The 72,089-nt window shown below is 43.7% G+C and overlaps 1 protein-coding gene and 1 non-coding gene across 2 annotated transcripts; one reads left to right on the top strand and one right to left on the bottom strand.

Moving 5' to 3' along the window:
• Positions 1-8,967: 8,967 nt before the first annotated feature.
• Positions 8,968-9,074, top strand: LOC120996763. Its single transcript, XR_005777866.1, has one exon. It is a non-coding gene; the product is annotated as a U6 spliceosomal RNA (small nuclear RNA).
• Positions 9,075-29,501: 20,427 nt separating this feature from the next.
• SARM1 (sterile alpha and TIR motif containing 1) lies at positions 29,502-60,268 on the bottom strand. Its single transcript, XM_040422134.1, has 9 exons — positions 59,814-60,268; positions 48,220-48,838; positions 42,114-42,326; positions 41,940-42,031; positions 38,892-39,127; positions 35,574-35,676; positions 32,760-32,949; positions 30,700-30,821; positions 29,502-29,631 (listed from the first exon to the last, which is right to left on the bottom strand). The coding sequence occupies exons 1-9, from the start codon at positions 60,266-60,268 to the stop codon at positions 29,502-29,504; spliced, it is 2,160 nt and encodes a 719-aa protein (XP_040278068.1).
• Between the last annotated feature and the right edge of the window lie 11,821 nt (positions 60,269-72,089).

Here is a 72,089-nt window from a genome sequence, read left to right as displayed (position 1 = left end):
GTACAATATGTGACGAGAAAACAGTCTCAGAATGGAGAAGTAAAAGCGTTTTAAAGTTATCCCCACATAAAGTGACACATGTAAGATTTAAAAAAAATGGCCTGGTCCTTAAGGTGAAAAATGGCTGGGTCCTGAAGGGGTTAAGGACCAGTTCGGTTATGAAGTCCCTTTGTGGGGCTTCCATAGTAGAAACCACCCATAAATGACCCCATTTCACCCCTCACACTATTTAAAACTGGTTGTAGATATGTTGTTAACCCTTTAAGTATTCCACAGGAATTAAAGCAAAATATATGAGAAATTCCAAAATTTCACTTTTTTTGCAGATTTTACATTTTAATCATTTTTTTCCTGTAATACATCAAGGGTTAACTGCAAAACAAACCTCAATATTTATTACCCTGATTCTGCAGTTTACAGAAACACCCCATATTTGGTGTATACCGCTGCACATGGCATGGCAAAGAAGGCAAGGAGCGACTTGTGATTTTTGGTGGACAGATTTTACTGGAATAGTCTTAGGGTGCCATGTTGCATTTGAAGAGACCCCGAGGTATCCCCACAGTGAAAACCCCCAAAAAGTGACCACATTTTGTAAAATACACCACCCAAGGAATTTTTAAGACGTGTAGTGAGGACTTGACACAACAGACGTTTCATAAAATTTATACTTGGCTGTGAAAATAAAAAATAAATGTATTATTTTTACAAGAAAATGGTGTGTTAGCCCCAAACTTTTTTTTTCACAAAAGATAACAGGAGAATATCCCCCCACAATTTGCTAGCCATTTTCTCCTGAATACAGTAACACCCCAAATGTGGTTGTAAACTGTTATTTGGGGATAGGCCAGGGCTCAGAAGGGAAGGAGCGGCATCTGGATTTTCTAACATGGAATTTTCAGTCATGGTTTTTAAGAGCGATAATTTTTAAATTTTTTGGTTGACTGAGATGCATGGGGGCTTATTTTGTGCAGGACAAACTGTAGTTTTTATTGGTACCATTTTGGGATACATTTGGCTTTCTGGTCGCTTTTTATCTAAATTTTTAGGAGGTGTCAAAAAGCAGTTTGGTGTCATTTTTCAATTTTTTTTACACCATTCACTTGATGGGGTAGATCATGTGATATTTTTATAGATCCAGTTCTTACGGATGCAACAATACCAAATGTCTAGTTTTTAATTTTATTTTTACATTTTACACAATAAGAAAATTTTTAGGGAAAAAAAATCATGCTTTTGTGTTGCCATTTTCTTAGAGCCACATTTTTTAAATTTTTCTGGCTATGGTTTTGTTTGAGGGCTTGTCTATTGCGGGATGAGGTGACGTTTTTATTGCTACCATTTTGGGATACATTCGAATTTTTGATTGATTCATAGTTATGTTTTTTGTGAGCTGAGGTGACAAAAAAAAAGCTGTTTTGGAGTAATTATCATTTGTTTTTGTTTTTTTACGCCATTCACTTGATGGGGTAGATAATGTGATATTTTTGTAGAGCCAGTTGTTACGGATGTGGCAATACCAAATATGTATATTTTTTATTTAAATTTTATTTTACGTTTTACACAGTAAGAGAATTTTTAGACGTAAGGTTTATTTTTTTTTACGGTGTTCACCTAATGGGGTAGATCATGTGATATTTTTATAGAGCCATTCGTTACAGACACGGTAATACCAAATTTGTCTATTTTATACATTTTTTCTATTTTTAACATTTTTAAATGGCTTATGGTAATTAGGGGAAAACATTTTTTACACGTGAATCTTTATGTTTTTTTATTTTTTATAAAACACTTATTTTTATTATTATTTTATTTTACACGTAGTAGCCCCAGTTTCAGGGGAAATACACCCCCCAGAGAGGCTGTCCAGCACTATACCATGCTGTACAGCCTCAGTGCAGGGCTGATCGAGATCTATGGAAGACCCGGCAGCTCCTGCACTCTCCCTGCCCTGGCGGTCACATGACCACCAGGCCGGGACAGGAAGCAGCATAGCGCTTCCTTGCTGTATACACAGCGCTCATTCAGCGCTGTGTATACAGTGATCTAGAAGGCAGGGACACCCAGGAACGGTCCCTGCCTTCTCTCTGGGGTCCCTGCTGTCACTGACAGCGGGCCCCCCACTCGGCAACTGCATATTTAGAGTGCAGCTGTAATCTCTGAAAAGATGTTTAGAAACGTCCGATCCGAGATAAACCCGACTACCCAGGACGTTTATAGTCAATGGGCGGTTGGGAAGTGGTCAATTATCTTAGGTTACCGGGTGATTTGTCAGTTTTAATCTTTTTAAGATGCTGCTGCACTTCTTCTTGGGTAAGACGCTTCTGCACTTCTTTGACTCAAAGTTCACTGAATGCAGGTAAGGAGGTAGACACTTAATGTCTATTCGTAGCTAACTGAAAGGGGAGAGCATTAAAATATAACTTTTAATAGTAGTTTTCATATAAAATAGTAAGTGAGAGTAAGTCACCACTGGTAAGTGTTATCAGGATGCTCGTCTTAGCACCGGCAGGCGGCCACACAGCATCAGTGGTGGTACGCCATTGTTCTCATGATATGCACGCTTCCTAGTGTAATTCCTGATGAAATGCCTGGCTTAATCTTAGGTGTAGAAATGCATTGAATTCACACTAGGGAATTAGCTTCCTGAGATAGATAATACCTCAGTCTTTATTAGTGATAGGAGATAAATGGAATTCTTGATATGGTGAGAGCAGTGGCTGTATTGTACTAGAGCAGCCTGTGCTGTACTCCCTGCAGCCTACACATGTACGCCTAAGGCCTCTTGCACACAACTGTTTGCCCTCTGAGACATACGGTCCGTGAGTGGGCCATATGTCTCAGAGAGGCATTGATTACAATGATGCGGCTTCATAGATTACAATGATGCTGTGGACGTCGGGCCGTCCGCGGGACTATTGTCCTGCACTCATATGATTTTATGAGTGCAGGACAATAGTACCGTGGGCGGCCCGACATGCACAACATTGTAATCTATGATGCTGTGTGCTCCCGTGCGCACGATCAATGCCACTCCAGGACATATGACCCGCTCATGGACGGTATGTCTCGGAGGGAATACGATCGTGTGCAAAAGCCCTAACAGGGCTGCTGGGTGGAGAGGAGTGGTTGTCTAGCACTCTTTAAATAGTTGTACTGTCAGCCACATATACTGTAACTACTCTGTGGCTAGGTCCATGCCTCCACATCGCAAAATATAGGACATGTTCTATCTTTTGCCGTATATTGCGGATCGCAGACCCATTCAAGTCAATCGGTCCACGTTACAATATGGGATTCATACAACCGGTGCCTGTGCATTGCAGACCACGATTTGAAGTCCATAGCACGATTAGCCTATGTTGGAGTGAATGAGCCCTTAGTTGTATGTAGTGGCTGCATTAGTGGGTGACATCAGTATCTGCCTTTGTTGCAGCCTTGTCTGTCTCTAGCTCACCCATTTTTTTTCCTTTCTTTTTCTTTACTGTACATGTTGTTTGGTGAATAAGTCTCACCTCTCTATTGCCTACACCTCGTGCATCCACACAACACTTACACTACTCACAAAAAGTTAGGAATATTTAGCTTTTGGGTGACATTTATGTAAAACGTAAAAAGTTAACGCTACAGTGATGTTATATCATGAAAGTAGGGCATTTAAGTAGAAGCATGCACTGGTGATTTCCTCATCTCAATTTATTGAAACATAAGCCAACAACAGTGGTGGGTATACTGCCACATAAAATGTCAATGTCTCAAAAACTTGTCATGTGGCCTTGAGTGGCTGAGGCATGGCATCCCACTCTTCTTGAAGGGCGGCCCTCAGGTCATTGAGGTTCTGGCGTACAGAGTTACGGGCCTCTACACAACGACTCAGCTGATCCCATAGATTTTTAATGGGATTCAGGTCTGAAGAAAGTGCAGGCCACTCCATTTGAGGTACCCCAGTCTCCAGCAGCCGTTCCCTAATGATGCGACCTCGATGAGCTGGCACATTGTCGCCCATCAAGATTAAATTAGGCCTATGTTGTTCATGCAGAGGCACAATAACTGGATTAATCATGTTATTCAAGTAATATGGACTTGTCACTGTACCATTCACATAGTGTAGGGCAGTTCTCCATTGACTAGACATATCTGCCCACACTGTAACACCACCACACTCATCTGGTGACAACAGTGGCTGATGCATAGCGCTCTCCTTGACGTCTCCAACATCATTGGTGGCCATCAGTTCTGCGTGAATCAACTTTCACCAGTGAACATCACTGAGGGCCACTGGTCCCTCGTCCACCGTAGATGCTCCCTGGCCCATGCAAGACGATGACGCCTGTGGTCAGGTACCCTTACAGGTCGTCTAGCACGTAGACCACATTGATATAAATGGTTTCAAAAGGTCTGACGTGACACTTGGGTGCCTCTCACCTTCCTTAAATGTGTCTGGAGTTGTGTGGCATTTATCATCCGGTTCGCAGGTCATTGTTCACAATGAAGCGGTCATCATTATGGGATATGGCCAAAGAACGTCCACTTCTATGCCTTTCTGATGACACTCTGTGACACTCTAAGCTCAGTGCCACTTCCGTCTGAGAACATCCTGCTTGAAGCCTCGCAATGGCAAGGTACTGTTGATCAATTGTTTGATGTCGTCTTGATGTCCAAATGTGAACAGCATGATGAGGAGGACTGTTTACATACCAATTCTAATTGAACCAGGAAATTTATTGGACGATTCATGGATCAAACACCTGTTGTGAATTGTGCTGTTAAGCTTCTTTTTAGAGACCAGCAAATTGTGCGAAAAGTACTGAAACAAAGTACTAAAACAACTGGACATGTGCATTCAAAAGTTTAGAGAAGGTCACATAAAATTCTCCTGTAAAGGTTAGAGTGCATTTTAGGTTCATCCTAAAATTTTACCCACAAGCCAAACATCCCTAACTTTTTGTGAGTAGTGTATAGTATTAGTATTGTCTTGACTTAATTTATATTTTAAATCTGTCCCCTTTCAGTTAGCTAGCAGTTTACTTTGACACTGCCTTTCATCTGACATTACAGTTTCCCTCATCACCCCATAAACCCTTCTGCACCGGCCCATTTTCAGTTTGTTTGTTTTTTCATTTTAGTTTTTTACTCCCAGCCCTTCCCAGAGTCATAACTCTCATTTTTTTTGTTTACATGAGGGCTTGTTTTTAGCGGTTCAAGTTGTACTTTCTAATGGCAACATTTTCGGTTCCATACAATGTAGTGGGAAAAAATTCCAAATGGGATGGAATTCTAAATAAAAATTAAATTCTGCCACAGTATGGGTTTTGTTTTTACAGTGTTCTCTAAGCGGTAAAGCTAATCTGTTACTTTCATTCTCCAGGTCAGTATGATTACAACAATACCACATATGTATAGTTTTTCTTGCGTTTTAATACTTTAAAAAAACTGGAAAAAAAGAATAGTTTTCTTAGCATCTCTATATTAAGACTCCCATGAATTTTGTATTTTTATGTGTACAGAGCTGTGTGAGGGCTCATTTTTTGAAGGACAATCTGTATTTTTTGCTGATACCATTTTGGAGTAAGTGCAACTTTTTGATCACTTTTTTTTTGTAAATGGTGAAGCAACCAAAACACTGCAAATCGGGCATTTTGACTTTTTTCCATTTGCTGTATGGGATAAATATTTTTATATTTTAATAATATGGGCGTTTAGCATTAGCACTGGAGTCTGAGAATTTTCCTGCTTCCCTATAGAGCCCTGTCACAGGCAGGCTCTCCACAGGTACCTATGTACGGTAGCCTCAGATTATTCAGGAGGACCAAGCCTGCTGCACACACACCATCTGGCTCCCCCGATCCTAGCTAGGTGGAACCGATGCACGGCCAGAAGCGAACGCTCCCAGTTTTTGAGTTTTCGGGTGCTGTGGTCACATTTGACCTCGGCATCTGAGGGGTCATTATTGTTGATTGCATACATTAGCCCTGGCTGCCTGCTGTTTAAAACTGTGGCTAAGGCGTGGTGCAGAGCTTGCCAATGGCGCTGTGAGACGTGCTTTCCCCTAGCTCCTGAACGACTCCGGCTCATCTGCCTCAAACAGGACGCCATCAGACATCTTTCACCCATGAAGGGGCGCAGAAGAAGGACCTCTTCAACCCCTGCGCCTGTGAAGCGATCCTCGGGAGCCATTTCCCGATTTTTTGGTCACCGCAGCCATTCGGGTGAGCACCAGGAGGAGGACGAGTTTCCTAAGATGGCGACGGCGCACAGTGAAGCCGCATCTCTCTCACAACGCCGCGCGCCAGTTCCCCAGGAACCACTTACCCCTCGGCATGTCATGACTCCAGGGAGCGGCGAGTCTCCTTCTTCTTATGCAGGGGCTGTCAGCCCGCGATCGCAAGCCTCATCCTCCCCCGCCATGTCTGATAAAACTGCTGCGCCGCAGACCTCCTCTCCCTGTTACCGTGGCCCTTCAGATAAGCCGCCCAGGACAGTGGAACCTTTTGATACACAGGAGAATATGGGGGACTGGGACTGGAAGGCGCACCTCAAATCTCTCCCTACTAAATCGGAGATTGACTCCCTATTTCTACGACTTGAGGCATCCCACAAGCAGGATATCGAGGCCCTACATCATGATCTCAAAGAAGTGGGCCAGAGGGTTGAGGACACTGAAGCATCTCATGAGCATGTGTTTGCAGCGCTTGATTCCTATCAGCAAGTTCTCGTAGAACATACTGACCAAATACAAGATATTCTCTCTCATTTGGACGATATGGAAAATCGTAATAGGAGAAACAACCTCCATATACGGGGACTCCCGGAATCCGTCCTGCCACAAGATCTAGAGTCATGGGCCATTTCCTTTTTTGGTTCCGTACTATCCAGATCAGGTGATCAACCTATAGAAATTGATCGTATACACGGGGCCCTGGGCCCTAAATCCGGGGACCCCTCCCGTCGGCGAGATGTCATTTGTAGGATACATTTCTACAAAGATAAGGAAGCAATCTTAAAAGCGTACAGGAACGCAGAACCAACTTTATTCGAGAATAATGAGATCCTAATTTTACCGAATTTGGCGAGGCGTACTCTGATGCTACGCAAAGCCCTGAAACCACTCCTAGAGGCGCTCAAGACCAACAACATTGTATGCAGATGGGGCTATCCTTTCCAACTACTACCTAAAAAAGACGGAAAGTCTGCGGTGTTCAAATCCTTAGTGTACCTGCCACGCTTCTTGGCGACCTTTGATCTTCCTCGCATTGAACTGCCGGACTGGCCATGACCGAGAGAGACCTTCTCCATTCCACATAGAGAACAATGGCAGAGGAATCCACCTAAACAGAAGAGGCCCTCTAGACGTACTCAAGGCCCGGACGGTTGAATGTGCATGCCGTTCTAGCTATATATCCTCTATTTCGTAGCAGGGTCCACTGCCTTATTATCTTCTTGAAATTAGCCTTTGATTGATGTCCTCCCTTTATAGATATTACATGCCGTGATTTTTCTATCACTGCCTTCTTTGTCCTGTTAAGTTTAATGTTAATCGTTACATGCCGTTGAGTTTAGTAAGGTGGCTGCTGCGCCTTTGTCCTCTTCTCCCCCACCTAGGGACGGTGACGTTAGATGTTGCTGGTGACTGCAGCCACTATTTAGGATACCACTGAGCTGACTTTGTCGACTCCTCTTTATACTCTTGCACTTCCTTTATATTCCCTTTTTACGTTTTTGTGTGTTTGTCTGTCCCTCCTAGTGTTCTCTTTCCCTTGTACGAATTCTCTGCTTGCCTGGGTGAGAGCTCCCTTAAGCATAGTTGGATCCTTACACGTAATTCATGATGGCACCCCTTTCATTCTGTACTTATAATGTGCGTGGTTTTAACAAACCCGAGAAACGGAGTCAGGTACTATACCGCCTACGAAAAGGGTCATGATAGCTATGCTTCAGGAAACCCACTTTAAGGAAAAAGGCCAAAAGGAATTACATACTGACAATGCAGTCGTCTATTATGTTATGTGGTTCCTATTTGGTTGAATGTTGGTTTACATTCCATTGGTTATTTATGTTTAATCTCCATGTCTGGTCACATTGGTCATACGGCACACATGTTGCTCTTATCACGACACATAGATGGCGCCACTGATACTCAAAATAGCAACCTTTAATGTTCATGGTTGCATAGGCCCTGTTAAAAGGAGCCGTATATTTAGTACAATTAAGAAAGCAGCGATAGATATAATAATGTTGCAGGAAACTCACTTTACACCTCGCAGTTTGCCCAACTTGGGTAATACCTCATTTCATAACTGGTTTCATGCCTGTTCGGATAGATCAGCTTCTAAAGGGGTTAGTATCGGACTGAAAAAAAGGGATACCTTTCACTTTTCATTCCCAGCTAATAGACCCAGAAGGCAGGTATTTATTGGTAAATTGTGAAATAGGTCACACAAAACTCACTCTGTGTAATTTATATGCCCCAAATATTAAACCGGTGAGGTGGTTAATGGAGACTTCGGACAAGATATCCGCATTCTCTACTGGTTGGTTGTTCATAGGAGGCGATTTTAATTTAGCTTTAAATCCTTTATTGGATTCCTCCTCCCAGAGATCGGTTATCTCCTTCAAAGCGCTTAAATCCCTGAAAACGCGTCTGAGAGACCTTCATGTAGTTGATGTATGGCGATCAATCCATGGGGATAGAAGGGACTATACCTTCTATTCAAACCCGCACAAGTCTTATCAGAGGCTAGACTACCTTCTAATTCCAGAACAATATTTAACGTTAGTCAAATCAGCTGATATAGATAGCATAACAACTTCCGACCACGCCATGATGTATAGCACCATTATGATCCCAGGGATATCAGGGAAGGAGTGGTCGTGGAGACTAAATCATACGTTACTGGATACACAAAAACATGTTGATGGTATCTCTAAGAAACTAAGAGACTACTTTGATATAAATATGTCCTCAGAGTGCTTGCTTCGGCAGCACATATACTAAAATTGGAACGATACAGAGAAGATTAGCATGGCCCCTGCGCAAGGATGACACGCAAATTCGTGAAGCGTTGCATATTTTTACAAAATAGAATTCTATGGTAAAAAAAATAAATAAATAAATAAGTCCTCAGACACATCGCCTACTATAGTGTGGGAAGCGCATAAGGCGGTTATACGAGGAGAATTCATAGCTTTAGGATCACACCTCAAGAAGGAACGCATAAAAAGGTTGACGGACTTACTGTTGAGAATTTCTCAACTAGAGAGGATACACAAAAAATTTCTAGCAGTAAAGGATTTTGAATCGCTAGTTATTCTTAGGCAAGATTTAAAATCGCTTCTTAATATTAAGTCCGCTAAAGCGTATTTAAGAGTTAAACAAAAGCATTATATACACGGGAACAGGGGGAGTAAAATCCTATCTGCAATGATTAAAAAGAGAACAGAACAGGCGTTTATTAAACAAATGAAAAAAACGGATGGTTCGTTGACTACAAAGGCTGAGGAGATTTCCGAGGTGTTTACAACATATTACCATGAACTATATAATATAAGGAAAAATGAACCCATAGAGGAATGCCAGGCCAGGAGCGATAGGATAAAGGTCTACTTAAAAAATCTCAACCTACCGGAATTGTCAGGAGGAGATACCGAATCATTGACGGCCCCTATAACTGTTGGCGAAATAGAGAAAGTTCTAAAAAGCATTCCTAAAGGGAAAAGCCCGGGACCAGATGGTTTAACGGTCGCTTATTATAGAAAAATTTTCCCTACGCTAGGCCCTCATTTGGTCTCTCTTTTTAATGCCCTATTACAAGGAGTACCTTTGCCCAAACAGTCACTAGAAGCCCATATTACAGTGCTGCCCAAACCGGGTAAAGATCCGGCCATACCGGCTAGCTATAGGCCAATATCACTGCTTAATGCAGATATCAAACTATGGGCCAAGATCCTAGCTCACAGGGACGCGCCCTTGCTCAAAAATCTAATCTCGCCTGAGCAGTCAGGGTTTGTGGAAGGCAGGGAGTGCAGGGACAGCACATTTCGGGTAATACAAGCTCAACAGTATGCTATGTCACGAGGGGAAGGACTCACATTCCTGAGTACTGATGCCGAGAAGGCTTTCGATAGGGTAGACTGGCAGTTCATGGAAGCTACTTTACATAGGTTTGGCTTTCCTTCTCAGTTTGTGACCGCTGTGCTGTCTCTGTACTCCTCACCCACAGCGAGGATACGGGTAAATGGTAATCTTACATCCCACTTTGATACTAGAAATGGAACCCGTCAAGGATGTCCTTTATCACCAACCCTATTTATTTTATGTCTGGAGACCTTTATTCAGGCCATCAGACAGGATGACGGAATTCAAGGACTTAAAATAGGTTCACAGACACACAAGGTAGCGGCATTCGCGGACGATATGCTTCTACTACTCCCCAAACCATTAGAAGCGTTCCCAGCACTATTGAGACAATTGGATGAATTTGGAGATTTATCCAATTTCAAAATTAACCTATCAAAGTGTGTCGCGTTAGGGGTTAACACTTCTCGAACCACCATAGCCCACCTTAAGGACAATTATCCCTTCCAATGGCAGGAGGACAACATAAATTACTTAGGGGTTTGCATAACTAGAAATCCTGACCAGCTATTTTTTCAAAACTACCCCAAACTATTAACAGATATTAAAACTCAATTAAATGAGCTGAAAATCCCCTTTTTGACATGGTTGGGAAGGAAAAATGTGCTGAAAACGTATATACTTCCCAAACTCTTATACCTGATGCAGACAGTGCCTGTACCTTTACCACTGCACTATCTGAGTCAGGTGAGAAGGACCTTTTCCAACTTTGTATGGAATCAGACCAAACCCAGATTAGCATATAAGAGACTAACACTAGCAAAACACAAAGGAGGGTTTGGATTGCCAGATATCAGTGGATATTATGGAGCAATTCAAATGAGATTACACTCGGAATTGGCAAATCCCCGAGTTACTAAACTAGGTTGCCAAATTGCAAGGAAGATATTAGGGCAGAGGAATTTAGCCTTGTTATGGGACACAAGTAGAAAGCCCTCTAGTAGAGATAACATACCCAGCTCCCTACGAGGTGTATTTGATAACTGGTTTAAGCTATCGAGACATCTACATCCCTCTAAGAAACTATCACCCTTCACGCCTATCAGTTATCTCCCCTATCTGTTACAAGCGGATTTTCAAGATGACATGGGTATATGGGCAGCTATGGGAGATGTGGCGGTTGGAGACACATTAGAGAACAGAAAGGTCCCACCTATCCATAACCTAAAAGACAGGTTTAAGAGCATTCCTTGGGCTCCAACCCAATACTCACAATTTAACAAAGTATGCTCTCAGTACTTGATGTGCACTACGAGCAATTACGTCCCCACTTAGTACGACACGTTACGTAGTCAACCGACATATATGAAGGGTATTGTCTCACGTCTATATAATAAAATACTAGAGATAGGAGCAGACCTCAAACCACCGTTTGTTACAAAGTGGGAAGAAGAGATTGGGCAATCACTAGATGATAGCGCAGTGGGAAGATTACTCGCACACTCACATGGTTATTCCAGGTGCATTAAGATCCAAGATAATGCGTTTAAGATAGTCACGAGAAAACGCCGGATAAGTTACACTCTATTACACCTGAAGTGCCTGCCGAATGCTGGAGATGTGGGGGGGCTGAAGGCAACATGCAACATATATGGTGGTCATGCCCGCAAATCACTAGATATTGGGATTTGATATCAAAGGAAATCCAAAAGATCTGTAAGATAAAAACACCCCTTACACCACAAGTAGTACTTCTCAACTTACCAGATAGTCACTACAAGCTGACCAATAATTCATTGCCGGCACAACTGATAACTGCGTCGAAGCTCCTTATTCCGAAATATTGGCTATCCAAGCAGATCCCCAGTATGAGGGAGTGGGTTTTTAAAGTACAGGAGATCTACCAGCTGGAAGAACTTACTAGTTGGGAGACCTTATCCCATGACAGATTTTTACTAACTTGGGACAAATGGTCTGAGTGGTATAGGGAGTTCACTGCCAGAACGATTGTTTAATGCATGTGGGCTGATTACCTGAAAGGGTGTTTAGTATAGAATCATTAATGTCTGCATCACACTTACATATGATGGTTCTTCACTGAGAATTTAGAATCATTTAAATTTATACAGTGGTCCAGTTGAAGGGCGAGAGATCTCTTCTTATAGCAGTGACATTATGGGCTGCTAAAGAAGATCACGCTAACCAGCCACGTAATGTGTCGTTCATTTTCATAATGTAACTAATATAACTACACTTATCAGAAATAATACTTGACCAAGTTGTGACAATTAATGATATGGAGTATATTTCATTGTTCATTTTATTGATCACCTGTGTTTGTTTTGTATTTATATGCAAATGTCATACCATTTGATATGTACGAGCATTAAAATTCTAAATAAAGATTTGATTAAAAAAAAAAACTCTTGGTTGATCAATCGGTTATTACTGTGGCTAATGTTTATTTCCCCAACCAGGGCCAAACATCATTTGGTTCCAGAATTCTGAGATGGCTTTCCAGATTCGCGGAGGGGTCCTCAATCATTCTCGGAGGGGACTTCAACATGATGATGGACCCAGCTGTAGATTATTCCTCTGGTAAGTCTTCAGTCTCCTCTGTGTCTCTTCGCAAATTTAAAGCTGAACTTTTGGCTCTCCGGCTGGTTGACCTTTGGCGTATACTGCATCCAGGTATCAGAGATTATAGTTTTCACTCTCAAATTCATAACAGTTATGGGAGATTAGATTTTGTGTCACAGAAGCTCCTAGATACAGGCCCCAAATGTTGCATAGATTCGCGTATTTGGTCTGACCATGCCCCGGTCTTTGGCCTCTTTACAGCTCACACTACTCACCCACACTCCTTTTCGTGGCGGTTAAACGACAACGTACTAAACGATATTACTTGTTTAGCCGACATCAAAAAGGCAGTCAAAGACTTCGGCATACATCATCAAGCTGACCCTACCTCTCCTCCGTTGAAATGGGAAGCCCTTAAATGTGTGCTACGAGGCATATTTATTTCTCATGGTGCTAGATTAAAAAGAGAACGCACAAGTAAACTGTCAGATCTCATATCCGATCTTAATCTAAAAGAGTCCCAGAATAAGATATTCCCTTCGGATATCCTCAAAACAGATATCTCCTTCATACGACATCAAATCTTACAGATCTTAGACCAGAAATCGTTATGTGCTAGGGATAAAATTAAACATGGTTATTTTGAATATAGCAACGAAAGTATCAAATGGTTAGCGAGAACGCTTCACCCTAGGATTCCCCTAACCCATGTCGCGGCCCTCTACATACCTTCGGGAGGGTTGGTACATGCTCCGTCAGAGATATCTTCGGAATTTAGGTCTTATTACTCGACCCTGTACAACCTCAAACCCAGGGGAGACACACACTCATCCCCTAATGGGAACGATATCCGACACTATCTGTCACAATATGGCCTCCCCTATCTCCAATGATGCGGCGGCCTCTTTAGAGGAGGATTTTTCCCACTCCGAGATTCGATGTGTCATTAGGGACCTGAAAAATGGAAAGTGCCCTGGCCCAGACGGGATGTCACACCGCTTTTACAAAGTCCTAGAGGAAGACTTAGCCCCAATACTTGCTGACACATTTAACTCTATTTTCAAAGACTGTTCCTTCCCGTTTCAGGCTTTACAAGCGCACATAACGGTTATTCCCAAACCAGGGCGAGATTCTAAGGCGTGTTCGAACTATAGGCCTATATCGATTCTAAATATAGATCTTAAAGTCTACGCCAAGCTTCTGGCCTTGAGACTGCATCCTCTTATCCCAGACTGTATACATAGAGAACAGGTTGGGTTTGTGGCGGGTCAGGAAGCCCGGGACAACACCCTCAAATCCATAGACCTGATAGCCAGAGCGAAACTACACAAGTTGCCCTTATGCCTTCTCGCAGTGGATGCCGAGAAGGCATTTGATAGAGTAAATTGGCGGTTTTTGGAAGAAACACTGATTCATATTGGTCTGGGGGTTAAGATGTTACATAGGATTCTAGCGCTATACTCCTCCCCTTCGGCCTGTGTGCGGGTTAACGGATTGTTATCTACTCCCTTTATGATACAAAATGGAACACGCCAGGGTTGCCCCTTGTCACCCTTTATCTATATTTTAGTGATGGAATCCCTTGCGAATTCCATCAGAGCTAATTTCTCCATACAAGGATTTAAACTCGGTAAGATCGAACATAACATATACCTATTTGCAGACGATTTGCTCATATATCTGACTTCCCCTCGAATTGGGCTGCCATCCGTACTCAAAGAATTCGAGCTCTTCGGCCGCCTTAGTAACTTTAAAGTTAATATTCAGAAGTCAGAAATCTTGAATATCACACTTCCAAAACAGGAGACCGCTTCTCTTAAGGACTCATTTTCCTTCCAGTGGGCCACTCAATCTATCAAACATTTAGGTGTTTATATCCCAGCGAATCTCTTCTTTTTAAATTGAATTATCAACCCATGATTAGATCTATAGAAGCGGACCTTCAAAAATGGTCGCCACTTTCCATATTTGGTTTGGTAAAATCAATGCCATCAAGATGGATATTTTACCACGTTTTTTATATGTATTTCAAACAATTCCCTGTGGCGTGCCCCTCAACTACTTCAGCCGACTTAAAAGTCTAATTTTACGTTTCATCTGGCAAAACTCCAGGGCTAGACTGAATTATAATTTACTGACACGACCTAAAAACGTGGGAGGAACAGGCCTACCTAATCTCCTCACATATTATAGAGCTACGATTATGACCTGTATCCTACACCTTTATCACAACTGCTCCTCAAAATTATGGGTGAAAATTGAACACGAAATGGCCCCTCATTTGTGGAATGGTATATTTTGGTTGCCGCTGAATGTTTTACACCAGTTGCCTCACTCTCAATTAGACTTACTTCTTTACTTGCTAGCTAGAACGTGGAACAGATTCGCCACAAAACTCCACCTTGTAAACTTACTAGGCCCCCTTACTGTCCTGACCTTCATCCAGATTTACCATCAGGCCCCAAACAAATACCGTCTCTCAGACCTCAGCGAGCTTTCACTACGGTTGAAAGACATATGCAATCAAAAGGGTATACTGTCCTTGAGTGACCTTTCACACAGGGCAGTGGTTTCTCTATTTACAACTACAAAGTTTTGTAAACTCTCTGATACCTGGATCACAGACATGCCCTCCAGCTAACAGATTTTGAGAAAATGTGTGTTGCGGACATATCGCCTAGACACGCTACTTATTTGGTATATGCCATGCTAAACACCAAGGAGCCTGGAGTTACCGCCGCTGACCCCTTCCGCTCCAAACTTAAATTTATGATTGACTGGGAAGCAGAATTGGGATGCACGTTTACCACAGAGCAGTGGAAAAGGTCCTTGCTTCTCTCCCATGCTCTGTCGGTCTCCTGCAACTTACAAGAACTTAATTATAAGGTACTCACCAGATGGTATAGGACCCCGGTAAAGCTACACCAGTTTTATCTCTTAGTATCAGACACATGCTGGAGGTGCTTTTCGCATGTGGGCACAATGTCTCATATTTGGTGGGACTGTCCGGGAGTCGCCCCTCTCTGGCGTGAGGTCTTTTCTCTCCACAATCACATATATAGATCTAACATACAGGCATCCTCTGCTATAGCTCTTTTGTCAATTTTCCCTGGCCGAATCTCCCAGGTCACAAAGGGTTCGTTGAGGTTGTTTGTCCTAGCCGTGAAACAGATAATTCCCGCAGATGGAGATCGACCGAGAGTTTACAGAGGGCTCATTGGGCCACAGCGCTTGACCTCCTGGTTCACATGGAGGAATTGGGTGCTACTGACCATAACTCAACTCCGGCCATTTTGCGGGTTTGGGAACCTTGGTATCAGTTCCGCTCCTCGATAGCATTCTCGAGTTGGTTAATTACTGGCAATGTATCTTCAGGTGCCTTGTAATATCACCTAGTTGAAGCTCTAGCTTTTTCCTACTTCTCCCCCCTTTCCTTATGTTCCTGTCTGTTCACTCTCCCCCTTTTAGTTAGTTTGATTGTTATGTAAGTTTTTCCCTTAATTCATCTATATTTTTGGTCTCTCAGGCTTTCTGCATTGACAATATTAGTCTAGAGACCACTCATATAGCTTTCGGAATATCTGTTTGATTATTGCTACATGCCTTGTATTTTGGTTACTTTGGGGCTTTATTCTTCATACCTTATGTAGTCATCACCCTCCTGTAAGCATTCTCTCGATTTATGCTAATATGTACTTTGTATTTCAATAAAAAGATATTGAACCATAAAACTGTGGCTAAGGCGCGATGGGCGCCATGGTTAAATACCCGACCGCTGACATAAATTTACGTTAGGCGGTTGGGAAGGGGTTAAAGGGTCAACACTTTTAGCCATTTTTCCATTGCCTCGTCTGCAAAAAGTTGTTCCTTTGGGTAGAGTTCTGACCAAGTTTTCACCTAAGACTGGGCCCCCTCTTGCCCAGGGCCCCATAACAGTCGCATGGTCTGCCTCTATTGTAGTTACGCCTCTGGTTTAAAGAAGATCTTAGTGTTAGTTTTACTCTCTTTGGCAATGAACCTCTCGGTCTCCAGTTTGCCTGCTTTTATCTGTCTTTTACATTTTCTATTTATTCCTTATAGTTTTTCAATGCTTATTTGCTTCATTTTAGTTATTTATGTGCTTTCTCTTAGTCATTTTTTGTTCCCTTTACATCTATTTATCCACATAGTTTAGTTTGTTTTTTGTTCCTGACCCTTTTATTCCTGTAAGGTTTGTAACACTGAAATGAAAGTTCAGGATGCTTTGGAGAAGATATATTAAATGGGTTGTGTGGGATCCTAAAAAAATGTCATTTGATTGAGTAAACCTCGTCTAGTCTCCTACAGAGCATAATAGTGTACATGTCAAATTTTCCTAAAGCTTATATTAGACAGGCAGATAATTGTGTAGATCATCGCTAACAAGCGTTCGCAGGAACACTCGTTAGCAATGATTTGGCAGTGTAATACTGCCACTGATTAGCCGATGAACGAGCAAAGGGCTGCAGATCGTGGTGTCTATTCATAATCTGCTGCCGGCAAATAATAATTCAGTTTGGGGACGAGCTATCGCCTCTCCCCATACTGTGGAGGAGATCGCTGCATGTAATAGCGGTGGTCTCCTCCGCTGACAAGCAGGCGATTGCCAGGAAGGAATACTTCCCTCCCGACAATGGCCTGTGTGATCTGCCTGTCTAACATAAGCTTAAAGGGAACCTGTCACCAGTTTTATGGTGTCCTAACTAAGGGCAACATAAATAAGTGACTGATTCTCTTAGCGAAATGCTGGCTCACTTTCTTTAATTGACCCAGTCAATCTGCCAACATCTTGTATTGAAAAGCTCCAGCTCATAATGGTGAGTCCTGAATATTCATGAGCTCCTGACTCTCCCCGCCTACCTGCTGCTGATTGACAGTTATTTTCCATATGAAATTAAAAAGCTCTGAATTAAAAAAACGCTGGACTCAGTGATGTCACGCTGGACTCAAATCAGCTCATTAGCATGCGGCATTTTTGTGTGTATATTATATGGTAACCATCTGTCACACCAGTAAGTGAATACATCTAAGGTACTTTTTAGTAGTTAATGATTATATATAATTAGTTAGATTATAATCAAATATCCACATGACAGGTTCCCTTTAAGTGCTCACCTAAATCTCCATGCTACTGCTAAGCACCATTGTTTACAACCCAAACTTTCAGGTTGTGGGTGTAGATGAGCAACAGCCACAACACTTCCCATAGTGCTGTGCGTTGCAAGATCAGCCAGCAATGTAAACGCCTACCTCACCCTTCCCTGAGCCGAAAACTCTGCCCACAACACCCTCCATAATCCCCTTGCTCTTTACTCCCAGACAGCTTTTATATGACAAGCAGTGGCTTGAGTTCATCAACCAGTCCATTCCAAGATCACATGGTGTGAGCGATACCACCCCTCGTGCCCGCTTGACAACTACGTCAAGCTCACGAGATGCGGTATGGTCCCTGGTTACCAAGACGTGACGTTACGCCCTCCTGGAGGAGCATGTAAGGTCATCTTGGTACAGCTGAGAGAGCCTTTTCACTGCCGCAGTAAAACAGTGCTTTCTCAGCCCGGGTAATCTTCCACCAGCTTCTCGTTTGATATAAGCCTGGTCCGCTAACAGGATTATATAGGGTGAGAAACCAACCCGCGGTAGCTTATAACCAGGCCGAAACACGGATGTGGGGATTCGTGATCGAGATACAAGACAGCACAAGATTTAATTATATATTTAATCGCCTTAAGGGCACACTAAATATAATACTATACACACAAAATATATACAGTGGTCTGAGGTTGCAAATACAGGTAATATGGAACACACAGGATTACACAGAGCACAAGTCAGTTACCGGGTAGATGAATGTTCCTTTGCGTTCTGATTAGTCCTTTGCTGTATTCACATGGAGGGCAGTGATGTCACCTGGTTGCAGGTCAGTTTAAACACATGGCACGATGTGACCCTCCTTCAGAGAAAAGACACGCCTGTAGCCAGCACAAGCCTTTTAACCTGTAGCCAGTCCCTCCCCTCCCGGCCCTTGGGAGGGGTCCACCCCCCCTCTGCTAGGCTAGCAGCAAATGACCCACAAAACCCTTTAGGGTTCATAGCTCCAGGCCAGAAGGTCACAGGGAGATGGTTCTTGGATCAACGGACCAACCTGGGTTCCGGCTACAAGTAGAGTCCATGCATGGTACCGTTATTGGGTTTCTGTGGAGAGATATGTATATCTCCCTTCCCTGGCGTCCCACCACCAAACTAAGACCATGGCATGTTCATGGTGGCCACCGGGACACAAATATGTATCCGGTTTGCGCCTGTGATGGCTGGGCGATTCATAATTCCTTATAAATCACCGGTTCCATGCTGTCTTCTAGATTTGATTGAACTGGTGAATGGCTTAGACCCCCTGCACTGAGGTTTTCCTGCAGGATCCATGCTGTCTGAATGGGGTGTGAAATTGTAAACAAAGGTGGCCTGCAAGAAGTTCTCTGCCATATGGCTGGGGCTTTGAAGCAGGGTCCTCTTGTGGAGTTCACTACCTCTGCTATCTGACAGCTAATGGTGGGTGTGAGGACATGGCTGACAGTAAATATTAACCCATATTCCTAACACATGGGTCTGACATCATGACCATTCAGGAAGGGATTCTGACAGAAGGAATCCTGGGAAGCTTAGTTGCGACGTCAGAGGAAATACAGTCTCCACAGAGGGCACAGTGTGAGACAGAAAAAGTAGCATTAGTAAGTTGCAGGGTCTGGTAGGGAAGCACAGGGAAAGAGAAACATTTAAAGGCTATGTACACCTTCAGGGGTATTTTTTTTTTATGATTGCATTTTACTCATTTTGGGCTAAAAATCATTTTTTCAATTGGTCTTCGATAAAAATATAGAGCCGTTCTGTCACAAAGGGTTAACTGTTTTTCTAGCTGTGTGAATCCTATTTTCACTTTGTGTCGGTCATCTAATAACCCTTATCTCTAAATTACCAAGAGCTCATAAACACATATTTAAGCCTCATTATTTTCAGTAAGATAAGAATTGAGCTTTAATGAGTGTTTATAAGGTCAGAGAGCAAAGATAAGGAGCCTGTTAGCTCCCTGCCTGATGGAGCAGACAGAAAATTCAGATCCTGCTAATAGAGCATCTCAGGTCTGTACAGAGAAAAGGGCTTCGTATTTTTTTATAAAAACCAATTGAAAAAATGATTTTTATCTCAATGAGTACAATGCAATATTTAAAAAAAAATACCCCCAAAGGTGTACATACCCTTTAAACCCAGATAACCCCTTTAAGACTGGCATTACACACGCCTCCACTGATCACGAAAATAGGGGTCCTGTGTCCATATAAATGGAGTAGCAGTAGACCACGCATGCTGCTGCTCCATTCAACTCTATAGGTCTGACAGAGATAGAAGAACACTGTAATATTGGCGTCTCTTCTACTGCCCCACACAGATACATGGAGCGTCAGCGAACATGATAAACCCATTGCTCCATTTAAAGGTACTTTTTAGTAGTTAATGATTATATATAATTAGTTAGATTATAATCAAATATCCACATGACCCTGCAATCTCAATGAGTACAATGCAATATTTTAAAAAAATACCCCCACACAGATACATGGAGCGTCAGCGAACATGATAAACCCATTGCTCCATTTAAATGGAAAATGGGGGCATAGAACCCCTGTTCTCATGATCAGTTGTGGTCCCAGTAGTCAGACACCCACCAATCACTTATCACCTATCCTGATAAGTTAAAGGGGTTATCCAGCAAAATATATGACTTATCCTCATCAGTATCAGATTTGTGGGGGTCCGACACCTGGGACCCCCACCGATCAGCTGTTAGAAGAGGCCTTGAGTGCTGCAGCCCCTTCCTAGGCCAGTGACATCACTGTAGGATGGTCATATGGCCTAGTTGCAGCTCAGCTCCATTCAAGTCTATGAGATGCAATACCAAGCACTGCCACTATACAATGTACGGCACCATCCTTAGAAAGCTGCCGGGAGCCTTCATCGCTCACCATACCTTCAGTGAGTGCAGCAGCTCCCTGAAACAGCTGATGTGATAATGATGACCTATCCTGAGGATATCTGGATAGGTCATCAATATCAGATCGGTGGGGTCCGACTCTGGGCACCCCTGCAAATCAGCTTTTTGAAGAGGCAGTGGCACTCTGGCGAGCACTGCAGCCTCTTCCTGGACCAGTAATGCCACATTCACCAGTAGCATGGCCTAGGTGCAGCTCAGTCCTATCAAAAGGGCTTGGGCTGCAGTATCCAGCACAGCCGCTACACAATGTATGTCCCTATGCTTGTACTTGGCTATCTCCGGAAGTCCTATAATGCTGAATGTAGAGGTGGACTCTGCATTGAAACAGGGGAAAACGTCCCTCATTCCTGTGACCGGTGGGGGCCCCAGCGATTGGACCCAACTAATCAGACACTTCTTCCCTATCATATGGATAGGAGATAAGCTGTTGTAATAGGACAACCCCTTTAAAATCCATGCAACAATAGAACTTTAGAAAACCACCTTTTCTTTTTCTGATGTGGTTTTAAAATAAATAATGGTGACAAATCAGTAGCTCTACATAAAGTCCTCATGTAGCTGAGGCCTTAAAGGGGTTGTTCACCTTTCTAGCGTTTTTCAACAGACCCCACAGCATGACCGATCATACTTACCTGGTTCTTGACACTGTGTTTCAACTCCATCGCTGCCCTGCTGCAAATCTCAGCTCTCCCCGCATCAACATCCATTTTGACCTGGGGCAAATGACCACTTCAGCCAGTGATGCGGGGAGAGCAGAGATCTGCAGTGGAGCAGCAATGGAGCTGGAACACAACTGTGTGGATCAGGTAAGGTTGATCACCACCATGGGTCCGACCATACAGTGGAGTCTGTTGAAAAATGCAAAAAAGGAGAACAACCCCCTTTAAATTGAGCGTACAGAACTGACCAGCAAACGTTTGCGCACCACATACAAGACAGACGCTATGATCTTTATTGGTTTTGTAATGGCAGGTAGCCTTTATCTGAAATGACAGGACTGCACGTAAAAGGGACATGGTATTGTAATAATGGACATTAAATGTTTACAGTATATTTAAAAAAAACTGCAATAAAAATTACAATCTGGAAAAAAAGGCCACAAGGAATGGGTTTTTACCTGATTTCTGGTTTCTGAGCTCAGGAGTTAAAGGCAGAGTCTGGTTACCCTGAAGGATTTCATTATTGAGGAAAGAACATATCAAGGTTGCTTACTCTTCACAGGTATACATGCAGATTTATAGGAATGAAATATAAACCTATTTACACCTCAACATAGTCATATTGCATCACACAACCATTTCCTCTGCAGCAAAGAGAAGCTTGATTACATGTATATAGGCAGAGGCACAGATGGACCACGGCAACAGCACTGCTATAGTACGGTTTTACATGCAGGACGATTGCTTATATGCTATGCAACCCGACATAGGACAGATCTTCAGATGAGTAATCATTGCTTCTGTTGTATAGTGAGTCTGTGGCTGTGACGTTTCATATAGGGGTCCATGCGTTTCTACTGAACCACATCACTTCACTTACTGTAGGGTTGACACTGATTGGGGCCCTGCTCCTTTATATGGCTGATGCCCAAGCAGGATGCTCCCTTAAAGGGGTTATTCAAGATCTATAATGCCCCTCACAGAGGTTGTACTTATCTCACTTCCCGGCACCCGCATTGCTTCCCATACCGGCACAGCCACCGCTGCATCTCCCCATCACGCGGATGAAAACATCCGGCGTCGGGGGCAGCCAATGGCAGGCTGCAACGGGTACGAGCCTCCCTAGCATCACCCGCGGCCATGCCAACATCAAAAGTGACGCTTGTGCCAGGGAGCGAGGTAAGTACAACCTCTGTGAGGGACCCAGGCATATTGGGGGCTTCATAGATCTTGGATAACCCCTTTAATGACTTGGTAGTGAATGTAAGCACTCTGTGTAGATGTGTGTGGAGGGTGGAGAGGGATAGCTGTCAGCTGAACGAGAGCTTCCTAAAATGTATGGCCAGCTTCACACTTCAGTTACAGTGGATATAAAAAGTCTACACACCCCTGTTAAAATGTCAGGTTTCTGTGATGTAAAAAAATGATTTAAATCATTTCAGAACTTTTTCCACCTATAATGTGACCTATAAACTGTACAACTCAATTGAAAAACAAACTGAAATCTTTTAGGTAGAGGGAAGAAAAAAAATAAATAAATAATAATGTGGTTGCATAAGTGTGCACACCCTCTTATAACTGGGGATGTAGCTGTGTTCAGAATTAAGCAATCACATTCAAAACCATGCTAAATAGGAGTCAGCATACACCTGTCATCATTTAAAGTGCCTCTGATTAACCCCAAATAAAGTTCAGCTGCTCTAGTTGGTCTTTTCTGAAATGTCCTTAGTCGCATCCCACAGGAAAAGCCATGGTCCACAGAGAGCTTCCAAAGCATCAGAGGGATCTCATTGTTAAAAGGTATCAGTCAGGAGAAAGGTACAAAAGAATTTCCAAGGCATTAGATATACCATGGAACACAGTGAAGACAGTCATCATCAAGTGGAGAAAATATGGCACAACAGTGACATTACCAAGAACTGGACGTCCCTCCAAAATTGATGAAAAGACGAGAAGAAAACTGGTGTGGGAGGCTACCAAGAGGCCTACAGCAACATTAAAGGAGCTGCAGGAATATCTGGCAAGTACTGGCTGTGTGGTACATGTGACAACAATCTCCTGTATTCTTCATATGTCTGGGCTATGGGTTAGAGTGGCAAGACGAAAGCCTTTACTTACGAAGAAAAACATCCAAGCCAGGCTATATTTTGCAAAAACACATCTAAAGTCTCTTAAAAGCATGTGGGAAAAGGTGTTATGGTCTGATGAAACCAAGGTTGAACTTTTTGGCCATAATTCCAAAAGATATGTTTGGCGCAAAAACAACACTGCACATCACCAAAAGAACACCATACCAACAGTGAAGCATGGTGGTGGCAGCATCATGCTTTGGGGCTGTTTTTCTTCAGCTGGAACTGCCTTAGTTAAGCTAGAGGGAATTATGAACAGTTCCAAATACCAGTCAATCAATGGCACAAAACCTTCAGGCTTCTGCTAGAAAGCTGAACATGAAGAGGAACTTCATCTTTCAGCATGACAACGACCCAAAGCATACATCCAAATTAACAAAGGAATTGCTTCACCAGAAGAAGATTAAAGTTTTGGAATGGCCCAGCCAGAGCCCAGACCTGAAAATCTGTGGGGTGATCTGAAGAGGGCTGTGCACAGGAGATGCCCTCGCAATCTGACAGATTGGGAGTCTTTTTGCAAAGAAGAGTGGGCAAATCTTGCCGAGTCAAAATGTGCCATGCTGATAGACTCATACCCAAAAAGACTGAGTGCTGTAATAAAATCAAAAGGTGCTTCAACAAAGTATTAGTTTAAGGGTGTGCACACTAATGCAACCATAATATTTAATTTTTATATTTTTTCTTTCCTCTACCTAAAAGATTTCAGTTTGTTTTTCAGTTGAGTTGTACAGTTTATAGGTCACATTAAAGGTGGGAAATGTTCTGAAATGAATTATCTTTGTCTCATTTTTTCACATCACAGAAACCTGACATTTTAACAGGGGTGTGTAGACTTTTTATTTCCACTGTATGTGGTCAGTTATTTCCATCAGTGATTGACTATACAGGCAGTTACAGGGGATGAACCGTGCTCTCTGTATAAGAGCACATTCACATTACTTTTTTGGTGCTGTTTTTCATGCGTCTTCCGCGCCAAAATAAACCTCTAAAATGCCTCCCATTCATTTCAGTGGAAAGCAGAACCTGCCTTTTTTTCCATGCTGCGAAGCAGCATGCTATATATTTGAGCGGAGTCCGGGCTGATTTTCCCATTGAAATGAATGGGAAGTTAAAAAAAGATGAAACTGAAAAAAACACGCCAAAAACCTCACCAAAACCGCTCTGAAAAAAATCAGCTTTTGAAATCAGTTTTCAAAATCTGTTGTGTGAACAGAAATAAATGGGATCACATGTGTGCCGTGACTGCGACGCATAATTTGTGAAAAATCCAACGTGAAAAATCACAGGTCGCAGTTGCGGCACACATGCGACTTGCGCGTCAACCTCCTTTATTTCTATGGGATCACAGATACACTGCAATGCCCCTGTGATCCTGTCACAATGTAGCCATACCCTTAGGTAAAACTGCCAGAAAATAGGATCACACTGGTATGCATTCATACCAGTTGCCCATAGCAACCAATCCGATTGATCCTCTCATTTTCCAAAGGTGCTCTGAACAATGAAAGGAGGGATCTGATTGGTTGCTATGGGTGACTAAGACCCGCTCCCTTCCTCTAAGCTCCACACGCTGTTTAAGAAAGTGGTGAGAGTGGCATAAAACCTCAAAAAGTTTAACATTTTTGAGCAAAATACTGCTTGCTCAAAAACATGTGACTTTTGTATGCAATATACCTGGCATACATGTTTAGTAAATGACCCCCATACACTTGTGAAAAAGCTGCTGTGCATGTACTTAATCGGGTTTTTCATATCTTTCATAATTATAGAAAAGACCACCAGAAGGCCACTCGTCTGTGTCCGGGAAACATCTGTGACAAGATGGTCAGTGGTTCATCCGTGAAGGATCCGTGTTTAGTCCGCGTGTCCGTTTTTTTGCCCTCCGTGTGTCATCTGTATTCCATGTACATTGCTAGACTGAAAATTAGTTTTCAGGGCATCTCCTAGAAATGATCCGTGAAAATCACTGAGAGAACATTGAGTCCTAGTTCATTACGGGACACCATCAGTTAGTTCGAATGCAATATTCACCTGATACAGCATTATGTGAAAAAGTGACACATCAAAATACCCCAGACGATCTGCGGGCGTCATATAAACACACGTCATGTATGATGAACACAAAGTTGGGTGATGCTTGAGGGTCCCTGAGGGGAATTATGATACATCTGCTCAATGTGTAAAGCACCAGAAGACATGATAGTATCCCCAGAGAAGGAGGGCTAGCAAATGCGGCCACAGCAGCTCTATGGCATCGGGCAGAGATCAGGAACGTTCGGCACGCCAGCTATGACTCCCAGCATGCACACTTGCTTGCCCATAGAAATGAATGGAGCATGCTGGTAGTTGCAGTTTCACCACAGCTGGAGTGCCGGAGATTGCTACCCCTGTTATAGGGAAATCCAGGTGCAGGAGACACCAGGCACAAGGTAGCGCCCTCCATACATGTATCTATCTAGTGACTTTAGTTGGTGTGGTTTGGGCTTTTTTGCCACATCCTCTACAGGGCTACATTCCAGAACAGTATATTAAATATATACCAATACTGTGAGCCAGCCACTTTTTGTATTGATACCATTGTTTTTGGGCTTTATGGTAGAGCTTAGGCAGTGCTCCAGTGTATTAGTATATATGAGATCTGGTGAGCGTCCCCATTGTTGACTACATTCCAGAAGAGGACTGCCCCTGCTGGGATGGGGGATGGAGGTCCCTTTATAGGCAGAACCCTATAAAGAACCCTACAGAATTATCAGGGCTTCTTTCGCACACTCCTGTTTGTTTTATATTAGCTTGTGTGTGTATGTACAGTGGATATAGAAAGTCTACACACCCCTGTTAAAATGCCAGGTTTCTGTGATGTAAAAAAAAATGAGACAAAGATAAATCATTTCAGAACTTTTTCCACCTTTAATGTGACCTATAAACTGTACCACTCAATTGAAAAACCAACTGAAATCTTTTAGGTGGAGGGAATAAAACAAAAAAAAACAAAAATAATGTGGTTGCATAAGTGTGCACACCCTCTTATAACTGGGGATGTAGCTGCGTTCAGAATTAAGCAATCACATTCCAAATCATGTTAAATAGCAGTCAGCATACACCTGCCATCATTTAAAGTGCCTCCATAAACCCCAAATAAAGTTCAGCTGCTCTAGTTGGTCTTTCCTGAAATTTTCTTAGTCACATCCCACAGCAAAAGTCATGGTCCACAGAGAGCTTCCAAAGCATCAGAGGGATCTCATTGTTAAAAGGTATCAGTCAGGAGAAGGGTACAAAAGAATTTCCAAGGCATTAGATATACCATGGAACACAGTGAAGACAGTCATCATCAAGTGGAGAAAATATGGCACAACAGTGACATTACCAAGAACTGGATGTCCCTCCAAAATTGATGAAAAGACGGGAAGAAAACTGGTCTGGGAGGCTACCAAGAGGCCTACAGCAACATTAAAGGAGCTGCAGGGATATCTGGCAAGAACTGGCTGTGTGGTACATGTGACAACAATCTCCCGTATTCTTCATATGTCTGGGCTATAGGGTAGAGGGGCAAGACGAAAGCCTTTTCTTACAAAGAAAAACATCCAAGCCAGGCTACATTTTGCAAAAACACATCTGAAGTCTCCCAAAAGCATGTGGGAAAAGGTGTTATGGTCTGATGAAAGCAAGGTTGAACTTTTTGGCCATAATTCCAAAAGATATGTTTGGCGCAAAAACAACACTGCACATCACCAAAAGAACACCATGCCCACAGTGAAGCATGGTGGTGGCAGCATCATGCCAAGGGGCTGTTTTTCTTCAGCTGGAACTGGGGCCTTAGTTAAGCTAGAAGGAATTATGAACAGTTCCAAATACCAGTCAATATTGGCACAAAACCTTCAGGCTTCTGCTAGAAAGCTGAACATGAGGAGGAACTTCATCTTTCAGCATGACAACGACCCAAAGCATACATCCAAATCAACAAAGGAATGGCTTCACCAGAAGAAGATTAAAGTTTTGGAATGGCCCAGCCAGAGCCCAGACCTGAATCCGATTGAAAATCTGTGGGGTGATCTGAAGAGGGCTGTGCACAGGAGATGCCCTCGCAATCTGACAGATTTGGAGTGTTTTTGCAAAGAAGAGTGGGCAAATCTCGCCAAGTCAAAATGTGCAATGCTGATAGACTCATACCCAAAAAGACTGAGTGCTGTAATAAAATCAAAAGGTGCTTCAACAAAGTATTAGTTTAAGGGTGTGCACACTTATGCAACCATAATATTTTATTTTTATATTTTTTCTTCCCTCTACCTAAAAGATTTTAGTTTGTTTTTCAATTGAGTTGCAGTTTATAGGTCACATTAAAGGTGGAAAAAGTTCTAAAATTATTTATCTTTGTCTAATTGTTTTACATCACAGAAACCTGACATTTTAACAGGGGTGTGTAGACTTTTTATATCCACTGTATATATATATATATATATATATATATATATATATATATATACACGCATAAAATCGGACAGCACTCCAAGACTTGAAAAAACGTGGTGTCTTTATTCACCCATGTGGAACAGTAGTATATATATATAAATATATATATATATATATATAGAAAAGGAAAATAATGGCGGCACCGGAAAAAACACAAGGAGGGTGCTAGGTCCAGGGATGTAGCAGCTTAACCCGTCAAATAGAGATGAAAAACGGACAGCACTCCAAATGAAAGATAGTGGTGTTTATTCTCCCATGTGGATGGCAACGTTTCAGCTCATACAAGAGCCTTTTTCAAGCGGCTTGAAAAAGGCTCTTGTATGAGCTGAAACGTTGCCATCCACATGGGTGAATAAACACCACAATCTTTCATTTGGAGTGCTGTCCGTTTTTCATCTCTCTCTATATATATATATATATATATATAGCTTGCTGACAGTGGATTGGTCAGTACTGTGACTGAGACACCGGTGTAAAATGTCAAAATAAGCATTGCTTACCTGCTGGGTCATCCGCCACCGCTCCTGCCCTCCCCATCAGCTTCTGTTTACAGGGCTGCAGCGCTGATGTCATGTTGACATCACGTGACCTTTGAGGCCAATGATTGGCTGCAGCAGTCCTGTGCTGACAATGTGACGTCAGCGCTGCAGTCCTGTAACCAAAGACTGGCGGGAAAGATCAGAACAGAGGGAGATTTAGCAGGTATATAATGCTTATTTGGGTGATTTACACCCTCCCCTGTCTGGGCCCTGTTTCTTTGAGAATCTCGTACAACGCTTGTAATATAAGGAGACCGCGCATGCTTGGCCACTTCTATGCTGGGGAACAGGCACGCTTATTATATCCACTAGGATCATTGTATTTGGATCAAACTGTAATGACATATCTAGTCAGTATACCATAACGGTGTATTGTGGGGAGACCCCTTTAAATTCAGTGCAGTTAAATTTTACATACAAGAAGCACCCTGGAAAGAGGAAGACACAGAATGCAGGGATGAACAGGGGATCCTATTTTGGTTGATGTTATTGGTGTAATTCCACATTATTTTTAAAATGTCTCAAATTTAAAATGACATCTTCTAATTAAACAAGAATACCTGGTAATGTAATGGTTTGCAGTTGTCCACTGAATACTCTCAGCAAGACGGAAACTAATAACAGAGCGTGCTAGAAGATAACACTGGGATGTGAAATTCTGGATACTACAGGCTTTTACAGGATGCGTCCAAAGTCTGACAACAACCTTTGGTGGACAGAGGCCATTTCATCTTACAGTTGTCTTGCTCTTCATCTTGCATATCTTCATCTTACATTGTGTGTTCCATTAATGCTGTGAATGGATCTCATCCCTGGGTAACGTGGTGTCTCTGTTCTCTGAATGTTGAATACAGTTTAAAGAAAATACAAAGCAAAAAAAATAAATAAAAGGATCTGAGGAGAACAATGGTTGAGGGGTTCACATCCAATAGGTCAAGGGACACAAGAATGTGCATATCTCATTTCTAGATCTTCATATGGACCTTACTATTTGTCCCCTAGAGGAGGCGAGCCATCAAGACTGGTCTCAGATCCAACTGAAGAATCCCGAGAGGATCGCCCTTGCAAGAAGCGAATAATCTTCTCAACGGTGGCATCCTGGTACTCATGTGACCACCTGGAAATGAATAGAGAATGTTAGATTTTTTCTGAATTATATTAACAGTGCCTGCTAGACAACTAAGACATTTGTGGTTGACCACAGGCATTAGACTGCCATTTCATTGATCTCTGCTGTGTAAAGCCACCCCTTCTGTTTTATCATAGATCACAAGAGGTTTCTACTTCTTTTGCAGAACTAATTCAACAGAACTTCTATCTGTTTGAGACCTAGGTATCAGCAAGTGGATAATGAACTAATGGTGCTTATCAGGGCTGATTTTTGGTGGGCCCACCACCTGATATTGAGTCTATAAAACTGAAGTCTACATGAGTGGCTTGTTGGAATCTTCAGTTCCAAGCGGTAGGGAGGTGTAATGCAATACTATGGAGGTTTCCGTACCTCCGTGTTATGCAGTAGTGTTTTACCACTATGATCAGATGTATGGTGCTGATGTCTCATGAGAACTAAATGAAGACTGAAAAATTGCATCTGCGTATACGGATCCATGTGCAACCTCCATACAGGTACCCTATGAGCAATGGCGGAACTAGAAATGACTGGGCCCCACAGCAAATTTTTCTACAGTGTCACCGACTATATAATGCTGCTGTATAATACTGTTGAGGTGGCCCTAACAATAAAATATTTTCATCCTTATCCTGAGTGCGTCTCTTCTAAATTTGGGCCCTAAAAGCAGCCGCTTTCCTATAGCTACGCTCCTGCCTATGAGAATAGTTTTTCTCCCCTAAACTTGAAGAGCATAAGGTACCTGTATGGACCACCATATAAAATCATGAGGCACCTGTACAAGACACCATATAAAGTAGTCCCTAGCTAAATGAGAATATCAGGTGCATGTATGGAACATCATAGAGATGCATACAGTCAAAAATGTGGTACAATATCAATTTATTTTTCTTCCATGAGGCAAAATTGTCTACAGTTGCCCAGATGAATTGCTTTGCCTTCCTCTCTACTAGGACTGAGAAAGGTTTAGCTTGATGTACTGTACCTTCTGTCTCCTGCTCATACTGAAAACATTGGCAAACCTTTAGCATTAAAAAGATTAATGGTAGGGCTTACTTAATGCCATTGAACTTTAACACGGCTCTCATATCTTCAGGGAGGCTCAATGGGTTTGGCCATTCGAAGTGATCAGTGACCGGCACAATGTTCTTCCCACAGTTCAGTGCTGTGACAATCTCCTAAAACATTCAAGTAAGTACATGACTTACATGGTACAAGAAGATATGGTCAACACAAGACAGTGGAACTGACCGTCCTCATTCCTGTGGATGTTTTTTATATATTTGTGCTTGGGATGTGTTTCAGGTCAAACAATGTACAACATGCATATAATACATGGACTGATGTTAGACCAAACTTACTGATACTAGAACCCAATATTCAGTGCACAAAACCAGATCATCAATATAGAGGTACAGCTGACATAAATTCAGAGTAATAGTAATTGAGGTTCATACGTATTTATGCTCCAGAAAACAAATCATGAATGTTAAGTCTAAGGCGTACCTCCAGTGAAATATAACAACTTTACATTGCTCTTAGATCTTCAAGTAGTGTACATTATTTTTGTGACGTCTTTCCCCTAAAAGCTCAGCTGCTTGTATTGCAAGTCACTCCGTCTTCACTAAAACTAACCATAGCCATTAGATAGCTGTTGGCCGAACGCTCATTCGGCCAGCAGCTATCTCAACCAATGCTCCCATATGTATGCAGAATGGTTGGCTCAGACGAGCATACAAAGAGAGAAATGGGGGTTAGTCAGCACATCCCAGTGCGCAGGTGCATGTCGCCATGGCTGAAAGTGCAAAAACAAACACAATGCAACAGCACTCTGCAAACACAAATAATAAAGTAAATACAACTGTGCCATACTCACTATAGAAAATGTACTAATGCTACTTATAAATGTGAGATTCTTGGCAAATACATTTTGTACAAAATTATTTGTGCCTGTCCGCCAACGACAAGGTGATCTCTTTAGGACAGGAACCTAACACTGAATACTACCTCCGCTAGTGCCATACCGGCCTCCATTAAAGTCAGGGAATGCAGGTTCCACATGCAGGCCGAGCCCACACTATAGTATACCTCTTTTGGTGCCACAATGGCCTCCATTAAATTCAGGGAATGCTGAGCCTGCAGGTGGAACCTGCATTCTCTGAATTCAATGGATCGACATTTGCCAAGAATCTCACATTTATAATGTAACATTAGCATTAGTCCATTTTCTATAGCGAGTATGGCACTATTGTATTTACTTTATTATTTGTGTTTGCAGAGTGCTGTTGCATTGTGTTTTTTTAGCTCATCTGGCAGCAGCTTATCTCAAGAACAAAAGGTTTCAGTCATGTTAAAATCCAATGTGTCCAAACCTTCTCTACCTCGACATCTGTCGTTGGGGAAGAGTCAGGAGGTCTGCATACCCAATAGATGGTTGCCTAATCCCACCAAAATGGTCAGGTTTGGTTGCCATACATCGGCTACTTTCACACTTGCGTTTTGGGCCGATCCGTCATGGATCTGCAAAAACAGATCTGTTACAATAATACAACCGCATGCATCCGTCAATCCGTCATGAACGGATCCGGTTGTATTATCTGTAACATAGCCAAGACGGATCCGTCATCGACTCCACTGACAGTCAATGTCAGACAGATCAGTTTTTTATTGTGCCAGATTGTGTCAGAGAAAATGGATCCGTCCTCCATTGACTTACATTGTGTGCCAGGACGGATCCGTTTGGTTCAGTTTCGTCAAGCAGGCAGTGTTTTGGTGTCCGCCTCCAGAGCGGAATGGAGCCTGATCGGAGGCGAACTGATGCATTCTGAGCGGATCTTTTTCCATTCAGAATGCACTGGGGCAAAACTGATCAGTTTTTGACCACTTGTGAGAGCCCTGAACGGATCTCACAAACGGAAATCCGAAACGCCAGAGTGAAAGTAGCCTAATATGTATGGTCAGCTGTACTCTTTTCCACATGAAATGAAAGAAGTGCGGAATATGTACCAATCTCAGTCATGAGAGTGCATCAGTCTGCTCCTGCCTCCTGCTGTATGACAAGCCGCACACAGACATAAATTATGAAAACTGGAGGACAACGAGAATGTTTGCCTTACTTTGTGTACCCAGTCCTTGCATTCGTAGTCTCCCATGCATTTATCCAAACATCCAGCAGAGAGGACTAGGACAAAGTTTCTAGCGCTGATAACACTTTGAATCAATTTGTCCTCAAATTTTCCTGCCTCCAGCTTTTCCACATCAATAAAGGCACTGAAGCCATGGAGATACAAATGAACCTTCAGAAGGCTGTCAGAATGCAGAGACAAGCAAAATACGATTAGTAAGTTAAACGGTCAAATTAAAGTGCTCTACAATCCAGAACAAAGCAGACACCATAATAGAAGGAGGAACTGTCAATATAGAATTGTTAGAAATAGTAATGTTTGCTCTGTGATCTAGTAGAAGTACTGGTTTCTATTGACACTACTGTATACTTACTTATAAGGCCTAAATAATAAAGCTATAGATGTAATTACAGAATTATACCACATGCCACATCTTCTACTTGGAATGCTAATAGAAGCTTTAGGGAACATCCGCATTGGATGTAAAATCCTGGAGAATCCAACCAGGATCTTGCAGCGGATACGCAGCAGAATCTGCACAAGTTACACGTGGATTTCGATGCAGATTTCACTCTGCACGGCAAAGGGTGGCATATGCAGTGGGGCAAAATGACATGCTGCGCCTTTAATATCCACATGGCAGCTCAAGTTAGGCCTCCTGCACACGACCGTTGTGTGCATCCGTGGCCGTTGTGCCGTTTTCCGTTTTTTTTCGCTGACCCATTGACTTTCAATGGGTCCGTGGAAAAATCGGAAAATGCACCGTTTTGCAGCCAAGACCGTGATCCGTGTATCCTGTCCGTCAAAAAAATATGACCTGTCCTATTTTTTTGACGGACAACGGTTCACGGACCCATTCAAGTCAATGGGTCCGTGAAAGAACACGGATGCACACAGGATTGGCATCCGTGTCCGTGATCCGTGGCCGTAGGTTAGTTTTTATACAGACGGATCCGAAGATCCGTCTGCATAAAAGCTTTTTCATAGCTGAGAAAACTCAGAACCGACAGTATATTCTAACACAGAGGCGTTCCCATGGTGATGGGGACGCTTCAGGTTAGAATATACTAAAAGAACTGTGTACATGACTGCCGCCTGCTGCCTGGCAGGTGCTGCCAGGCAGCAGGGGGCAGCCCCCCCCCCCCCTGACCTGTCACTTACCAGTAGGAGGAGCTCCCGGCCGGACGCAGACATCGCAGCTCGCAGGTAAGTATAATGGTTCTACAAATTGCTAAGTAACCATGGCAACCGGGACTGCAGTAGCGTCCTGGTTGCCATGGTTACTGATCGTAGCCCCAGCGATTAAACTGGGACTCCGATCGGTACACTCCGCTGCCACCAATGATAGGGGGGAGATTTTAATTAGGAGGGGGAGGGAGGGGGGCCCACTGGCCACCAACGAGTTAACTACAGGGGAGGGAGGGGGGCCCACTGGCCACCAACGAGTTAACTACAGGGGACGGAGGGGGGCCGGCCGCACTGGCCACCAATGAGTTAACTACAGGGGAGGGGGGGGGCCCACTGGCCACCAATGAGTTAACTACAGGGGAGGGAGGGGGGGGGGCGGCCACACTGGACACCAATGTGTTAACTACAGGGGGAAAGGGCTGCCCCCTGCTGCCTGGCAGCACCTGCCAGGCAGCAGGGGGCAGTCGTGTACACAGTTCTTTTAGTATATTCTAACCTGAAGCGTCCCTGTCACCATGGGAATGCCTCTGTGTTAGAATATACTGTCGGATTTGAGTTTCACGATGTAACTCAAATCCGACAGTATATTCTAACATAGAGGCGTTCCTATGGTGATGGGGACGCTTCAAGTTAAAATATACCATCGGATTGGAGAAAACTCCGATCCGATGGTATATTAACTCCTGACTTTACATTGAAAGTCAATGGGGGACGGATCCGTTTGAAATTGCACCATATTGTGTCAACGTCAAACGAATCTGTCCCCATTGACTTGCATTGTAATTCAGGACGGATCCGTTTGGCTCCGCACGGCCAGGCGGACACCAAAACGACTTTTTTTTCATGTCCGTGGATCCTCCAAAAATCAAGGAAGACCCACGGATGAAAAAACGGTCACGGATCACGGAAAAACGGAACCCCGTTTTGCGGACCGCAAAAAAATACGGTCGTGTGCATGAGGCCTTTTATGCAGATGTTTTCCACAGTGTGTCAGAGATTTTGTAGAATCTCATCTACTTTGTAGTACTGTAATATGCTGTGGATTTTCCACATGCAAATCCATGATGTGTACGCCACGTGTCAACATTCCCTTAAAGGGCTGTCCAGCTTTTTAAAAGTAATGGCCTATACGGAGCTGTTTATGGCAGTGCTGCTCCCATTCACCTCAATAACCAGTCCGTCCATTAGGCCTTATGCACACGACCGTGACGTTTTTTGCGGTCCTCAAACGCGGATCCGCAAAAAAAAGAAAACGGCCGTCAATATATGCCTATTCTTGTCCGCAAAGCGCGGACAGGAATAGGACATGTTATATTTTTTTAGCGAGCCGCGGAACGGAGCAACGGATGCGGAAGGAACACGGAATGCTGTCCGCATCTTTTGCGGCCCCAGTGAAGTGAATGGGTCCGCATCCGAGCCGCCAAAACGGCGGCTCGGATGCGGACCCAAATAACGGTCGTGTGCATGAGGCCTTACATCAAGCTGTATAGTTCCAGCACCAGCTTCTGAAATGGCTGATTGATGGGGGTGCAGGGTGTTGGACCCCTGCCAGTCCTGGGGGTGAACCACTGGACAACCTCTTTAAGATTTTGCAGTAAGGGGTAATAAACAGAGTACCTGGCCAGCTGGGATCCTGTGCTCCTACGGTAACTGATGAAAACATCAGGGCCATCATAACTAGATTTGCCAACACTGCATGGAAGAGGCGAGTGCAGCATCTCTAAGATAGAAAAGAGACAGAAAGGTTTTTCTAGTGTGACATAGCTGTACTCTGATAAGGACTGCTTAAGACATAGTTGTAAGTGATGACATCGCAACTGTTGGTGCTGTTGACATGGTAAGATCATTCAAACAAAGGTGAAGGTTTTACTTGAATCTGGACTATCTGTTGGCTCAGAAAATCTGGTCAGTTTTGTGAAAATGAGGTACGTTGGTGTCATTTAAAGGGGTGCCCTGCTTTGGACAATCCCTATTTGTTAGACATGTTCCTTGGCAATAAATTGATCACAAAGTGTCTTTCTGTTGGGACCTCCAATGATCAGCCGTAAGATCAGAACTGTTCAATTTCCCTGCAGCTCCACCACAGGGGAAATGAAGCAATACTCAATGCCCCTATAAAGCAATGTTTTGTACGTGTAATACAGGACAGGACAAGTCCTCCAGAACCATCCAGAGGATCCTGGATCTGAATGCTTTTGTAATTGCATGTAATTAAAAATTTTGTATAGCCACTGAGTTATTCCATAAAATTTATCTGTATAGCGCCACCTGCTGTTAGTTTTTTTCTTATTTCTTTGTCCAGCTCACTAAGAAGGCTGCGCATGCCTTCAACTGCCTCCTGAGCCGTGATAGGGAGAGCATGGACACGCCCCCTGAGCTGCAGCAGAAAAGACACTCCCCCTGAGCTGTCAGCTTGATATAAATCTAGCAGAGCAATGAATGGGGAGATCTCTGGATCCATGTGAGGTACAGGGCTGGTGCTAGCTTTGTTAGAAATAGGTTCCCATGTACTATATGATGTCTGATTTTCATTTTTTACATTAATCATGGGATAACCGCTTTAAACAAAGCTCAGAAAGCTCAAAGCTTCTGTAAGGGTAGAGCCTCATTCACACGTCAGTGTTCCACGGACGTGTGCTGTACGAGTTCTCCACGGAGAGCACACGTCCCCATTCATTTTAATGTTTGTATTCAGACATCAGTGTTTTAGCACGGTCCGTGGGTCCGTGTTTTCAGCACGGATGCATGCTCTATTCGTGTTCACGGATCCATCACGTCCATTATAGTCTATGGGTCCGTGAAAACCACAGATGCCATCCGTGTTGCATCCGTGTTTCACGGATCATTAGGAAGAGATGCTTTGAAAATGATTTTTCAGCTGTTTAGTGTCAGTGAAACACGGATGCAACACGGACAGCAAAAAGCGGACACATGGATCCACCACGGATCCTTCACGGACAGCGTCACGGATGCATCACTGACCACCTGCTCACGGATTTGAGCACGGACACGGACGTGTGAATGAGGCTTAAGTCTTCTATGTATAATTTACAAAAATACACTACTACATTACACTGCTGGTTATGTGCGTAAAGAGGCATGAAATATACTAAGTGACTGGATTCAGTCCTAGCACAATGTCATGAATAATTAGCTGCGTGTACAAGACAAGGTATCTGGCGAGTGCGTTGTCTTCAGGTAATTGAATGTGATGCTGCCTGGCAGACCAGAAAGCTTACATCTTGTACTATAAGCAGCAAAGCTTGAATTGGGTTTGTGATTCTCTCCATCCACATTTTCTTCTTACCAACTGGCAACTGGACAGAGAAATCCACATTATGTAGACTGAAACGTTCATCATGCAGATAAATGAGCAAAAACGTTTTTTTTCCCTGAAAATTCCACTGTTTGTATTTTTCTGTTAGCAGTTACCATGCCCAGCAGTAGTCTGGGCATGGTAGAACCCTGATATGGGGCCAAACAAGATCCTTGAGCTAGTTGGAGCAGAGGCGCACACAGGTCTTATAGGGCCCCATAGCAACACTAAGTATGGGCCCCCCTGCCCCACCCAGGTTCCCAGAAAGCGTGGGACAATCACTCCCAGACTGCAGACAGCAAAGCACAATGTCTCAGATTTCTGATCACATGACTTTTTTTTTTTTAAGTCAGGGGATGAAATTTTCATTAAAACATTTAAAATTATTATATAATTTAAAAAGTTATCCTTGGCCTCACCCACTTTATTCGACTGGCACAAGTGCTTCATAAATATGACGCTTATTCTGACCACCACATTTCTCAATGTATTCACACCAGACAACTGGCATAAATACATTGAGAAATCTTCTGCTTCCCATCTATTACAAAGCTGACTGCCTGCAGCCACCACTAGGGGGAGCTCAGTGCATAAGAATTGCAGTTACATAGATGTAATCATCTGTTTGCAAAGAGCTCCCCCTAGTGGTGGCTGCATAAAAAATGCAGTATTTTCCCATCAGAAAGAGAAGAAGGAGTTCGCCTTCAATGAAGGTACACCTCTGAGGGCCATTTCAGGAGCCACCACTGTCTTTACCAGGATAAGTGATACTAAAGGTGGTGTAACACTACTGAAACTCTGCAGTGCTGTTCATAATGGGTGGTAAGTAGCAGGGGTTCACCCATATATGCACAGAATCGGGGCATCATGGGGTTGGGGATTCTATATCTGAGCAAATCTAGACACGCATGGGTAGGGGTGGGCTTTAGGGGCTTGTTTTGCAGCCAGTGGGAAGAGGGTATATATCAGCAGGTTGATTCTTTTACATTTCGCTATAAGACCATCTTTTTACAGTGTAAGGGTCCATTCACACATCCGTAAGTGTTTTGCGGATCCTCAAAACACGGACACCAGCAATGTGCATTCAGCAATTTGCGGACCGCACATCGCCAGCACTATAATAGAAAATGCCTAATCCTGTCTGCAATTGCGGACAAGAATAGGACATGTTCTATTTTTTGGCGGAAACGGAAGCACGGATGCGGAAGTGTGGATCCGCAAATGCAGATCCGCTAATGCGGATGAGGACAGCACATTCGGGCCCCATTGAAAATGAATGGGTCTGCACCCGTTCCGCAAAATAGCGGAACGGATGCGGACCCATTTTGCGGACGTGTGAATGGACCCTAATGGTGACACACATGATTCGGCTGACACAAGTGAAAAACACAATCATTATATTAATAATCCATTTTTCTTGTTAATGAAACAACCTGAACCCTCTGGCGTTTGCAAATCGGGACGCTGCTACATAAACTAGGAAGTTTGGGGACATATACCTCTATGCCAAAAATATAATAAGGCCGTTTATAAGCCATAAATAATAATGCTATAATATAATTGAAAATATCATTTTTGGTCCTGATTCATATAAAAGTGGAGTCTGGTCACAAACTCACCTCTGGCTGCTGACAAAATACGGACACGGTGAAAACCTGTTGTGATGTAGCAATCCTCCTCTAGCTGCTCCTCAGTCACGTGATGCAGAAAATTCCGATCAATGCCACAAGTAACCAGATTATACGTATACTGTCTGAACCGCGGCTCTACACTGCCAAGCCAATCAGCCAGGTTACTCCGATCACATGTTGAGTAGTTGGCATACGTTTTTAACTCCACCAGTTCCCTCATAAATCTTTAAAAAAAAAGGTAAGAAACAGCATCTTGGTATTACAGACATAAATGTGATCTCAAATGTGCAAGTCTCCTGCTATGAAATGCTCTTTCCTAATTTCAGCTATGTTCTTGTAACACAGAGATTTTATTGTTGGCACCAGCTAGTTGAATGATAACGCTTAAAGGGGTGTTCCAGGATTTACATATTGATGACCTACAGTATCCTCAGGACAGGTCATCAGTAAGATATCGGAGGCGGTCCGACTCCCGTCACCCCCACGATCAGCTGTTTGAGGCCGCGGCGCTTACCAAGCACAGCTCCGTACATTGTATATTGGATATTCACTTCAATAAGCTAAGCTGCAGCTAGGCCATGTGTCCAATAAATGTGACGTAACATGGCCTCCAGGATCGCTGTGGCCTCTTCAGACACGGATTGTCACGGTCCCGCCTGTGACAGGGACTAGAAGATCGAGGAGACTGGCTGCACGTGATTGACAGCCCCTTTGGTTTCACCTTTCTGTGTTGTTGCTGGGGATGACCACACCTGTTGTATCAGGTGTAGCTTAAGTGGTCATTCCTTCTCCTCTATTCAGTCTGGCCTCACCCATCATGCTATGAGGTTGATAGCCCCTTGTTTGTTCCTGTTCGTCCACATACTTCTGGAAGTTAAGTTTATCTTCTTTGTTGTTTGTTGTTTACCCTTTCCTGCTGATATTAGACCTGAGGGGGTCTTCTATTCCTTCACCTGGGAAGGAATAGGCCATCCGTGTCCTAACATTATCTGCAGGGTCCTGTTAGAGTGAGATTGGGCATAGGTTCCTGCGTATGAACATTCCTACCATCTAGGTCTGTTCATACTGATAGCAGTCAGGGCTCGGCGTAGGGACTCACTAGGTGTGACCATTTTACTTTCCCTAGGTTCCAGGCCTAATACCTTTTCCCTTCCCTTCTGTGTTCAGTGTGGAGTGTAGTTACCACACTGCGCCGTGACACCGATCTCATATTGATGACTTATCCTGAGGATAGGCCGTCAATATGTAAATCCTGCCAAACCCCTTTAAAGAAGCCGTCTGTTGTTAAAAGGGTCCCTTGACAAGAAGTTGATCACAAAGTGCCCACCCTGCTGGCACCTTAAAGGGTACATGTCCCACAAAACAATATATCAATCTGCTCAGGCCCCCCTGCTCTATACCACGCTGTCCACAGACAGGACTGGATGTACAACATGACAGGTCCCCTTTTATTGATCAGCTCCAAGCAACAGTGGCTACTCAGTGATCTTGGCCGAGACACCCTTCCCACGACCAAATATCACTATGTAGCATTGCAGCCAATGAACTGAATGGGATTGCAGCATGACTTGCATGTTGCTGCGATTCTGTGGTCACTTGGGGGCGCCATCCTGTGTGGGGGACACTTGGACGCATCATAATTTTACGGGAGCACTAAGGGGGTATTTTACTAAGGGGCACTAGAGGCATCACACTTTATAGTCTAAAGGGCATCATACTCTGGGGGGGCACTAAGTAGGCATCATACTGTGTGAGGAGGCACTAAGGGGCATCATATTCTGTGGGGGCACTAAGGTGGCATCGCCAGGAGCACTATTTCTGTGTGTGGGAGTAACAAGACAACATATGAGTAGTGATGAGCGGGAGGTGCCATATTAGATTTTGTGATATTTTGCGAATATTCGATTGAATATTCGTCTTATATTCGTCGAAATCGAATATTCGTCATTATTCTATTTATCGCGAATAATATGCGATTTAATTATTCGCGTATTGCGATTTTTTAACTGTATTAGGCAACTTTCCTATTGGTTGGCTATGGCTATGGCTAATATGTGTTTTTTACGAATATTCGCTATATTGCTATATATTCTTGTTTTAGAATATTGCGAATATTCTAAAAAACAAAGTTATAGCAATATAGCGAATAGTCGTAAAAAATACACATATAGACTGCGATTTAGCTAATATAGTGCTATAATCTTTTTTATAGTCTAATTTTTTGGTCTCATCTGAAGTTCAGATTTGGAAAAACTTTACACTATTAAAAAAAAATACTATAGCGCTATATTAGATAAATTGCAGTCTATATGGGTATTTCACGAATATTCCCTATATTGCTATAACTTCGTGTTTTAGAATATTCGTCATATTTGTCATATTCTAAAATTTAGAATATGACGAATATTCTAAAAAACTAAGTTATAGCAATATAGCGAATATATTCGTTATTTAGAATATTCGCCTTTTTTTTTTTTTTTCAATCTGTACTGTTATTCCACTTTGGCATACTCCTCCCCGACAAGCGTCCCCGTCACCATGGGAACGCCTGTGGGTTAGAATATACCATCGGATCTGAGTTTTCACAATCTCAGGGAAAACTCAGATCCGATGGTATTTTCTAACCCACAGGCGTTCCCATGGTGACGGGAACGCTTGTCGGGGAGGAGTATGCGAACAACTGTACAGATTGGAAAAAAAAAAATGCTAATATTCTAAATAACTAATATATTCCCTATATTGCTATATATTCGTTTTTTAGAATATTCATTTTATTTTCCATATAAAAACATGATTCCTTCCTGCTTAAGTTGCTTGTGGGCCAATGACTCATTGACCCACAAGAAAGAAGCAGGGAGGAATCATGTTTTCAGATGTTAAAAAATGACGAATATTCGATATAGTGAATATATAGCACTATATTCGAAATATTTGCGAATTAGCGAAGTTGCGATATTCGCGATTAATATTCGCTATTCGAATATTCGCGCTCAACACTACATATGAGAGAAGTGATGCAGCAGGTCAGACACATACCTCTTACGAGTGATACTGGAGATCATACCCAAGTCTTCTTTTAGATCTATCTCACTTAATCTCAGCAGTAGATCTCCGTCAATCTGGTGGTCCTGTTGTGACCAAGTACAATGTAAGTTAAAAACACAGCTGCACAAAGTGTATGTCTATGTGCCATATGCCCTCACAACTTACTGAAAACATCTGTGAATATTTGTTAAATCCAATCTGCTGCAGCCAGTGTTGTACTTCTAATGGTTTCCAGTTGGGTACAGAACGTGGAATACGAGAAGGGACCTCTTCACCAACCATCTGAAGAGCTTTTTTGGCCAGGGAGGAAACAGTACAGTCAACAGAGTAGCATACGATTCGCTTTAGGCTTTGTGTGGCTCCGATCTCATTGAACACCTAGAAAGTAAGATCAAACAGAGCATGGACCAGAGCTAGTAGACATGAGCCAACAGCTAATTAATTAATTGGACATCGCACAATGGGGTGCGGTATGCCAGTCTTGATAGGACCTGTGCTGCAGGAGGAGGCATCTAATTTATGATGAGGTGCAGACCTCGTCATTAATTATATGCTTTCCCTGGCAGTCCGTGCGCATGAAATCTACGGCTGCTCGGAGCCCACATGCCGCCCTTGCCACACCCACTTTTCGTAAACCTAATGATGGTAGCGTAAAACACCAGCTGTGTTTTGTTGTTGGTTTTTTTTACGCCATAAAAAATACATGGGGAGAGTGATTCATTTTGACACACTCACTTTATAAATATGTCTATATGTGCCAAATTTTGCTGCACATTAGGCCAGAATTCAGGTGCAGCCACAGCAGTAAATGTAGGTGAGTGGTTGTCATTTACTTAAAGCATATGCCAAAACTGGTGTACCAAAGAGACACATGTATACGCCAATGGCATGTTGCACAAAAATGTATGACTTTTTGAGATTTTATTTGTCTATCGCCACAATCTTAAAAAGTAGGTGGAGTTTAGGACGGGACCCCCGCAACCACATTACAACACACTTACTGTAAGTTACACCAGAAAACTATGGTGTCCATAGAAGTCAATGGATGAGAGGGGTAGGAGAGCAAGGAAGTGCAGAGAGATACAGACATATGCTACCCATAAAAGTCTAAGGAGAGGGTGGCGTTGAGAAGGAGTGAGCTGCTAGGGGGAGAAAAAAGCACTTTTCTCTGATAAGGTATGTTACAGAATTCTATATTAACCTGTACTACTGATTTATGCAGTTTGTTGAAGGTATGTTGACAATTTAATACCTCCTTTTAAGATAATATTGGAAAGCCTGATTTCTAGGCTCTACACTGTAGCAAATCACATGTCCTAATTCAAAGCTTTGGTTGACTGTGAAACAATATAAAATATACAATAGCGTCCAATGCATTTCACACTGATATATTGTACTGTATGTCAAAATCCAGTCAAATAACCAAAGACTTTGGGTTCGACTGGAACAACTGGGAATGAACGTTTGTACTAACGCTCATTACCGACCAACCGCCCCATGTAAAGGTGCCGCTGATCACACGACAAATGAGCCCACACTTGTTCATTGGGTGATTTCAACTTTCATGCAGCACCTAAAATCATCTTTTGTAAATAAAGATGTGCTGCCGACAATGAATCTGTATGGGGAATGAACAATCGTAGTAGCGATCATTTATTGCCATGTAAAGTGGATGAATATTGCATGTGTTCCTGATAATTGCCCATGCAAAGGGCATTTAGGACTGCTTATCTATGATGGATCGTCTTGAAACACAGAGGTTGCAGAGAAAGACATAGGTATAGATCCAAGCAGATAAACATAAGGAAAAGCTTTTTCTTCTCATTAGGATCCATGCCCGATTGAGGAAACCAAAATACAAGCATGATGTATGAAGACTACTAAAATTCATTAGTTAATAGGGTTTTCTGGCATTCATATATTAATGACCTATCCTCAGGATAGATCATCAATATCTGATCGGTGGGGGTCCGACTCCTGGACACCCCAACAATCAGCTGTTTAAAGAAGCCACGGCGCTCCGATAAGTCCTGCAGCCTCTTCCTAGGGCAATGATGTCACATTCATCGGTCACATGGCCTATGTACAGACCAGTCCCATTCAAGTGAGTGGACCTGAGCTTAGTTAGCTGTGAAGTGCAGCACTCACCGTAGCGTCATGGCATCCTCAAACATCTGATTGGCGGGTGTGCCGGGAGTCAGACCCTCACCGATCAGATACTAATGACCTATCCTGAGGAAAGGTCATCAATATAGTAGTCCTGGAAAACTCCATTAAATGAGATAGAATGCCTCATGACTTGTCCCATCTGCTTTCACCGCTCACTGACCAGAACAGTTAGGCCTCTTTCACACGGGCGAGATTTCCGCACGGGTGCAATGCGTGAGATGAACGCATTGCACCCGCACTGAATCCGGACCCATTTCTATGGGGCTGTGCACATGAGCGGTGATTTTCACATATTACTTGTGCGTTGCGTGAAAATCGCAGCATGCTCTATATTGTGCGTTTTTCACGCAGCGCAGGCCCCATAGAAGTGAATGGGGCTGCGTGAAAATCGCAAGCATCCGCAAGCAAGTGCGGATGTGGGACCCGATCATTATTATTTTCTCTTATAACATGGTTATAAGGGAAAATAATAGCATTCTGAATACAGAAAATAATAAAATCTACACAACACCTAACCCAAACCTGAAATTCTGTGAAGAAGTCCGGGTTCGGGTTTGGGTACCAAACATGCAGATTTTTCTCACGCGCGTGAAAAACGCATGCCGTCCGCATGTCACGCGCGGGAAAAAAACGCGATGCTATCGCATACAACACTGAAGCACTCGCAAGCAAAATCGCACGATTTTCCCTGAACGCACCATGAACGCATCCGGCCCAAATCCGTGACGCCCGTGTGAAAGAGGTCTTACTCATCAGAAAATTATAGGGTAGATTTGAGAAATGAAAAGATTGAATGTTCATCTCTCAGTGGGGAGTGGAGAAATCTCCCACTCCAAGGTTATAAGTAGTAAGCCGGTTTTAGAAAATGTGTCATTCACAAACATATTGGGGGACATTGATCAAGACTGGCGCATCTATCCACCAGTCTTGTTCTCCCTGCACTGGCGCAAGATGCGCCTAATTTATTAAGAGGCAGATGCCTATTAACAAATCTGGCGCATCTCTGCCCTGACATGCGCCAGATACTTAAGTCTACACCGGCTACAGGCTGGAGTAGACTTCAGCTATAACTTCCGACACTTTCTGGCAAAAGTTACAGTAACTGCGGCGGGCGGCGATAAACCCGGCCCCTTTCCCTAAGGCTACTTTCACACTGGCGTTTTGGTTTCCGTTTGTGAGATCTGTTCATGGCTCTCACAAGCGGTCCAAAACGGATCAGTTTTGCCCTAATGCATTCTGAATGGATAAGGATCAGCTGAGAATGCATCAGTTTGCCTCCATTCCGTCTCCATTCTGCTCTGGAGGCCGACACGAAAACGCTGCTTGTCCGCCTGACGATGCGGAGGCAAACAAATCCGTCCTGACACACAATGTAAGTCAATGGGGACGGATTTGCTTTCACTGACACAATCTGGCACAATAGAAAATGGATCCGTCCTCCATTGACTTTCAATGGTGTTAAAGACGGATCCGTTTTGGCCATGTTAAAGATAATACAAACGATAATACAAACGTTCTGAACGGAGGCATGCGGTTGTATTATCTGAACGGAAGCGTTTGTGCAGATCCATGACGGATCCGCACCAAACGCGAGTGTGAAAGTAGCCTAAGCCTCACACCTTTTCTCGCCACTTCAGAAAAGTGGTGCGAGGCCTAAAAAGCCACAAATTATGGTGCACATATGCTGTGCGCCATAATGTGCGACTTCTTTATGCCACAATAGTGGCATAAAGGGCTTAATTAATGTCCCTCACTGTAGAGTTCTCCATTAAATGGAATGTGTCATCAGAAAATGACCCATTGTTGAAATGCTGTTTTTATGTTAAACATATATTTTTGAGAACTTTGGGCGATTTTGTTTTACATTTTCCATAACACTATATTTGAAAAAATATCCTAAAAGTCTAACAATATGTTGAGCGTCCCTGTTTAGAAACAGAATCACTTTTCAGCAGTCATCTCCTTATCTTTGCAGGCATGCTTACAATGAAAGATAGCACATCTGTATAGATCGTACACAGTGGCATACCTCCAATATAGGCAGACCACGCAGCTGATGTGGGGCATGTGGGGAAAAAAGGCCCACAGTGAACCAAAGGCCCCACTCCCTAATTACACTTATTACTGTCCAGCTCCAGTATAGTATCCCTATCATCAGTAGAGAAAGCAAAAGGACCTGTGATGATGTCATCACAGGTCCTGTACATCTAGTAAAGGAACTGCATAAAGAATGGTATAGCTCCCAGGTTAGATAGGAGCATCTGCCAGAACTTACACACACTGCATCTATTGTACAATATAAGACACAGATATATAGTATATCCAACAGTGTACTGATATATGAGGTATAATAGATACAATGTGTACATATATATAATATATACAGCAGTGTACTGATATCTGAGGTACGAGCAGTAATTTCTACCTCATACCTCACATATCAGTACATTGCTGTATATACTGGCCAGGTAGGGGGAGGGGCTATGAATGGAGCATGGGGGCTCAATTTAGATTCTTGCTATGGGATTTCTCCCAAACTCTCCTATAGAAGTCAGTGAGGTCAGCTCCAACCTAAATTGTCTAGGGTCTATGTAGCTGCTATAAAGTATATCTGTAAACAGGAAGTCTTGTAGGGTGTCAGGCATATTTTAAACCTAAAGGTCAGTGCAAATACTTTTAGAATTTTTTTAACTATAGTGATATGGAAATTTTTAAACAAAATCACCAAATATAAAAAAAAAAAAAAAGATTTCACATAAAACTTGACTTAAACAATATGTCATTTTCTGATGACACGTTCCCTGTAACACATTAGTATACATTACTTTTTTCTAGTAACTAGGGATGAACGAACCCGTGGAAGTTCAGGTTCGCCCAAACTTCCGGTCAAACTTTGGGTTCGGGACCAGAACTTGACTCCGAACCCGAAACCCACTGAAGTCAATGGGGACCCGAACTTCACTTTATTATTTCCCATCATAACATGGTTATATCGGAAAATAATAGCATTCTTAAGAATAACAATATGGCAACTTAGAGGTTAAAGGGAACCTGTCACCGGGATTTTGTGTATAGAGCTGAGGACATGGGCTGCTAGATGGCCGCTAGCACATCCGCAATACCCATTCCCCATAGCTCTGTGTGCTTTTATTGTGGAAAAAAAACGATTTGATCCATATGCAAATTAACCTGAGATGTGTCCTGTACATGAGATGAGTCCAGCATGAAGGAGCGCAGCATCGCATCGCATGCTCAGAATCTCCTCCTTGCTCCCCGACGTCAGACAGCCAGAGCGCCGTAATCTCGCGATCCGCGAGCTAGCGCATGTGCAGTGTCCTCATAGTGTTCCTTCCTTATGCTGGCATCAGCCTCAGGGAAGGAACAGCGCATGCGCTAGCTCGCGCATCGCGAGATTACGGCGCTCTGGCTGCCTGACGTCGGGGAGCAAGGAGGAGATTCTGAGGATGTGGGGCGGTGCTGCGCTCCTTCACGCTGGACTCATCTCAAGTACAGGACACATCTCAGGTTAATTTGCATATGGATCAAATCGTTTTTTTTCCACAATAAAAGCACACAGAGCTATGGGGACTGTGTATTGCGGATGTGATAGCGACCATCTAGCAACCCATGTCCTCAGCTCTATACATCAAATCCCGGTGACAAGTTCCTTTTAAGAAAAGAAAAACTCACCTCATCCACTTGATCTCGCTGCACCAGCTTCTTCTATCTTCATTGAACAGGACCTGCCAAAGGTCCTGCGTTTTGGCAGGTCCTGTTCAATGAAGATAGAGGAGGCTACAGCAGCGTGTTCAAGTGGATAAGGTGAATTTATTTTTGTTTTTTTTAACCCCTAAATGGTCATATTATTTTGTATTCTGTCTTAAGAATGCTATTATTTTCTGATATAACCATGTTATAACGGAAATTATAAAATCACCCGAACACTCAACCCGGACTTCAGTGAAAAAGTCCTGGTGCGGGTCCGTGTACCCGAATTTGCAAAGTTCAGTATAAACCCGAACTTTGCAGTTCGGGTTCTCTCATCCCTAATAGTAACTTATAGTATAATTCAATGGTTCTGGCCAAGGCTAACTGAATTTACCTTTGTATTCTTGTTCTGGGATTTGATAGCAGCTTCCACACACAAATAGAAGACAGCAATACACTGGGCTTCCAACCGGGAGCTGTCCAGCAGTGGCACAAGACGCTGAAGGTCACCAGCTGCCCTTCCTTGTGTGTTATCAGTGTTGTTCAGAAGGCAACGGGCATATTCCTCAGGGTCCAAAGTAGAAATAAATGGTTCAACCAATGCCAGTGTACCAGACCTTTCAACCTCCTTCTCAATTTCTTTGTTTGTTGCTAAGACAGTGATTGCAAGGCATGCATGAAAACGTATCTGGTCATCCTCTTTGGAGAAAACTAAAGGGAACAACCACTCAGCTGTCTTCCTCTCGGTCATCAGCCTCTGATTAGAAGGTCCACCATACATAGCACAGTTGGCCAGAGCCATAGCACAATGCCTCAGCACTACTGGATCTGTCCAGCGACACCAAAAAAGGATCGTGTCCAGACCTCCATCACATATCAGTTGTTTGCAGGTGTCTTCAGAGTGTTTGAACATGTGCTCAAGGATGCCAGATAGGTGTCGGGCAAGTCTTGGGTCATCTCTCTCCTTTGAAATGTTTAAGATTACGCCCAATCCAACGCGTGCAATGCGATCTCTGCAAACAAAGTTCACAAAATACATAAGGGATTGCATTCAAGAGCTATTGTGTGTGTGTTTTTCTGGCAAAAAAGATTTTCCCACCTTATCTGTCCTTCAGTACAGTGATGTTACATATCAGAAACCAAATACATCCTTTACAAGAATACAATATATGTCTGATGTGTCATTTTCAACACAGGCCAAAAGTTATAACTATTATAACTGATAATTCTTTAGCTTTCCATACTTGTGGTCTCCTGAATGTTTGATAAAGGCTATGAACACCTTTGGAGCCTTTAAAAAAAAAAATGTTTTTGAAATAGGTTTGGTTTCTATAGTTTGTATGTTTCACAGTACATAGCAGGCTGCAGGATGCCGATCTGTGAAATCTGTCAGAGTGGCTGTGTGGTGGCTTGGTCTCCAGCCCCTCTCTACCAAAGTTTAGCTTAGATTTTATCATAAATCAGCTTAGAAGGTCATACAGAAGAGGAGAGAAGAGCTGGAGACCGAGCCGTCAGTCTGATGGATTTCACTGTGAATGGCATATTGCAGCTACTTTTTACCTTGTAGGATAGAAGCTATAGGAGCCAAATAAGGCAACATTTTTATTAAAAACCTATTATAAAAATATGATTTTGGTCACTTTCACACTTGGGTTGTTGGATTCCGGCAATCTGTATGCAAACGAATACCATTTGTAGATGGATCCGGATGCGGATCCGTCTCACAAATGTATTGCAATACCGGATCCGTCTCCAGTTGTCATCCGGAAAAATGGATCTGGTATTTATCTTTTTCACATTTTTAAAGGTCTGCGCATGCGCAGACTGCAAAGCCGGATCCGTTTTTCTGGAACACTTGGGGCCAGATCCGGCATTTCAATGGAAAAAAATTCCGGATCCGGCATTCCGGCAAGTGTTCCGGAATTTTGGACAGAAAATACTGCAGCATGCAATCGTTGTGCAATCGTCATGTGATTTTTGTTTCCTCTGCTGAATTTGATTGAAGTGGGATTCAATGTGGGGGAGGGGGAGGCATGTGCAAATCATGATTTGACATTTTATAGCAGAATTCCCCATGTATGACAGGCCAAACGTCATTGGTGTGTTTTATTATTACTGTGTTGGAGTCTTATAATAAAAGGACAGGATAACATGGTCATCACAGGAAAGTTATCTTTTAGCCGTCCAACCCACCGACCTGACAAGAAGAGATCATATTCATTCATCAATAACCCATAGATTGAGCCAAACTGTAGAAAAAGGGCATGGATGAGACATCTACATGAAAACCCACTGAATGAGAGAGGTAAAGTTCCAGTATGATGAATTGGAGAGCAAATGTATAAGTCACTGCACAAGAGTCATAGAAAGTATAAATAAACATGACCACAGGATTCGACCACACATAGGGTTTGTTTGTAGTCTGTAACCATGGTGATACAAATTGTAGACACAGAATCCAGTAAAAACTTTCCAAAAGACAACCTCTAGAAGACCACCCCCTTATCCAAACCAATTTTCCTGTTACCGATTTTTAATTCCACCATATACACTGAACAAAAATATAAACGCAAAACACTTTTTTTTGCTCCCATTTTGCATGAGCTGAACTCAAAGATCTGAAACATTTTCTACATACACAAAAGACCCATTACTCTCAAATATTGTTCACAAATCTGTCTGTGAGCACTTCTCCTTTGCCACGATAATCACCTCACAGGTGTGGCATATCAAGGTGCGGATTAGACATCATGAATATTGCACAGGTGTGCCTTAGACTGCCCACAATAAAAGGCCAGTCTGAAATGTGCAGTTTGATCACACAGCACAATGCCACAGATGTCGCAACGTTTGAGGGAGCGTGCAATTGGCATGCTGACTACAGGAATGTCTACCAGAGCTGTTGCCCATGCAATGAATGTTCATTTCTCTACCATAAGCTGTCTCCAAAGGCGCTTCAGAGAATTTGGCAGTAAATCCAACCGGCCTCAAAACCGCAGACCACGAGTAACCACACCAGCCCAGGACCTCCACATCCAGCATGTTAACCTCCATGATCGTCTGAGACCAGTCACCCGGACAGCTGCAGCAACAATCGGTTTGCATAACCAAAGATTTTCTGCACAAACTGTCAGAAACCGTCTCAAGGAAGCTCATCTGCATGCTCGTCGTCCTCATCGGGGTCTGGACCTGACTGCAGTTCGTCGTCGTAACTGACTTGAGTGGGCAAATGCTCACATTCCATGGCGTCTGGCACATAGAAACATAGAATGTGTCGGCAGATAAGAACCATTTGGCCCATCTAGTCTGCCCCATATACTGAATACTATGAATACTATTGGAGAGGCGTTCTGTTCACGGATGGGTCCCGGTTTTCACTGTTCAGGGTAGATGGCAGACAGCGTTTGTGGTGTCGTGTGAGTGAGCGGTTTGCTGACGTCAACGTTGTGGATCGAGTGGCCCATGGTGGCGGTGGGGTTATCGTATGGGCAGGCGAATGTTATGAACAACGAACACAGGTGCATTTTATTGATGGCATTTTGAATGCACAGAGATACTGTGACGAGATCCTGAGGCCCATTGTTGTGCCATTCATCCACGACCATCACCTAATGTTGCAGCATTATAATGCATGGCCCCATATTGCAAGGATCTGTACACAATTCCTGGAAGCTGAAAACATCCCAGTTCTTGCATGGCCAGCATACTCACCGGACATGTCACCCATTGAGCATCTTTGGGATGCTCTGGATCGGCATATAAGACAGCGTGTTCCAGTTCCTGCCAATATTCTGCAACTTCGCGCATCTATTGAAGTGGAGTGGACCAACATTCCACAGGCCAGTCAACAACCTGATCAACTCTATGCGACGGAGATGTGTTGCACTGCGTGAGGCAAATGGTGGCCACACCAGATACTGACTGGTTTTCTGCCCCCCCCCTCCCCAGTAAGGCAAAACTGTGCACATTTCAGAGTGGCCTTTTATCGTGGGCAGTCTAAGCCACACCTGTGCAATATTCATGCTGTCTAATCAGCACCTTGATATGCCACACCTGTGAGGTGAGATGGATTATCTCGGCAAAGGAGAAGTGCTCACTAACACAGATTTAGACAGATTTGTGAACAATATTTGAGAGTAATGGGTCTTTTGTGTATGTAGAAAATGTTCTTTGAGTTCAGCTCATGCAAAATGGGAGCAAAACCGAAAGTGTTGCGTTTATATTTTTGTTCAGTGTATAATACATGCTGGTCTCCTTCTTTGAGAAGATTCCTCCCCACCAGAAGACCACTTTTTAATGTAATTTTTGGGTGGTCATTGGGTGGTTTCACTAGAGTACGAAATTTTTAATCATAACTATTTGCAAAGATTCTGATTTTGTTTTAACTTTAGAGACATTGGAGCAATAAACATGGTTGAATGCAAAAGTGCACGTACCCCTTATCTGCCTAGTGGGCTGAACAGATATGAAAAATAGAGTAGCTCTTTAATGCTTAAAAAGTAATCTGCCCAGGAGCCCAGTACACATAGTTCTGCGTTCATTAGGAAAAAACATAATTTTCTAAAATTAGCGTGGTAAATGAGTGATACCCTAGTGATTAGTAGAACATGTAAGGAAGTGAGACTGTCTGTCGGAGAGCTCAGTACACACTGTCCACTACCTATGAATATGCTGCATCCTGAGACAGAATCACAAATCAATGCTGAAGTTTGCACCATATTAACTGTGTTGGCATGCCCTCAGCTGTATTACATACCATGGGAAACCAAGTCTTGCTCTCGGCTTAGCATAATATGGGTTTGTTTGCAGGAATGGGTTTGGAACGTCTGTAAACTAGTTTCTTTATATGCTTCACATCTTGCAGTTGCTTTCATTTTAGTCTCATTATGGTCAGGTTTGTTGAAGCCTAATTATTACAATTTTAAGTGAATTTGTCTTAGGTAGGGTATTGGCTCTCCTTAAAGAGACCAGCCCGGTATGGGGATATACTGGAAGTACTTCACGGTAAGGAGACTTATTGGCAATGCTCCATGGGAAAACAATATGCAAAGAGGTATCTCCTTGTGGAAGTGGCTTCCTTTGAGTCAAGATCCAACTTTTTAGCTTTGGGACATGACAGGAAAAAATAGCAAAGCAAATATTCATCTGTAGAAGGATGTGCAGATCAGTGGATGAAACCACTGGCCAGATAGTGCAGGCGTAGACATAAGGGAGATGTGCGCATGCGCAAGGCATAATGTCGAGGAGGGTAGGAAATGGAGAGAAAAAGAGGAAGGGAGGAGCAGGGCTCTGTTCTAATAGGCTCATTTATCCTAATTTGCATATTTATAAAAAAAACAGATTTTTGGGGCCAAAAAAAAGGGATCAGGGCATAAAGGAAGGTGTCACGGAACACCACACCGACAACAGGAGGGAAAAGAAACTAGGCCTGAAAGCTAGGGAAAGGGAAACGGACACCACCTATGGAAACCCTAATCCTAGCCCTGACTCCTATCCGTATGAACGGACCTTGAGGGTAGTAATGTTCATACACTGGAACCTAAGACCCTGGAAACCCTGAATTGCCTTGGAGTAGTGTCTTGGCTTGAGACGGCCTGTTCCTTCCAATATGAAAGAACCAGCGTCTCCCTAATAACAAAAGACAGAGGAGAAACAAAAAACTATAAAGGGAAGTAACACTTAACTTCTGAAGTAAATGGACGAGCAGGAACTCAGAAGAGGACCACACACCAGCACTTCCAATACCAAACTAAAGCTATCAACCGCATAGCATGATGGTTTAAGCCAGACTAAATAGAGGAGTGGGAATGACCACTAAGCTACACCTGAGACAAGAGGTGTGGTCATTAGCAGCAACAACACTGAAAACAAATGAAACCAAAGAGGCTGTCAGATCACGTGCAGCCAGTCTCTTAGATCTTCTGACATCTGTCACGTTAGAGACTGGTGCCTTGGCTGTGGTCCTGGGCTTGAATCTGACCAGGGACAACATCTACATGGAGTTTGCATGTTCTCCAACACTCCAAAGACATACTGATAAGGAACTTACATAGTGAGCCCCATTGGGGACAGCTTGATGCTAATGTCTGTAAAGTGTTGCGGAATATAGTACCATGATATAAGTGAGTATAAAAAATAAAAATAAATAAAATAAAGGTATATTTTGAAATGACATTAGAAGAGCTACAGATGCAAATGGTTAAAAACGGGCTGACAGTGGTGACAGACTCCCTTTAAAGTCCAAGATTGTAACTTATCACCTTATCCATAGGATAGGTGATAAGTATCCAATTGGTAGGGGTCGCTGGGACCTCCAAGTGTCATGAGAACAGCAAGTACAGCGCTTGTCTGTCTCTGGCAGTACAATACAGTCTGAAATGAGCACCAGTATGCATGCTCAACCCCCGTTCTCATGATCTGTGGGGGTCAAAATGGTAGTTCCCCCACCAATCAGACAGAATAGGTGATACGTTTCACTTGTGGGCCAACCCCTTTAATGTGATACATACTGTTTATTAACATGCTCAATGTAAATAGCTGACAGTGGAGTGCGAGATATTCTGCACCACAGCTTTATGGGGGATTCTCTGTAACGCCCCATTAAAGGGGTTTTCCAAGATTCTGATATTGGTGATCTATCCTCAGGAAAAGCCCTTTATGTGTACAGTATATTCGAATGTGGCAGATTTGTTGCAAATATCCATGTGCTTGCCACTTCTCTGATGAATGTTAACATTTTAGAACGTCTCTTTTAGCTGTTCTGAACGGTATCAATGTCTCCCTATAGAGCAGGTGTGGGAAACCTGCAGCCGCATACGGCCCGCGGGATCATTTCATGTGGCCCCCGGCCCCCTGCCAGAACATATTGTGAAAATGCTAATGACCACTTGCGTTATGGAAGCGGTAATTAGCATGCGGGAGCCACAGGAAGATGAGAACAGCTCTGCGCTGGCTGTCCTCACCCTCCCTGGTCTTCTTCCGGCCCCACGTTGTGTCCTGACACGTACACTAAGACCTGACACTGTGCGCTGTCAGGTCACAGTACAGCGCGGCGGAAAGAAGACCAGGGAGGGTAAGTGAATCTGCCAAGTGGCAGCGCTGTCCGGAGCTGGAGAGGTAAGTTTATTTATTTATTTTAAATGTCTGATCTAAGGTCTGATTGGGGCTGGTCTGTGGCTAATGGAGGGTGGGAAGGGTCTGATGGGGGTCCGATCTGAGGCTGGGGGGGTCTGATGGGGGCTGATCTGAAGCTGGGGGGGTCTGATGGTGGCTGATCTGAGGCTGGGGTGTCTGATGGGGACTGATCTGAGGCTGAGAGGGTCTGATCTGAGGCTGGGGGTCTGATCTGAGGCTGGGGGGTCTGTTGAGGGCTGATCTGAGGCTAGGGAGGGTCTGATAGTGGTCTGATCTGAGGTTGGGAGGTCTGATAGGGGTGTGCTCTGAGGCTGGGGGTCTGATCTAAGGCTGGAGAGGGTATGATCTGAGGCTGATGTAGACTGGGGGGTCTGATAGGAGGCTTATTTGAGACTGATGGAGGTGCGGGCAGATCTGAGGCTGAGAAAGGGACAAAGGCAGAGACAGTTGGGAAGGAAGAGGCAGGGACAGTGGAAGCTGGGTGAACCCCTCCCAGGACCCCCCTAGGTTTAGCTTGGCTGCCAATAATGCTGAATAAAGAACTAAATATATAACATTGTCAGCTTAAAAATCAGACTGCCTTGTGTGGTCAACATGTCGCCTGTACTATTTGTAATATATATAGTGCAGGCGCCATTTTGTGCAGCAAAAATACAGCGCTCTAGATTTTTTTAATTGAAGCGCAATTTCTGTAACTTACCCCTAAGTCACGTATATGTTTGACCAAATATAGAAGTCCCATTTTTAAGTTGAGAATTTTGTATGGCCCCCGAACGATGTTACAAATATCCAAATGGCCCTCGGCAGCAAAAAGGTTCCCCACCCCTGCTACAGAGAGTATACTCTCCTCCATATTAAAAATGGGACAGAGGACCACTAAACAAGTGCATCAGATAAAAAAGATCTGCTAATGCCGTCCATACATGTATATAGATGTTATGGGAAATATCAGTATGTGATTGATGATGGCAGTGGATCATTTTCTGGACTTGCTTTCCTAAATTCCTACATGGTACAGTCTCCCTCTCCCCTCCCTGGAGCATGCAGATAACAAACTGCTGTGCACTGCACATCAATGGGAGGTGAGATATATTTTATGTGTACTGTCCCTTTAAGGCTTGGTATAACACGTCTAAGAACTGAGATACCATAGTAAATGCTCATCGCATCCCATCTGCTACTCCCGTGGATGGAGATTCTTGCTGATAGTATCTAAGCACTGTCTTGTGAATTACTGCTCGCTTCTAAAGTACGCTGGATCATTTTTGTCTCCAGAATGAAAGTGCTAATATATCTCATTTATCTCCTGGAGGACATGATGTAGAAGAGAAAGTGGTAAACCAGACTCTGCATTCATCCAATGGATGAAATTAACTAGTAAAAAGTGCCCTAATGTCTGATAATATAAGGCACGCAGTGCCGCTTACACAGCATTTTTAGACAAGCAGATAGAGATTGTGTTCTTCCTGCGTTCTTCGTGCTCCTCCTGAGCATTATACATTTTTAAAGGGAAAGCTGAGTACATAAGATGCACATGCTAATACCCAGTCCCTGATGGCTGATCTTAGGGACTCACAGAGCACCTTCACCAGTATGAAACCTAACCTTTAGGCTACATGCACACGACTGTGGTGTGTTTTGCAGTCCGCAGATCGCAGATCCGCAAAACACGGATGGCGTCCGTGCGCGTTCCGCAATTTGCGGAACGGCACTGACAGCCTTTAATATAACTGCCTATTCTTGTCCGCAGAGCGCGGACAAGAATAGGACTTGTTATTTTTTTTTTTTTGCGGGACCACGGAACGAAGCAATGGATGCGGACAGCACACGGAGTGCTGTCTGCATCTCTTGCGGCCCCATTGAAGTGAATGGGTCCCGATCCGAGACGCAAAAACTGCAGCTCGGAGGCGGACCAAAACAATGGCCGTGTACATGAGGCCTTAATGGTATTTGTTAAAAATACCCTAATTTGTGCCTAAAATCTCTATCCACTTAGGCTGTGTATATATGGACTATTGCTGGGCAGTGATGGTCAGTTCGCAGTGTTCGCCAGCGAACACATGCGGGCTGCCATCGTTAGTAAGGTAGACTCACCCGTCCGGCGATGCACAGGTAAGCCCTTACCTGTGCCTGTGTCGGGAGCCGGTCTGAAATCAAATGCGGTCACCGGGAGCAGGCAGTTCCGAGAACAGCCCGATGGAGGCCCCCGGGAGCTGTTCTCTGAACTACCTGCTGCCGGTGACCGCATTTGATTTCAGACCGGCTCCCGGCACAGGCAAGGGCTTACCTGCGCATCGCCGGACGGGTGAGTCAAGATGGCAGCCCGCATGTTTTCGCTGGCGAACACTGCGAACTGACCATCACTGTTGCTTGGGAAAGGAAAATGATCTGACCCTCCAGCTTGCCCTATAATTTATTAACCCTGCCTACAAAAACGGAATAGCCGCCCCGATAGGGGGGATCCCGTGTCAGGAACCTCCTAATCACCTTGCATGGCCCTGACAAGGGATAGATACCACCACCTACAGAGACCCACTATATAACTGTCAGGTGTCCAACGTCAGTGGTCTAAATGTACATCAAAAACTAAAAATATGAATAATGATATTTAATCAATAAATGATAGTTTCACACAAACGCCATACATATCAGTCTGCCCAGTAAGTTGGTATATATACGGTAACTCTCCTTTTGTACATTCAGTCCTTTTTCACCTCTTAGTTCATAACGTGACAAGTCGAGATATGGATTGCAACTAGCAAGACATTTAACTTCAAAAATGAAAAAGAATAATTTACACATAAAGATGACAACTAACAGCATAGACTTGATGCATGAAAATCCTATTTATAACCAAGGGTTTGACTCATGAGTTAGGCAAAGTGAGGCACCGCATGGAAGGATCACTGGGAATACAATTTTAATGAAGTAATGTACATGACATAAAAATAGTATATAAAAATGAAAAAACTGAATATTTATGTGCTTTGTGTTTTACTTTCTGTATAATATATATACTGACATATATTAGGATAAAAAAAAAAGCCATATATTGATCAATATATAAAAAACGCATAGAAACCGCATATGAGTTTTTTTTGGTTATACACATACGTTTTTTATACATATGTGTTCTATACAATATGTGTACCATCTGGTCAAACATATATGTATAGCATGTGTTTGTAACATCCGATTGCATTTTCCATCTTTGTTTGATGAGGCTACAGCAGTTTTTTTGATCCATATGTCATTCTATTACCTCTATTACCTTTATTACCATATTACATAGTGCAATTTTGGAATGTTTAGTAATAATATGTATGCGATTTATAGAAACCTCTGAATCCAATCCACACTTTGTGAATATCTTTTCCTTAATAAGCACCACCTTTGGAGATACATAATGCCTATAAAAGGAACTCCTGGACCATTCACTGCTGACCACTGAGGAAGGAGCATTTTGGGCTCCGAAACGCGTTTGGGGAATAGCAGTGAAAACCAACAAAGTATCAACCTCTGTTCAACTAGATCCCCGGATTCTATATGTTTAATCATTTCTTCAGCTGCACCACGTGGAAACAAAGACCGGCTGATTTGAAGCCTGGACTTTAGGATCCAGGAAAGACAAACCTCCCCATATCACGTGGGACGCCACGTGGAAGGTTTTCAGTCACGCGTGACACTGCGCGGGATCCCGAAAAACGCACGCATAAGGAGAAGCTGCAGGAGCAGACATCAGGCCCGGAGACACACCGTCACTACGGGATTGGTAAAGTACCTGTATATTACGCAATACAGAGGTTGACCACAAGTACTGTGGCTGTAAAAACTTTTTATAATTACTTGTATGGTGACAATATTAATATCTGTATACAAAATCCTTTAACGCCACCTGTGGTTGAAATCAAACAAAATACCACATATATTGGAATTATCGTCACCTTCAGACTGCTATATAACGTCACCTGTGGTGTAACTGAATAAGGCCTTATGCGCACGACCGTTGTTTTGGTCCGCATCCGAGCAGCAGTTTTTGCGGCTTGGATGCGGACCCATTCACTTCAACGGGGCCGCAAAAGATGCGGACAGCACTCCGTGTGCCGTCCGCATCCGTTGCTCCGTTCCGTGGTCAGCAAAAAAATATATAACCTGTCCTATTCTTGTCCGTTTTGCGGACAAGAATAGGCAGTTATATCAATGGCTGTCCGTGCCGTTCCGCAAAAAAGCTATATTCTTGAAGTTGGCATATAATATGTTGTCAACATGAGGTCACTGCTGCAGGCAGGTAAACAGATCTCGGTCGGAGAACTGAGCGGCGCTGTCCCGCTGAGTTCTTTATTGCAACCTGTTCCCCAGTGATGTCCAGTTTCTTACTGAAACCAGGCAACCCCTTTAAGGGGGTACTATCTGGATACTGCAAATAATTTGGGCTCTATATGGTGCTATTTTGTGGAATGTATATGGCAGTAGGGGTTTTATGTGGGCTGAAATTATGAAAACAGCAAGTGAGGGGGAGATCTAATTTGCTTGTTGCCCACCCCTATTTTCTAGCGCAGGTTCACGTTGAGTTTTTAGAGGAGGTTTGGAGGCAGATTTTTCTTCAGCCAAAGCCAGGAATCAAAAGTATAAAGGAAGGACTTCTACTTCTTCTTCCTTCTGGATTCACTGAAGGACAATCTGGCTCGAAAGCTCCTCCAAAAATCCCTTTAAGCCCTCTCTATAGTCATAGTGATAGCTCTTCATTCTTTAATGACCAGCTCTCTTTATAAAATACGTCTCATCTCTTTATAATCTGTAAACTCGATTCACCCCCCCCCCCCCCCCCCATCCCGAGGTCCCTTCATCCCTTACCTGTTCTCCGACACCAGAATCTGTTCCAGAAGATGACATGACTTGTACTTCACCTCCTTCTCCGCTGACTGAAGAAAGGAGAGGAGCAGATCCAAAGCACCTTCAAGCCTGATAGTCTCGCACAAGCCCTGGGCGACCTCTCTTCCCACCGCCGGCATCACCCAGGCCTCTTCCACCATCTGAAAGATCTCGTCAATGGTGTCACATATACTGGTCTCACACATGGCCTGCTTCAGCTTAGAGATAGCAACATGGAGATCGGGCAGGACTCTATCCAGAGCCGTCTGTACGTCGGTGCTCACCCCGGGAGACACCTGCTGACCCTTGTTCGTGCCCCCTGACTTCTGCCACCAGCAAATGCTGTTGACGTAGCCCGGCACGACAAGGTGCTCGTTGTTGAACATGTTGATGTATCTGAAGAGTTTATAGGCCGAGATGAGGAGGGTGAGGACCATGGAGCCCCCTACAGCATTTCTGGACTGACAGAATGACGATCTGTTACCTGCAGGAAAAGAAATCAGGCGCAGCCATCAGGAAGGTCGTCTTTTAGGTAAAACCGTAAACCAGGCGTTGCTCCCTCTGCTGGGACATCAGAGGGTTAATTCATGTACCGCGGGCAGACTGAGGGTGTCATCCTCATCGGAGTCCTTTAACTCTTTCCTATCCTGGCTCATAAAATATACAGGATCTCATGCATTAGCTCTACACGGGGCTATGACACTAGGACAACACCAACGGAAACTTATCAAGTCACCTTCTGCTCGTCAGATGCATGCACTGAGGGGAGTAGTTGTAGGGCTAGGAGGTGCACCTGAATATACTTCATATGAATGCATCCATTAAACCCATGATCACATAGCCCAGCAATGCAATCAAGCCCCCCGGCTGTGTCCAGCCCCCTGTGATTCTCCCCTCTACCTGTCCTGCGGTTCTTCTGTCGTTTGGATTCCCAGCATCTCACCGAGACTGGCAGCCGCAGGGTGACGTCATCACACCCTTGCCCCACCCCTTGGCAACAGTCAGATCCCGTCTCCCCGGCGACAACATCCTCTACTGCTTTTTTCGGCTACAGCTTTCTCAGCCGCTGCGGAAGGCGGGGCTTTTTTTTTATCTCGTCCTCCTATGATTCGATAAGGGGGCGTGGCCTGAAGCCGCTGTTGTCCAATCAGCAGCCTGGGCGGGCGCTTGTGCTCACAGGCGGCAGCATGGGCTTGTTGTGCTGCTTTCTGTGAGGAGTTATTGAGTCAGACACAAAGAGCGCGCGGGGGGTTGTAATGGCTGAGCTGTGGACCCCGGCAGCAGGCTGTGCGGGGCCTATGGGCTCTAGAATACATAGGGTGATGTGACACTGGTGTAGTGCTGACAGGGATTCATCATTATAGGCCCAGGCTACATGGTGGCTAATGTCACAGAAGCCAATTAGTGGGTTGTCCAGCCTTGAAGTTGACAAGCCCTGGGGTTCTAGCCTGAACATTAAAAAACCACACTCCTATCTGAGGTCCATACTCATACCTCACAACTTTTGAAAAGAGGGACATTATTTGTGGCGAGCAAAGCAAGTTTTTCCGCACGCGACTCTAACTCCGCCCAAAAATAACCAAACACCTAATCCCACGACATGTCCTACTTTCTGACTAACGCTATTCTTTGGCCGTTAAAGAAACAGCCGTGTGACCAGCCTCATAGACTTTAATTGGTTATAAAAATGGCCGTGTGACAACTGTTACTTAAACGGCCCTCACACCGCCATTTTTTGCGTCCATGTGCATATAGGTAGTGATGAGCGAACTTCTGTTATCAAGTTCATGTTATCTAAGAATTCCATTATGGATTCCGTTACCACAGACCATACGTTATAGTCCGTCGTAACGAAATCCGCACAGATCTTTCACTTACCAGTAGGAGGAGCGCCCGACCGGACACAGACATCGCAGGTAAGTATAATGCTTCTAAAATTGCTAAGTAACCATGGCAGCCAGGACTGCAGTAGCGTCTTGGCTGCCATGCTAACCGATCGGAGCCCCAGCTATTAAACTGGGACTCCGATCGGAACTCTCCGCTGCCACCAATGATGGGGGGGGGGATTTTAATTAGGGGGAGAGGGGAGGCCGCACTGGCCACCAATGAATATAATACTGGGGAGGGAGGGGGGCCGCACTGGCCACCAATGAATATAATACTGGGAAGGGAGGGGGGCCGCACTGGCCACCAATGAATATAATACTGGGGAGGGAGGGGGGCCGCACTGGCCACCAATGAATATAATACTGGGGAGGGAGGGGGGCCGCACTGGCCACCAATGAACATAATACTGGGGAGGGAGGGGGGCCGCACTGGCCACCAATGAATTTAAAACAGGGGAGGGAGGGGGGTCTGCCCTCTGCTGCCTGGCAGCACCTGATCTCTTACAGGGGGCTATGATACGCACAATTAACCCCTCAGGTGCGGCACCTGAGGGGTTAATTGTGCGGATAACAGCCCCCTTTAAGAGATTGGGTGCTGCCAGGCAGCAGGGGGCAGTTATGTACACAGTTCTTTTAGTATATTCTAACTTGAAGCGTCCCCATCACCATGGGAACGCCTCTGTGAAATATACGATGTGAAAACTCAGATCTGAAAAAACAGTTATGCAGACGGATCCGTTCTGAACGGATGCAAGCGTTTGCATTATAGGAGCGGATCCGTCTGTGCAGATACCAGACGGATCCGCACCGAATGCAAGTGTGAAAGTAGCATTAGATAACCCGAAACTTGTACACCGAACCTGAAAACAGAAGTTTACTCATCACTACCTATAGGCTAAATAACATCGCTCCCCTCCTTTCAGCCCCTCCAACATACAGTCCCAGGTGCATAACATCACTGTTAGGGATGAAACATCCGAAGTCGATTCGCATAAAACTTTGTTTCAATACTGTACGCGCTCCGTACAGTATTAGGATGTATTGGCTCCTATGAGCCGAAGTTATTACTTCGCTTAGTCTCACGAGACTTCGGGTAATAACTTCACAAATTGATTTCCAAGGTACCACGAGACTTTGCAAAGTGATAACTTCGGCTCATAGGATGTTTTATCCGAAGTCGATTCGCTCATCCCTAATCGCTATCTATCTACAGCCTCCTCCAATGTACAGTCCCATGTAAATGTTGGTCTTGTGAAGCCTGCAGCCAATCACAGACTTGGTGGTCATATTGGCTTCAACAATACATCACTGCTATGACGTAGTGTTCAAGCCACTGTACCCTGTGATTGGTTCCATGACCACTGCAGCAAATCTGCTTCCTGGTCCTGCAGAGGCCAGCAGCGTCCGGAAAAAGCAACTTGACCTTACATAATGCCGTCAGTATAAGGCCTCATGCACACGGCCGTTGTTTTGGTCCGCATCCGAGCTGCAGTTTTTGCGGCTCAGATGCGGACCCATTCACTTCAATGGGGCTGCAAAAGATGCGGACAGAACTCCATGTGCTGTCTGCATCTGTTGGTCCGTTCCGTGGCCCCGCAAAAAAAATAGAACATGTCCTATTCTTGTCTGTTTTGCGGAAAAGAATAGTCATTTCTACAATGGGCCGCCCATTCCGTTCCGCAAATAGCGGAAGACACATGGGCGGCTTCCGTTTTTTGCGGATCCGCTGTTTGCAGATCCCAATAAACGGAACGGTCGTGTGCATGAGGCCTAATTCTGGAGAAGTATGCTCATGCAGAGACACAGCCTTATAAATCAGTATAAGGTCTCATGCACACAAACGTTTTTTGCGTTCAGTATACTGGCCGTTTTTTGAGTTCAGGATGCGTTACTTATACTGAACAATTCATTTCAATGGGTTAGCAAATAAAACTGTTCAAAGATAGAACATTTCCTATTATTGCCCGCAAATCACGTTCCGTGGCTCCATTCAAGTCAATGGGTCCGCAATAAAAACGGAACACATACAGAAAGTACTCTGTATGTCTTCCGTATCTGTTCCGTTTTTGCGGAACCATCTATTGGAAATTTTATGCCCAGCCCAATTTTTTCTATGTAATTACTGTATACTGTATATGCCATACAGAAAAACAGAACCGAACCAGAAACACAACTGTAACAAAAAAACAGAAAAACGGATCTGTTAAAAACGGCCCACAAAACACTGAAAAAGCCATACGGTCGTGTGCATGAGCCCCCTAACACTCCTGCGAAACCCAGCAGTGTCCATAATGGGGAAATCACACTGTGTGTGTGTTTTATGCACAGGACACGCTCGTCTGAGGTTATTTTCACATCTGCGTTTTTAATTCAGGTTTTGAGATCTGGCAAAGGATCTCAAAACCAGAAATAATTTGAGCCGTTGCATTTATTAGATCCGGATGGCTTAGTATGTGTATGAAAATCATTGTAAGTCAATGGGCGTCAGTTCCTTTTTTTTTTTTCGGTAACAAAAAATCCGGATCCGGCACCATTCACTTTCATTGATTTTCATGCCAGATTCGGTTTGTTGTGTTTAGCAAACCGGACACAAAAACGCTGCTTGCAGCGGTTTTGTGTCCGGCCCCAAAACGCAACTAAACTGATGCATACTGATTCGTTTTGTCCCCATTCACAATGAATGGGGACAAAACTGATCCGTTCAAAGGGAGTCTGCCAGCAGTTTTGACCATGCTAAACTGCTGACAGCACTAGGTAGAGACTGGATAGAGCAGTACAAACATACCTTTTGTAGAGTTTTTATCAGGAGTAATGTGAATATAAAGTTTTATTCTGCCAGGTTCTCTGCATTGAGCTGCCTCACAGCCCCGCCCCCTTCTCTGAGTGACAGCTGAAGCATCCAACCAGGAGACCACTATAGCTGTCACTCAGAGCAGAAGGGAGGAGTAGTGAAGCAGCTCAATGCCGAGAGCACTTCATAGCAAAGCTCCAGCTTCTGGACACATGATAGAGCAGAATGTGGCAGAATAAGACTTCATATTCGCACTACTCCTGATGAGAAAATCTCCAGAGAAGGTATGTTTGCGGTGCTCTCCTCAGTCTCTAACTAGTGTTGTCAGCAGCTTATTATCATGGTCAAAAATTCTGAAGACTCCCTTTAAGTGTGCCATAATTCTGCATAAGGATGAATTACGTGAGGCTAATCCGCAGTTTATACCGTGCAGAATCCATACGAGTCGTGTGCTACTTAGGGCTCATGCACACGACCGTGCCGTTTTTTGCGGTCCGCAAAAAATGGATGCCGCCCGTGTGCCTTCCGCAATTTGCGTAATGGAACAGGAGGCCCATTATAGAAATGCCTATTCTTGTCCGCAAAACGGACAAGAATAGGACATGTCTCATAATTTTTGCGGGGTCGCGGAACGGAGCAACGGATGCGGACAGCACACAGAGTGCTGTCCGCGTCTTTTTCAGGCCCATTGGAATGACTGGTTCCGTATACGGAATCAAAATACGGTCCGTATACGGAACGCAAAAAAGCGTTTATGTGCATGAGCCCCTAGTCTGATATTTTTTTCCGTGGCTGGGATTTTTTATACAGCATGTGAACGAGGTTACAAAAACCCCATTCACATGTATTGGAGGCAGATTTGATGAGGATTTAGGCGAGAATTCTTGGAAGTGTGAAGAATGATGACAGCACAAGATTCTGTCACACATCCGGGTTGCTGGACAGTTTACCCCAAATCATGGACAGCCTACATTTTTTACGGACATATTGGAAAAACATTACGAATTATAAAGATTATAAGTAATACATGTCTGTAGCTCAATATACTGATAAGAACTCATTATAGATAAAAATCTGAAAACGGCTCACTTTTGATCACCCTGGTAAGGTGCTCTTGTCTATAGAATCACCCTTTCCAAAAAAAAACGTAATTGTGTTAAAAAAGACAGGCACTCTAAGGCCTCATGCACGCGACAGTGTTTTTTCACTGTCAGTGATTTGGCTTCAGTGGTCCGTGTCCGATTTTGCTTCAGTTGTGTTTCCTTGTGTCTTCCTTTTTTTTTGTCTGACGGGAAAAAAGGAAGGTTAATGAAAAGTGTAATTTTATTGCACCAAGGTCTTGTAGAAAAAAACGGACACGGATGACATACCAGTTGTGCATCCGTTTTTTTTGACGGACCCATTGACTTCGTTTTCCACTGACAAGAATAGGACAGGTTATATTTTTTTGACGGACTGAAATCACGGATCACGGAGGCGGAGAAAAAACGGAGGACTATCAGTTTTTTTTCACAGCTCCATAGAAATGAATGGGACCTCCGCTAAACTGTAAAAAATGATGGAACAGACGCGGATGCACACAACGGTCGTGTGCATGAGGCCTAACAAATAGGGCTTACATGGAAAAGATAATTTTTGGTGTATAAAAAATGGAGATAAAATAGAAAACGCATAAAAAATCACCTAAGAATTACATAAATCTTAAAATATAAATGATAAAATATAGAGATGAGAATATCCCAATAGATGTCCCCCTATGGATAGGACTCATTACCTGCACGTACTGTGAGCTGTAAATTGGTTATAGTTACCACCAATATAATCTAGTCAAGAACCATCAGCCTTAAAAAAATCAAGGACACATCTTTTTTTTTTTCACGGACACAGGTACATGTCCATTCCATATTAAAAGGAGGTTTCCAGAAGTACAGCATTGATGGCCTGTCCTCAGGATAGGCCATCAATATCTGATCGGTGAGGGTCCAACTCCTGGCACCCCCACCAATCAGCTGATTGAAGAGGCTGGTGAGAGATGCGGATGTGGACAGCACACTGTGTGCTGTCCGCATCTTTTCTGTCCCTATAGAGAATGAATGGGTCCGCACCCGTTCCGCAAAATTGCGGAACGGTTGTGGACCCATTTGCGGACGTGTGAATGGAGCCTTAGACTGGCTTTCAGAGGAATGACTATCCGTATAATACAAGGACAGCCGAGCCCACCAGAGATTACGACCACCCTACAATCCAGCAGTGGTGGTCGTGCTCGCACACTATAGAAAAAGCTGCGGCATACGCGCACTACCAAGGTCCACCACTGCTGTATTGCAAGGTGGTTATAACCCCTGGATACAAGCAGTGTATAATGTGATGGAAAAATGACTCAAGCCAGCAAAGGAGGCAATATGGACAATCACAATACATTAGTAAGTGCCTTGTATTAACTTTCTCTACATGATAAATGCTATTACTGAAGTGAGACAACCCCCTTTATATACAGAAACTAATAAAAATAATAGAAACTTGTATAATTCTTTATTACACAAGCTGACTGTACATGTGTGAAACCTCAATGTAATAAATCGGGTCTGCACTGTATAAAGGGATGCAACATTTTACTGGAAACGGTTGGTGAGGTATGGCTGTTCTGAGGATGCCCTGAGGACAAGTCCCTGCGCTTATTGGATTTCTCTGCGGCTATTTAAGGATTGCAGAGTCATTCTGCTATATGAAAAGCCATATGCACAGTGTTTGTATTCAGCCACACACTGGCAGTGATGAGTGCGCAGACTCGATTCCCTTGTTATTTTTTTACCTAGGATAGAAGCCCCACTATGATAAATAGTTATCACATAAACATGTATTTCTGACAGATGTCTATTACATACAGCTGCTCTAATCCTGGTATACACTCTGAGGTATATTTCACATTTGCGAATAATGAGGTGTCCACACACATTATATAGAAGTAGGTGCAGTGGCCGGGTTTCAGATGGCCCCAATACTACGCTAGGTCCCCTGGACACCATCGAGGTGTCACCACGTGTTGCTGCTCTTTAGAGGGGATGGTAAGGTGTGGTGCACCCCAATGGAAAATAACTTTAGAGAGTCCAGGTCTGCAGTAAACCAGTGCACTTCTTTAGTGGAGAAACTCAAGTGCAAAACAATACAGGCAAGGCACTGAGCTGTCTTCTCCAGTCTCCTCCCTGGCAGAAGAAGGGTTTGGTGCTGAGGAATGGCCTGAGCTAGGTGTCCTTCTTGCTCTGAGACTGCTGGTATCTTGGTCAAAGACTGGTAATCCAGGGTCTGTGGCAGAGTATCCTCGCCTCAGCGTCTTCTTCTGGTCACTCATGTAGTCTGAAAAGACGAAAACATGCAATGCAACAATTCACTGTGATATAGAGTACAAAATTGCATAAAAATTACAAGTGCTACACTATAAGTGAGAGATACTTGGCAAATTGTTTTGTACAAAATAATCTGAGCCCGTCTGCCGAACGTCAAGGCAATCTCTATTAGACGGGTTCGTACGCTAAATTCTACCTGTTAGGCACCATGACGGCTACCATACACTTCAGGGAGTGTAGGTTACACAGCAGGCCCACAACACCACCGCCGCCATAGGATACCAAGGGTTGCAGTGAGAGTCCACAAACTATCTCACTCCTGGTGCCATGGCTTCAGTGAGTGAAAGGGAGCAGGCCCGACTATGCACTGACACTAATTAAAATCAGCCTGTGAAGGCAGACAGGGTGGTCAGGAGTGCATGACTGGGGAGGCAGCCACACCTCCAGTACAAACTGCAAAGAAAAACAAAAAAAGGGGGTCAGTCAGCACACCAAACCGCAGGAGCACATTGCTATGGCAAGGAACAACATGAAAAGACGAAAACATGCAATGCGACAATTCACTCATGTAGTCTGGCAGAATTTCTTCTTCTAAGCATTGATCCCTAACTACAGAACACTAGGGGCTCTGACTGCTTTTCTTATATACAGTTTCTAGCTAAACTAGAACCTTCGATTCGGAGGGGTGGAGTGGAGAAACTCAGCCCAAATAGATACAATGTTACAATTTCCGTCTGTCATAGACTTGCATTAGAACTTCAATAATACCTAGAAGCAGTTCTACCAGACAAAAACAAGTCTTCAGAGATAACAACATAGCTAAACCAAACATTCAAAAGGTCAGTCTGTTTTGCTGGTAAACAAGTCTATCTTTTTTCCCTCCAAAACATACTCTTCTTTAACCCTTATGGTAACTGTGGAAAATTATTAGCTTCTCATTATTAGCTAGAAAGTCCCAAAAGTCTATCAGTATTCATTAACCCTTTCCACAGTGCTGTGTAAATACCCAGGCCCAGCGGTGATGTGCGCAGACACAGGATTTCAGGTGCAGAAGGATACTAGACTGGGTTACAGCCAGACATGGGATGAGTTGTCGCCAAGTAATTCCTAGGGCTCGGGCGCTTGCAGCAATAGACAACACCCTTGGGTACTTGCAAGCTAATTTGCATATAACTTCAAAGTTTGTTTTTGGACCATCAGAGCAGCAGATAGGGCAATAAAGGGTCCCATTTGTGAACTGTGTATGCGACTGGCGCTTTTCCTATAGTGTGCAAGCAAGACCACCGCTGCTGGATTTCAGGGTGGTCGTAACCATGGAAACAAGCAGGTGGCAATATGGGAAATCACAATACATTAGTAAGTGCCTTGTATCAACTTTACCATTTGCTTAAGACAACCCCTTTAAAAGGAATCTGTCATCCTGATTTTGGACCATTATCTGTAGTAATACATGAGTACTGCACATATGGAGTCCAGATCACTATTTTTTATTTTCTCACTGCCCCTCATTCTCCCACTGTCAGCGCACTAAGGCTACTTTGCAATAGCGCACACGAGTCCCCTCCATTATGTTAGAACAGCACAGCAATCTGGACTGTGTATTTCAGTGGAGCTTTGGGCGCTGACAGTGGGGGAACCAGGGGAAGTAGGGAAAAAAATAGTGATCTGGACTCCTTATATGTATTACTATAAATAGTCCAAAATCGGGGTGACAGATTCCCTTTAAGTCACAGAACATTGCCTAGACTGGACATAATTGCACCCCCTTCACAGAAGTCTCTGAATGTAAACTAGAAAGTTTTCTTTCATTGACTGCAAATTATTATCTTAAAACAGTTCAGAATTTAAACACAAAATATGGAAACCCCTTTTAAAAAAAGAAAGAAATGCTAGTGAGAACAAAGCATAGCTACACAAGCTGGACCCTTGCTGTAGGGTGTTTTACAAGCAGTGATATGTCTCTGTCATGATAAGCAAGTGTTAAATGTGTGAAGCTCATCATGTCCTTATCTTTCTGCTGTTGTCTTGTTTGTGCCTTGTCTTGACCTCTTGCTATCTGAGGAGCTGAATTTCTGCAGTCTGTAAACCTCCAATCAATACGGTGATGCTATCATATTCTGGTTAGTAAATGGCATTTGTCAAGGCTTCCGAGCTCTCAGACTAGTTTATTAACCCACCCCTGTGCATGCCATTTACAGCATGTGATAAGTATGGCAAATATTACATCAACAGCTTGTGTATGCATACATTGATCCTCATTGAATCATTCTCTGTACATGTTCTAAGGGTAATGTTACATGAGCCGGCGCCCGGCAATAGACCGACGCTGATCGACAATGTACAAGTAGATTGGTGCTCAGTTAAAGGGTCTTTCACACAACCCGATCTAACATGAAAGGGGACAAATGATTGTTATTATGATTTTTCGTCCCTCAGTCACTTTGCATTTGTCGGCAGCACATTCCCTGTTTAGGCTGAGTTCACATCTGCGTTGGAGGCTCTGTTTGGGCCGTCCGTCATAGATTCTATCAAACATATTGGACCAAAAACGCCCGCTTGCATGACTATTTTGATGGCCTCTCAAATGGAAACTGAAGGACCACATTATAGTCCATCAGTTTCCAGGCCATTTATTTAGGGACTTGCGACTTTTTCATAGTCATAAATATAATCCCTTTTTTACCGGCTGTGTCACAATATTTAGTTGTATGGCTGTTCTTCGCTGTTGTCGGCAGTTGGGTGGCGGAGCGGTGGCATGCTGGACACAGGACTCCAGCTCTGGAAACAGGCATAAATGTTGGTAAATAATTATACCAGCCAAGGGTTGGAGTAGTTTTTTCGCTAGGTGCTAGGACTGCCATAGCTGCGCCTAATTTATGACAACACGTATCATGAATGAGCTTTTGTAGGAACATTCATTCCCAAAAATTGACCCAATCCTTAGTCAGTGTAAAGGGGCCCTAAAACACGTAAAATACTGTATTTATTTGAACTGTTTAATAGCACAGTTTAATATGTCATAGCCCTTTTGTATATAGTGTTGTTTAATGTGGCAAGTAGAGTCAATGGTCCCCATGGTCAAAGTTGCAGTTGCAACTTCTGCATCCACTGCTGCTTAGGTTTTGCTTCTTACCGGCTACACTGCTTGGCAGAGCGTAAAAGTGCTCTGAAGAAGGGGAGTAAGCCATTGCCTGCACCTCTGCCACTGGTTGAAAATCAGGACACCCCCATATACACTGGATAATCATCTGGTCCTGCCGAAATCAGGTTCAGCCCATGTTCGTTCATATAATTGGTTTGGAATAAATGCCTCTGGACTTCTAGGCTCATCTGTGCTGTAAACCAGCAATTCCCAATACATTGTTGGCCACAGGATCATAAATAATACATCTGCATGTCTCAGTTCACTGCCCGTAAAGGGGAGTTCCATCTGGACAATCCTTTCTTAAAATGAAACTGCACTGACGACCAACTGAACGGATAATTATGTAATATGTGGTTGGGCTAGTCACATGGCTCCTACTCTTGCCAAGTGGGGCCATATCCCTCCATAACGTCCATATGCCCTGTGGCAGTGTGAACATTGAGGTGTTGTTTCCCCAGGTTCCAGTCCGGGACTTAGGGCATGCTCATTTCCAGGGATCCTATTTAATCCTGCTACTGGATCTTGGGTGTGTCTTGTGAAGCAGAGGCCTGGGAAGGCTCTGTACAAGTGGGCTCAGCCGAGCTGGCTGAGGGGCCACGGGGCTAGGGGGCTAGGTGTTAGCCTGAACTTTGGGGGACTCCGCGAGGTCTTGGAATCGACAGTCGCTAGGCCAGAGTCAGGAGTACTTCTTTGCAACAATCCCCCAAAAGGTACTGGACTTTGTTACAGCCTGGAAGTGCTGGATTGTTAGGCTGGGAAAAGCCGCATTTTCTTCCCGTGTGTTAAGGGGGCTTTCAGTGAGGTAGGGAGTCCTCATGTTTAGTTAGAGCCCAGCCGGGCAGGTGTTTTATTTGTATTGTTTGTTTTGGTTTTGCTGAGGTGCCAAATAAAAGCAATGTTTGGCCCCTAACCCTGTGGTCGATGAAGATCATTCTGAGAATGACCCCCGAATAAGAGGCGATCCCTTACAGCCCTAACAGAGTACATAGCCTTGTCTTTTTGGAGGGCAGGATTCAGTTATGCAGATAGTTTCCTCTTTGCTGTGAGATGTTTACAAAGTGATTTTTCTGCACTGATTATTATAAATTGTTG

Source organism: Bufo bufo, chromosome 3, assembly GCF_905171765.1.
Source record: "Bufo bufo chromosome 3, aBufBuf1.1, whole genome shotgun sequence".
Classification (NCBI taxonomy): Eukaryota; Metazoa; Chordata; class Amphibia; order Anura; family Bufonidae; genus Bufo; species Bufo bufo.
Note: the sequence above shows the minus strand (reverse complement) of the source record. Positions and strands in the feature narration are given on the sequence as shown.

Excerpts from the sequence above, each read along its gene's own strand:
- SARM1 (XM_040422134.1), bottom strand. The coding sequence starts at position 60,268 with ATGGTCCTCACCCTCCTCATCTCGGCCTATAAACTCTTCAGATACATC. Across the intron at positions 42,327-48,219 it reads CCCAGAACAAGAATACAAAG|GTGTTCAATGAGATCGGAGC; the intron begins GTAAATTCAGTT and ends CTTACTTTCTAG. Across the intron at positions 29,632-30,699 it reads TTAAAGTTCAATGGCATTAA|GTGGTCACATGAGTACCAGG; the intron begins GTAAGCCCTACC and ends ATTCATTTCCAG.